Consider the following 72,089-nt stretch of genomic DNA (forward strand, 5'->3'; position numbering starts at 1 on the left):
TTTATAAACAATAAGAGAGATAAAATTTATGAACAAATTTATTTTTACTTTATCAAATGAAGAAATGACCAAAATAAAGGTTGTAGATCTTGAGAAGTTATACAAAGTTATACAACTTTATAGTTAAAAACTTTTTGATTGAATTCATTTAGGGTTTTAAAATTCGATTTGAAATTTTTTCTTTGCCAAGTGTTTTATTGACACTCGGCCAAGAAGATCTTTGCCAAGTGCTAAAGAAACACTCGGCAAAGAGGCTTCTTTGTTGAGTGTCAAAAAAACTCTCGACAAAGATCTTCTTTGTCGAGTGTTTTTTTTTATACTCGGTAAAGAAGCCTCTTTGCCGAGTGTTTTTTTGCCAAGTGTTTTTTTGGCACTCGGCAAAGAGCTTCTTTGCCGAGTGGTAAAAAAATACTCAGCAAACCATTTGACACTCGGCAAAGAGCCAGATTCCGATAGTGTCTTACCCCATGCATTAAAAGAAGAACTAGCTTTGCCTGCTGGTGCACTAGTGATGAGTGATGACATCGATTAGTGCTCGGCTTGATGCTACTATATGTTTTGTCTACACAACATCTATTTACTTTATCAGCATTACTCCGTACACGCTGATAAGTTATGATAGAAAGTATCGTTGGCTAATTTGTTGTGAGCGAAAAATACTACTGAGTGATTGACAAATTCGGCTGATAAGCTCAAACGAATAGGCTACTAGTAGCCTACTTCTTCTCATGGATGGGGAAAGCTGCAGAGGATACTAATTCAAACAAGACATGATATCTGATAAATCTGTTTGCTTTTCATATGGACCATCTTTCAGTCAATGAATTATTTATCTATTAATTATATGTGCTTTTGTTAATCTGCGTTGCTACCTTGATCTACTTTTTCCGGCCTATGTCTTCCTTTTCTTGTTTATTTTCATCCATCTACAGTGATTTAGCTTACAAATGAAAAATGTCTACGTCCAAAAGAATACCACATGGCTTCCCTTTTAGAGTTGGGATTGATTAGAGCAGATGACATATTTGATTGTTCCTGAAGTAAATTCTCTGTATGTCATTTCTTTTTGTTACATGTTGTGTTGTTTTAGAAGAGAGGAAATCGTGTCTCGCAAAAAAAGGTGGAAAATCCTACATTCAACGTATCCACATTGTCGGTACAATCGTGTTTAAGAAGTAAACTTCTCTGGCTCTTCAATCTTGCCTCGGTGGTCGTGTCTTAGGTTTTCACTTGCAATTCTCAAGTAACAGTCATTTTTTCTCAGTTGCTTCCAAACAAGTTGGCTTTCATATCTACCACCTCCTGCGTAGTTATCACATCTTCTTTCTATGCTTATTTTCATCTCTGGATCAATAGTATCCCTAACTGGGAATGGAAAAAGCGTGCTTGCGAGGAAGAACAGGAAAACGAGTGGACAAACTATTCTATTCAAAGCGAGGAAACATTGGAGAAGGAAGCCAGCAGCATAAAGAAACACGTCAGTTTTGCCAAACCCTATAGTTCAACACTCCAAAGATCCTGACCAAGCCTCCGTGCTTGATCAAGTTTGGGGCCATATTCATCCCTCACCCAGCACTCTCATCAGAGTTCAATGGATCTCTTTGTTTATCATTCTTTCAGAGGTTTCAATTTCAATACTAGCAGCCATGCTATTCGCTCCAAGTTTGTTTTGCATGGATCTCCTGTTGCCGCGATTCTAGTGGAGATTTTTTTTTTGGAAGTTTTGAATTTTAAATTCCCAAATCTGTACGCACTGTTAGACCCATCTTTGCTCTCATTGCCTGGGCCCAAGGCCTTTTTTACTTCCACCAAAAAACCCAAAATTTTTCAAGATTCCCCGTCACATTGAATCTTTAGGCGCATGCATGAAGTATTAAATATAGATAAAAATAAAAACTAATTGCACAGTTTGGTCGGAATTGACGAGACGAATCTTTTGAGCCTAGTTAGTCCATGAGTGAACAATAATTACCACAAACAAACGAAAGTGCTACATACGTGTCGCAAAAATTTTCCCTTCCGGAACTAAACAAGGCCCAAGTTCATGCCCATTCGACTGCACGGGAAAAATTCGGTGCTTGCATTGGCTTGCTTCAATTATGGTACGTCCAGAAGATGTGCTTAACTAGAGCCCGACCCAATTTTGGTTTGGACGAAGAAACATCTTTTTTTGGAATATCTTCACGTACAGACACTATGGCAACCGTACTCGCCATCCATTTGGCAGTAAGTACCCACCCATTTAAGCAAACAAGTCTGTCGAGCACAAACTGACAAACCCATGGGAGAACTTGAAACAATCGATCCATGATATATGGTAGAATTCATAATAAGTGGATAAAACTTACAACACAGGAACATTTCCAAAGCTCAATCATACAACTTGCAGAATGAAAAATTAGGTCAAGATAATATGATGCTTCTGCTCATGCACAAGTGATGACCTGTGTTAGCACCTACGGTGTTACACAAACCCTCCCCGATTCTCGTTTGAAGACTCCTGAGAAGTTGAACTCTTCACATTCCCAAACTAATTAACAGTTGCGTAAGATTTTAAAGAAATCATCCTTATTTTTTTAAAATAAAATAATTAGATAATGCCGATGACAAATCCTGCCCGAGAGGATTTAACAATGCTATATTTTCAGTGGTAGGCGACGTCTCCATCGACAACGAGGCGTTGGTGGTGACTTTGTGAATCTCATAATCTGCTGGCTCTGACAGCGAGGCGCCGGTGATGACTTCGTGAATCTTGTGATATGTCGGCTAAGTATTTTAGAGGTGCTCCTAGGGTAGAGTTTACGTATGCGTGTTTACAGGGGTGAGTATTCGTACGTCGTGAGTGTCTTCGTTATACTGTGTAATTTAAAAAGAAGAAATCTTACATGAGATAAATATATAATAAGCAAGTTAGGTTCATGTTCACGGAGTTGTGTGCAAACAATTAGATGTATATCTGTATGTTTATAGAGACATGGATATATGATAGAATAGTTTTAGAACACCTAGAAAAGATCACAATACCTCCATGTCAACAGTCGGTATTTTCGATCATGTACATCTTTGTGATGGAAAACATATCAAAGTTATTATTTGTTTGTTAGTTTATATTAGTATAATGCCTCGATCGTGTAGGTGGGAATTCAATACTAATAAGCTAGTATGCCATATATTTTATTAAAACATTATCCTACGACATATATGCAGAATATGATGGAGAGAATAATGCACCTCGTGTAGCGTTCTGTTGTATGGTAGCTAGACGATACATATACTATTTTTTAGGGTGCAGATAAATGCTCCCGCCACCTCACCACTACCGTTCGAACTTATCCACTGAATATAACAGTTATTTAGTTTTTTTTTCATAACAAATCAACGAACGGTAATTCTATAGTTGTTCAGATAAGTAAACAATACTTGCCATTGGTCTCTTATTTAGTTTTTTTTCATAACAAATCAACGAACAGTAATTCTATAGTTGTTCAGATAAGTAAACAATACTTGCCATTGGTCTCTTATTTAGTTTTTTTTTCATAACAAATCAACGAACAATAATTCTATAGTTGTTCAGATAAGTAAACAATACTTGCCATTGGTCTCTTATTTAGTTTTTTTTTCATAACAAATCAATGAATAGTAATTCTATAGTTGTTCAGATAAGTAAACAATACTTGCCATTGGTCTCTTAGTTTATTTTAGCGGGAAAGAGAAACAGCATCACTTTAGAATAACGATCTAGATATATTCTCTCGTGAAATGTTTCGGATCAGGTTCTTTTATGAAATGTTTCAGATGATAGAATCAGAATCATTGAAGGCCTTATTTAGTTCTCAAATTTTTTTGGGTTGAAGTACTGTAGCATTTTCATTTTTATTTAACAAACATTGTCTAATTATAGAGTAATTGGTCTTAAAAGATTCATCTCGTAATTTACAGGTAAACTGTGCAATTAGTTTTTGTTTTTATTTATATTTAATGCTCCATACATGTGTCGTAAGATTCGATGTGACGGAGAGTCCATTCCGACAAAAAAAGTTTTTTTTTCATACCAAATCATATAAATAAAAATATGCTTTGAATTTTTTTGAACTTTTTGTTGGCGAACAACAACTTAAACGCAACCATAGCTTGCTGCATCTGGAAAGAATCATCGAACAAATATGACATGAGTAGGAAGAATGAGAATCACTTTAAAACCACGTTTTCACTGTTTTAGAATCTTAGGCGACACATTGAGGCCTTGTTCATCAAAAAAACCAAAAACTTTTTAAGCTTGTCACATCGAATCTTGCGGCATATGCATAGAACATTAAATATAGACGAAAATAAAAATTAATTCTATAATTTGCAAGTAAATCACGAGATAAATCTTTTAATCTTAGTTAGTCTATGATCGAATAATATTTGTCAAATAAAAATGAAAATGCTATAGTACCAAAATCCAAAATATTTTTAGAGCTAAACAACGCCTGAGAATTGTTCCAAACAGTTTGAAGCAGAAACATTTTGCTGATGTGCTGTTCTGGTCCGATCTTACCGATTCTCGTCAGAATCGGAAACGATTCTGTGTTCCAAATTCTTTTGATAGGATAGAAGATTTTGGTCAATTTACAAGCTTGTGTTCTTGGATTTTAATTTGGATAAACACGAAGGATTAATAATATAAGTAAGGTTTGTAATAAAATGATGCACGCTTTCCGTTTATATAGCAAATAAACAGTCGCATTTAATATTCTTGTGTTGTCTCCTCTGCACACATCGTCAGTAGTACAGTTCATTGTCAACAGTGTGGACACGGCTTCGCACAAAAAACAAAACTGTGGACACGGAAACAAGCTAGAGCTCAATGATTGTTCAGCACCCTGTATAAATCGGCCTCGGCTGCAGCGCCATGCCTCCTCACGATCAAAGAGAGTGCCCCCAAGACCTCGATCGAGCGAAATTCTCTTGAGTTCCGAAAGCAATGGAGGGCAAGGTAGAAGCAGTTCTGGCGGGCAAGAAGATGAGCAGCTTGCCGGCGGACGGCGGGGAAGAGGAGGACGCCATGGCCACGGCGTCGTCGTCGTCGGCATCCATCTTCGCCTTCCTCGCTCTTCCACTGTCGGTCCTGTGTCACGTCGCCTGCCTCTGCGCCGGCTACCTGGGCCGCGACGGCGGCCTGAAACCTTCTTCTCCTGCTCCGGCGCCATCGTCGTCGTTGTCGTCTTCCTCAACAGCTGCTGCCGCTTGTCGGCGAGGCGAGGTCGAGGCTGCTGCATCCATAGTAAGCACATTGAAGAACACATGCATCCTCGTGTTCGATTCGATTCGATCACATCTCGGCTAGACTCGTTATTTTCGTTTGCGTGCAAAAAAATGAATCGATGCACGATGGATTAATTCTGATTATTAATTAATTACGAATAACTCTCCCTGTAATGTAATGGTGTGGCGGCGCAGGAAGATTGCGCGGAGGTGGTGCTTGAGGAGGTGCGATCACGAGGGTTCACGCCTCCAAAGCCGCGTAGCGTTCCCAGGGAATCCAGAGTTGGCGCAGGTGGCGGAGTGCATCATTAGCTTCATCTGCAAAACGGATGCTGTTGAAGTCAAGAGTATTCAGCCTGCGCTTAAGATCAACAACAATTTTCATGTAATTTGAAATAAAAAAAGCAGAAAATATATATTGTTACTCCCTCCATCCAAAAAAGAGTGTCGTGTGGGTTTGTGTCTGTCAATTTTTTCTTAAATTTGACTATAATATAAGGAGAATGAGACTCTACGAGGAGTACACAATGGATTACAACACAGGACATGTTGCGCCGAGAAGGCGAGAGATATGTCATAGCCTAATGCCTTAGTGGGCCCTGAAGTGTTGGCACCAAAATGGACCAATAGTGTCGATATGAGCAGCACCTTAATATTGTAGCACATCGCAAAACCCGTCTAGATCTAGGATTGGGAAGAGCCAAAAAATAAGATTACTTATAATACAAGTCGAGTCATGTTGGGTCATTCCCATAAATTCAAAAGAAGTATCTATTGAGATTAAACAAGCACAATCTAGGGGAAACCTTAATGCTCTCTCCCCTCTCCTCTCTCTCAGCCGTTGGCATCCATGCCGTCTTCCTTGTGCCTAGACATCTGCAGCACCCTGCCGCCGCCCCATCCCTCTCTCTAGGTGCGGTCAACCCTAGCGCAGTCGTTCTTTCTCTCTAATCTGACCCCCAATCTCCTCAATTCTACCCCCAAATCAAGGATCATCACAAAATGTTCTCTTAAGTTTAAATATTAGAAATACATGTTTTTGTTTTTTTTATCACAACAGTTTCATGGCTACACCCGACAGTAATATCCATCCTATCAATCTGGTGTAGTGTGTGCAAGAAATAAGCCGTTTCAAACAGGTTTCGGTCTACTGCATAAATACCGGTGGGAACTCCAAACCTGGTACAAACAAAAATCACAAAGATGCAGAAATTTTTATAACTCTATGAATTTTTGACTAATATTTTAAAATATATGAACAAATCTTATCCAAGTGAAAAATCCAAATTATATTGATATATGGGCCTTGCAGTGGTACTCCCATTACCTTGTAGAGGTAAGATCCCAAAGAAATCGGCATTAATAATAGAAAAATAAAATAATTAAATAATGCTGATGATGAATCTTTCCTGAAATAAATATATAACCAAGTTAAGTTCATGTTCACGGAGTCATGTGCAAACAATAACTTGTATTCCATCAGTATGTGTAAAGAGACATGAAACGAAATATGCTTAGAAAAATTTGAACTTTTTGTTGGCGAACATCAACTTAAACACATTCTACTGTAACTTGTTGCATTTGGAAATAATTAATGAAAAATTATCATGTGAGCAAGAAGAATGAGAGCTCTCGAGAAAATTTTCGCTTATTGCTCCTGCACTTGTTTGTCAATTTTTCTTAAATTTAACTAGGTTTGTAGAAAATAATAGCATTTATATTTCTAAAGAAGTTCATTATGAAAATAGATCTAACGATTTATCTATTGATACTAGTTATGCATCATCAAAGTTGAAAAATATATGATCTCTCAAAAAGGCGAAAATGATACTTCTTCTGGGGCTTAGGGAATATAAAGATACATCAGGACGTTCGCTTAATAATCGAATCAAAAGCACCATTTACTAAGAACTTTGTCTAAGGCCTCATTGTATTCCCGCCCATTCACTATCTTTCAAGAAAGAATACGATTCTCGCTTTATGAGGAGCCAAACAGTTTTAAGTTTGATGAAATCTATAAAAAAGTAATATTTATAATATCAATTAAGCATCATTAAAATAATCACATAATGTATTGTAATATATAATTGGTGTCATAAATGTTAATAATATTTTATAAAAACTTAGTTAAATTTAAGCAAGTTTAACTTATTCTACATCTAGGTTCATATTTTTTTTTGGGACGGAGATATAGTATCGTTAAGGGGAGAAAAAAATATGTTCATATAAAACCTTACGCATGACGCAAACATCCAAAAAGAAGCATGTATGAAGTCAAATCTGGGACAGTCTGTCTTCGTCTGAAAGAGACGGATGGCAGCAATCTAAGGCCTTGTTTAGTTCCCAAAAGTGAAATGTTTTTGATACTGTAGCATTTTCGTTTGTTTGTGACAAATATTATCTAATCATGGACTAACTAGAATTAAAAAATATGTCTCGTGATTTACAGCTAAACTGTGTAATTAGTTTTTGTTTTCATCTATATTTAATGTTTCATGCATGTGCCATAAAATTCGATGTGACGAGGAATCTTGAAAACTTTTTAGTTTTCAGTGTGAACTAAACAAGGCCTAAAAAATGGATACATGTGCTCAGGCGACCCACGAGTTTGGTACGCGCATTTTTATCTAATCTGATTCAACGCTTCCGGTGCGTGTAGTTTGTTTTATCCCCAGTGCTCAACACTTCCACCAACCTTCTACATGCCTCGTTGGCCACCTATTGCTGCTTAAGCCTGCAATTTACAAAGTAGGATTTATTAATTGGCAGCATGTGCAGGAGAGACAGATATCATATATAGGCACTGACAGCACACTGTAGCCTGCGAAGGTCAGCTCCGACTCTAAGAGCAGGTACAATAATAGACTTATAGCAAAGCATGCTGATGTGGAGGAGAGAAGAAAAGAGAGAGATGATAGCTTGACTTTATGTAAGTACCAAGCTGGACATGGATACATATGTAGTAGTGGGTCCAAATAGCAAGTGTTGTGAAAAAGAATTGGAAAGATAAGATATTTTAGAGATAAGTATGAGACAACTTATTGTATAACTTGACTCTAATCACTTGGCTTATAGCCAAGCACTTGGCTCTATTATTGATGACCTTGCTCTAAAAACACAACTCCAGATCTTCAACTTCACTATGGAACAACTTTTACGGCAGATTCAGGATCCCAGTATGGAGAGAGTTGGAGCTAGGGAGTTCAAGATCTAGGAATTGTATGTTTTGGTGAAAATTACCACGTTTGTCCTTAGGAGGTACGTTGAACGTGAGAGATGTTTGATATATGTACCGTATGTTATCTATTAATATTGGTTGAATTTATCTTTATAATTAATTATTATTTTTATTTACAATGTAACAAAAAGTTATATGGACAATACACAACAGCATATGGTAGAGATATTGTCATGGACAATGATAATTATCTATTTCATGTGTTAGCGTTGGATGCTTCTGTACATTTATGCTTCTCCTCTTTGCTGCTGGCTTTGGTCTTCAGGTAACCTTAGCAAACATCAATTCTTCTTCTGGCTCTTGCTCAAAGCTAGATAGACTAAACACAAGGAACATGTTTACAAGAAAAAAAAGAAAGCTCTCGATGATTACATTGTGCCATTTGCAGCTTGGGCATTGAAGAAACAAGTTTCCATCTATTGTTTGAATGCCCCTTCAGAGCAATTCTTGTTGGATCAAGTGGATCAAGTGGTGCAATAGATGAAGGTCATGAGGCTAGTGGTGGTGATGACAAGGGAGGAGAGAATTGATGCATTATATTGTTGCTTCATGTTGGTGGTCTCAATGTTGTCATGAACTATGTAATATAGTGAACAATATCGTTCAAATTTTGAGTTAACTTATTTGAAAATTAGTCATTTGTACAAAGTCATAACATTGGTTCATTTACGTTCTATTAAATTCGTAGTAATGGAAGAAAAAAAATACAGAACTAGCTAGAGGCGCTAATTTATGAGGCTCCTACTGAACTTGAGCCTAGAAGATAGGAGCCTAGGGAAGCCTCCAAATCAAAACCAGCGGCTCCTGGGCTTATGATAGACATAATCTATAATGTAGGTTAAGCCAATGGATCAAAAACCAATCTATTATCTTCTTTTCTTTTACATTTCCCTTTTACTCTTTTTGCCATAATCTGTTACAAGCTCCCTATCTATTAGACAAAACTAGTAAATAGTAAAAGGGAGCATCATATCTCTTTTTTTTAAGGTCACCAGGGGGGGAGGCCCATTGGAATAGTTTACATTTGACATTGAGGAATACTACAAAAAGTAGGAAAGAAAAATTGCCAAGCCACGCATTTGGTATTCTGGCAAGCTCTCATGAACCTCATCTATGTCTGTCTAGCCATCTCGAAAAGTTGGCACCATTGATCCGCAACTCCTTTTTTCCGTCTCGGCATTCTAGCCCGCCACAGCAGCATAGCCGTGTTTCTGCACCCGACGAACACCTATGCCAGTGTTTTGAGCTCGTTCTGAAAGACTGCGGCGTTCCTGGCCTTCCATAGCTGCCAGCAGGCTAAGGCAACAAAGGTTGAGAACTCCTGAGTAGGGATTGTGCTTGTGGGAGTTAAGTTGTGTTAGAATTGACGTATAGAAATATGAAGTAAACGAAATCAATCACAGCGGAGACACACGATTTATATGGAAAACCCCTCCAATGCGAAGGGGAAAAACCACGGGCGCCAGCTAGCAACTCTTCTCACTATTTTCAAGTGTCGGGTTACAAGTTACAACACCGTGCGGTGGCTTACAAGAGAATGAAATATATTGTCATCTTGGTGGAACTCTATTCTGAGCAAATGACTATTCATAGCCTATGCATGCCATCCAACAATATTACTCCATGGCTGTGCGCAAGGAGTGTGACGAAGATCACACATCTCTCTTGAAGACCATGACCTTGCGAATGTCATGCAACCACATTTCTTTTGCCAACCATAGCCATACAATGTGCATGCAGTTCATTTATGCACATATGCTATTCATAGAGAAAGCATCACGTTGAATTTGGAACACTTCAACAAACTCCACCTTGAGACAAATTCATCTTGTATCATAAATCAATACCTTCATCTTAAACATAACAGAGAAAAATATTGCTGGCGCCAAATAGCCTCTTAGGCTAATCCACTAAACCAACTAAGCTTGAGCACAACTCAAACTTAGCAACAGGGACAGGTTTAGTCATCATATCAGCAGGATTATCATGAGTACTGATCTTGCATACCTTCAGCTTACCTTCTTCAATCACATCACGCACAAAATGATACTTGATATCTATGTGCTTAGTTCTCTCATGGAACATCTGATCTTTAGTGAGGTAAATTGCACTTTGACTATCACAATGCAAACTTATGCAAGATTCAACTCCACACAGCTCAACGTACAAACCTTTTAGCCAAATTAATTCTTTGCACGCTTCACAAATAGCCATATATTCTGCTTCAGTAGTAGACAAAGCAACAACAGACTGTAAAGTAGCCCTCCAACTCACAGCACAACTGCCAACAGTAAACACATAACCTGTAAGTGATCTTCGCCTGTCCAGATCAGCAGCATAATCTGAATCCACATAACCAATGAGACCCTTATGAAGGGTCGAGATGGCGGACTAGAGGGGGGGTGAATAGTCCTTTCTAAAAATTATTACGCCGGCTAACCGAAACAAATGCGGAATAAAACTATCGGTCTAGCCAAGACTACACCCCTCTATCTAAGTTCTCTAGCACCTTGTAAAAGATCTTAAACAAGCAAACAAGGTGCTACCTTAGCAAGAGCTCACCTAACCAAATCTAGAAGCAAGGTTACACAAACCTATGCAACTAGTACTTTGCAAACCGGGGGAGCTCCTACACAAACTAGTGAGGCAAAGCGCACAAAGCCTAAGCTCACTAGCAAGCTCAATAACAAGGCAACGAATGCCAAATTAGAGAGCGCAACTTACTTAGCTACACAAACTAAGCAAAGTGACTAACAAGGTTACACAAACCAAATTAGTCACGCAAGGGGAACTACTTCTAGCTACACAAGCAAGAAGGTAACTAGCAAGCTACACAAGCTTAACTAATTACAAAAGCAACTACACAAGCACAAGTATATAAAGAAAGTAAATACAAGCTCGTGTATAGCGAATGCAAACCACCGAGAAGAGTAGATAATGTTGACACGGTGATTTTTACCGAGGTTCACTTGGTTGCCACCAAGCTACGTCCTCGTTGTGGCGATACACCCACTTGATGGATCACGAGCTAATTGGCATTCCAAAGCCAAACCCTCAGCGGGTGCCGCACATCCACTCTCAAGATGGGGATCCTCCAAGCCACAAGCAATCCACTAGAGTTGCTCTTCGCGATCCCCGCGGGGTGAGCACCGTACCCCTCACAATCTCTTCTCCGGAGCACCGCACAATCTCCTTGCGTGCTTCGACGGAGTCACAAGCCACCAAGCCGTCTAGGAGGTGGCAACCTCCAAGAGTAACAAGCACCACTGGCTTGCAACACGAACACCTAGTGCCACTCGATGCAATCTCTCAATGCAACGCACTAGAATCGCTCACTCACACAATCGGATGATCACTATCAAGCATATGTGAGTTAGAGGCTTTACTAGCACTCCCCAAGCATGGACACTAAGTCCCAAGGGTGCTCAGCACTGGTCAAGGCCGGCCACAACTTCTATTTATAGCCCCAAGGGCTAAACTAGCTGTTACCCCTTCACTGGGCAAAACACGTGGGCACCGGACGCTCACAGGGAGCCACCGGACGCTCAACACCCAGCGTCCGGTGCTCAGCTGACCGCCACGTGTCACTAGCCGTTTGAAGTCGACCGTTGCCGCCAACGGCTACTTTGCGCTCGCGCCTGACACAGCACCACCAGACGCTCAACTAGTCCACACAGGACGTGTCCGGTGCACACCGGACCCGTGCGTAGAGAGCTCCGCAAACTCGCACGGTCACCGGACGCAAGCCACCGGACGCACCCTGAGCGTCCGGTGCTCACCGGACTCATGCGCAGAGAGGGTCGCCAAACAGCTCACACACCGGACGCTGAGCACCGGACTCTCTTCGGTGCGTCCAGTGCACACCTGCACCACAGACACCACACCGGACGCTCTGGACCAGCGTCCGGTGCCTCTGCACTCAGCGTCCGGTGAGTGTTTCGCGACTTCTCCAAATTTCCCACTGGCGCAATAGAAAATATACACTTAATTTTCTCAAAAGCGCCGAATTGGAACACTACCTCCTTTGTAAAGTGTGCCAACACCAACAAGTGTACACCACCATGTGCAAGTGTGTTAGCATTTTCACAAATATTTTCCCAAAGGAGTTAGCCTCTCAAACTTGCCACGCCACTCGATCCTAACACGTATGCAAAGTTAGATCGCTCAAGTGGCACTAGATGACCGATATGCAAACAAGTTTGCCCCTTTTGATAGTACGGCCATCTATCCTAAATCCGGTCATAAACTTCTCTACACACCTATGACCGGTGAAACGGAAATGCCCTAGGTTATACCTTTGCCTTGCGCATTCCATTCCATCTCCTCCAATGTTGATGCAACACATGCACCAACCAATCACCAAATGATATGATCCACTTCATATCATCACGTGACCGTATTGGTTCATCGATCTTCTCCACCTTGGTCGCATGACTCCATGTCATGTCTCATATGCAATGAGCTCCTCCATCATCACATCATCACCTGTGGACTAATCTCCTGTGTATCTCACATAAACACTATTAGTCCACCTAAGTTGTCACTCAATTACCAAAACCAAACAAGGACCTTTCACCTTATCAGTTCTTCCAAACTTCAAACTGGAATCTGCTGTGCCTCTGAGGTACCTGAAAATCCACTGAACTGCCCTCCAATGTTCTTTACCAGGATTAGACATATATCTGCTAACAAGACTCATAGCATATGATAAATCTGGACGAGAGCAAACCATGGCATACATCAAAGACCCAACAGCACTAGAATAAGGAACCCTTGACATGTAATCAGTCTCCGCATCTGTACTAGGACACTGAGCAGCTGACAACTTAAAGTGAGGTGCAATAGGGGTACTAACAGCCTTAGCATTCTGCATGTTGAAACGCTAAAGAACTTTCTTGATATAATTTTGTTGACTTAGAAATAGCAAACCAGATTTTCTGTCTCTACTAATTTCCATACCAAGAATTTTCTTAGCACTACCAAGATCTTTCATATCAAACGCACTACTCAATAACTTCTTTAACTTAGTGATTTCAATCTTACTCTTGGCAGCAATCAACATATCATCAACATATAACAACAAATATATAGGTGATCCATTAACATGCTTGATGTATACACAGCTATCATATTTAGATCTTTTAAAACTGTGTGACAACATAAATGAATCAAACCTCTTGTTCCACTGACGAGGGGACTGTTTCAAACCATACAAGGATCGCTTCAACTTGCATACATATTTCTCCTTGCCAGGCATTATGAACTCTTCCGGTTGGTCCATGTATATGTCCTCCTCAAGCTCTCCATGCAAAAACGCAGTCTTCACATCTAACTGCTCAAGCTCAAGATCATGTGAAGCAACAATACTTAGGAAAGTACGAATTGAACTATGTTTTACCACTAGAGAGAATACATCATTATAGTCAACACCCAGAATTTGACTATATCCTTTGGCTACTAACCTTGCCTTGTACTTTGGAGGCTCACTTGGAGATAAACCCTCCTTTCTCTTGAAGATCCATTTGCAGTTGATGGTCTTCTTTTTCTTAGGCAAAGGTACTACCTCCCATGTACTATTCTTCTCAAGAGACTGCATCTCCTCATGCATAGCAGAAATCCAATTCTCACTATCACCACAACAAACAGCCTCTTTGTAGGTTGCTGGCTCATGAACATTCTCCACTTATTCAGCACAACTCAAAGCATAGTAAGACAAATTACATTCTTCAATGAGACATTTGGGAGGTACAACTGTCCTTTTTGACTTGCGTTGAGCAACAGGTAAATCCTCCTCTTGCTGCAAAATAGGAGGAGTTTGCTGAACATCATCATGAGCATCATCATCAGCAACATCATTAGCATGGTCATCATGCTCATCAATAGGCTCCACCTGCACACCTGTATCATCATCAACATGCTCCACCTGCATGTGTATATCATCATCAACATGCTCCACCTGCATGCGCATACACTGCAGCTCTGTTTCTAGAACATGATCTGAGGGCAAACTGTCAGTAAACATCACATATTCGTTGAAAACAACACTTCTGCTCATATAAGTCTTTCCTGTATCAGGATTCCATAGTTTATAACCCTTGACTCCCGAGCTATAACCAAGAAAAAGACACTTAATAGCTCTAGGCTCTAATTTTCCATTATCAACATGAGCATAAGTAGTGCATCCAAAAACTTTCAACTGTGAATAATCTGCAGGTGTACCAGACCATACCTCAATTGGAGTTTTCTTATTAAGTGGAATAGAAGGCGACCTGTTTATCAAGTAACAGGCAGTATTTGCAGCTTCAACCTAAAACTACTTGCTCATCCTGGCATTAGACAGCATGCAACGGGCCTTAGATATGATGGTTCTGTTCATACGTTCAGCCACACCATTCTGTTGTGGAGTATGGGGTATGGTGTGATGCCGAACAATACCTTCCTGTCTGCAATAATCATTAAAGGCATGCGAACAAAATTCTCCACCATTATCAGTACGAAGCAATTTTACCTTCCTTTCAGTTTGCCTTTCTATCATTACTTTCCAGTTCTTAAAAGCATCAAAAGTATCATCTTTATGTTTCAGAAAATAAGGCCAAACCCTTCTAGAGTAATCATCAATAATTGTAAGCATGTAACGAGCACCACCATGTGAGGGCTTCTTAGAAGGACCCCACAAATCAGTATGAACATAATCAAGAGTACCTTTTGTGGTGTGAATCGAAGTGTTAAAGTGTACCCTTTTATGCTTTCCGAAAATACAATGCTCACAAAACTTCATGTTACTCGGAGTGCAGCCCTTCAACAAGTTTCTCTTCACCAATTCTGCCATACCAAGTTTACTCATATGTCCCAAACGCATATGCCAAAGGTTAGTCTTACTAGGTTCATCATTAGTAACAGCGGAAGCAATAGAATCAGAACCAGGTAAAGTACACCCTCTAAGGACATATAAATGTGCAGAATTCAGATCACCTTTTAGGCAAACAAGAGAACCTTTAGATACCTTTAGAACGCCATTTGAACCGGAATATTTGTAACCTTCTGCATCTAGCGTGCTCAATGAGATAAGATTTCTAGACATCCCTGGAATATACCTGACATTCTTCAGTGTGCGTGTCATGCCATCATCAGTCTTGATCTGAACTGATCCTATTCCCACGATCTCACATGGGTTATCATCTCCCATCCGCACAACATTCTCTTTCTGCACGGGCTCATATGAACTAAACCAATTTCTGTTAGTGCAAATATGAAATGAACATACGGAATCAAGAATCCATTCATCATGACTTGCAACACAACCAGCAAATACTACCAGACAATCTCCAGAATCATCATCAGAAGCAGCAGCAGCAGCAACAGAGACCTTACTAGCCGACTTGTTGTTTTTCTTCTCCTTATTCTTTAGTTTTCTGCAGTCCTCAACATTATGTTTTTTCAACTTGGAGTAAACACAGAATTTTTTATTACCAGGCGGCTTGGATTTTGAACGGCCTCTTCCATCGTAGCTCTTGTCACGACTGTCATTGGAGTATCTATGCTCAGATCTGCCTCTCACATGCAAAGCTTCGCCCTTGGAGGACGACGACCCGTCATACTGCACCATGCCTTTCATCTTCTCCCTAGACTAGAGAGCCTCATAAACTTCCTTTAGGGTTAGTTCATCACGGCTTAAAAGTATGTTAAAGCCCTAGTTTGGTTTTGGATAATTGATGAAACCCTAGTACTAACCTCTATACTAAGTGTGTGTAGACTTAATGAGGTTGGTACATGCCAAGTGATGGAGCAAGTGATGATCATGGTGATGATGGTGATGACCACAAGGTGATCAAGTGCTTGACTTGAAAAGAAGAAAGAGAAAAACAAAACCCTATGGAGATCAAGGCAAAGGTATTACTTAGGGTTTTGGTTTTGGTGATAAAGACACCATAGAGGGTGTGATCACATTTAGGATAGATAGCCGTACTATAAAGAGGGGAATTCTTTGGCTAAGCGGTTATCAAGTGCCACTAGGTGTCATTGTTCATGTGCATGCATTTAGAACCTAGTGAGCTAACTTAACTCCTTCGAAGAAAATGATTGTGAAAATGCTAACACACGTGCACTTGTTGGTTCACACGTTGTGGTATTGGCACACTTTGAGAAGGAGGTGGAGTTTGAAAGGTAGAGAGAGGATGGGTTCCTCTCTCCCTCCCCCCGAGCTTGCGAGGCGGGATTCGGCGCTTTTCGAGAAAATAAAGTGCATTTTTTCTATTGCGCCGGTGGGAAATTGGAGAAGTCGCGGGAGTGTTTCTCGCTGAGGAACACTCACCGGATGCTGGCTCAGAGGCACCGGACGCTGTGTCTGAGCGTCTGGTGTGCAGGCTGTCTGGCTCAGCTAGGGTTAGGCACCGGACGCCAGGCACCGGACGCAAGCTGGAGCGTCCGGTGGTCTGAGTCCGGTGTCCACGCGTTTTGCAAACCTCTCTGGGTGTGAGTCCGGTGAGCACCGGACGCTCAGGGTGTGTTCGGTGGCTAGCGTCCGGTGACCCTGCAAGTTTGCGGAGCTCTCTGCGCATGAGTCCGGTGTGCACCGGACGCGTGCTCTGCAGTTACCGTTAGACTCTGACACGCGGCTAACGTTTAAGCACCGGACGCTGATGTTGAGCGTCCGGTGCCCCTTTAAGAGCGTCCGATGACCCCGAGTTTTGCCCAATGAAGGAGCCAACGGCTCTATTTGTTTGAGGGGCTATTTTTACGTGTTTGGCCGGCTTGGGGCTTACACTCTTGGCATTCTAACATACTTAACATCCTTGTGAGCCTAAGCAAACTCCTCTCACTCATCTCCTTCATAGATTATACATCTTTGTGAGATTGGGAGTGATTCCAAGTGCATTTGCTTGAGTGATTGCATCTAGTGGCACTTGGGGATCGTTCTAGCTGCGGTTTTCTTGTTACTCTTGGTAGTTGCCGCCACCTAGATGGCTTGGAGCAGTGGAGGAGCTTTGGCACGAGTTGGTGATTGTTCGTGGCCATCTCCCGATGATTGTGAGAGGTTTGTGCCTACCTCGGCGGAGAGCCAAATGCAACATTAGTGGATTGCTCGTGTCATTGAGCTACCTCACTTGTGGGTAGGTTCTTGTGGTGTCCTAGTGAGGACGAGGTTCGTGCTACACCTCTTAGCCACCGAACCACCAAGTGTTGGTCGACACAACGGGGACGTAGCGTGCCGGCAAGCACGTGAACCTCGGGAGAAAAATCTTGTGTCTCCATTATGTTTGTTGATTAGATTTCTCCCGGTGATTGGACTTCATAATATTGTGATTAGTTCATCCCCTCTACGCGGCGGTATAAAGTTCAAACCATCTCTTTTACATTCCCGCAAACTAGAGTAGCTTACTTACTTGTATAGAAACTTTAGGTAGCTTTCTAGTGTAAGTAGTGACATAGCTCTTGTGTGTCTAGTGATTATATCAACTAGAATTATTGGATAGGTGGCTTGCAAACACCCCATTAGAGCTAGAGCAAAAAGCTTCGCTTTGTTATTTACTAACCTCTTGCTCTAGTGAGTTTGTAGAATTTTTAAATAGGCTATTCACCTCCCTCTAGCCATATTAGGACCTTTCAGTATGGTGTCACGGAAATTTGCATACGAATTTGGCAATGAACATAGAAGTAAAAGACCTAAGTCCTCATCATCATACTTCACCTCCATCGACACTAGATCAGCCATGATCTTCTTGAATTCGGCGATGTGGGTCATCACCGAATCCTCCTCCTTCATCTTTAGAGTGAACAGCTTCATCTTCATCTGCATCTTACTGGTTAAATCCTTGGACATACAGATCGATTCCAGTTTCAGCCATAGTTCTGTAGAAGTTTTCTCCTTCAAACACTCCTGCAAAATATCATTATGAAGATATAGCTGGATTAGTGCGAGCGCCTTCTGATCCTTGTGGGTCTCCTCAGGAGTCCACTCGGCCTTCCTCTTGCCGAAATTATCCAGCGCCTCATCATAGTCATGAGTCTGCGCCAGAATCTCCCGCATCTTGACTTGCCATAGCGAGAACCGCGTGTCGTAGTTCAACAGCGGAAGATCGAACTTCATCGACGTCGACATGAACCCTAACAGCAACCAAAGCTCCGATACCACTTGTTAGAATCGACGTATAGAAATATGAAGTAAACGAAATCAATCACAGCGGAGACACACGATTTACGTGGAAAACCCCTCCAATGCGAAGGGAAAAAACCACGGGCGCCAGCTAGCAACTCTTCTCACTATTTTCAAGTGTCGGGTTACAAGTTACAACACCGTGCGGTGGCTTACAAGAGAATGAAATATATTGTCATCTTGGTGGAACTCTATTCTGAGCAAATGACTATTCATAGCCTATGCATGCCATCCAACAATATTACTCCATGGCTGTGCGCAAGGAGTGTGACGAAGATCACGCATCTCTCTTGAAGACCATGACCTTGCGAATGTCATGCAACCACATTTCTTTTGCCAACCATAGCCATACAATGTGCATGCAATTCATTCATGCACATATGCTATTCATAGAGAAAGCATCACGTTGAATTTGGAACACTTCAACAAATTGTGGATGGAGTCAACAGGCATTCCGATTATTACCGGAACCCCAGTTTCTCCCAGAACTGCTTGCTGATTGTGCACCCACTGATTATGTGTTCTCTGCATACCTCGCAAACTGCAAGCATCATATCTCTCTCCTAGTACAAAACGGAGACATGCTAAAGATGGCTACTAACATGGGATGGGACAATGAGCATGACGACCTTCTATTAGCGGCCTACCTATTCAGCAAGTAGACACACACACACACACACACACTGTCCCGGTTCTCAAACACGTTACAGCTAATACAGCGAATCAGCAGAGGATGCCGATGGAGCATTATTCAGATGCTGGAAGCTCTGCAGAATGGCGGCGATCGTCATGGACTCATCATCAGCATCAGCCTCCTCCACCGTGAGCTGACATTCATAATCATCATCATCCACTGTTCCGCCGCCGCTACCGCCGGACAACGGCGAGGGCGGCGGCGCTGGCGATGGCACCGGAGCATCATCATAAGGCAGCAGCTCCGCCTGCCGCTGCAGTGCGGTGGCGTCCCGCGGGTAGTAGAAGTTGGTGCGCGCGGCGGCGGGGCCCGAGATGGAGATGGCAGAGAGGTCGTAGGCGACGGCGGCCTCCTCGGCGGTGTCGAAGGTTCCCAGCCAGTGGCGCTCCTTGGTGACCGGGTTGCGGATCTCCGCCGCGTACCGGCCCCACGGCCGCCGCCGCACGCCCAGGTACTCGCTCGACGCCCGCGTACGCCGCCTCCGCTGCTGATCCTGCACGCCCATTATTGCTGCCGCCACTGGCGCGTCCGCCATTGCCAGCTAGGCTTGTCGCTTCGCTTGTACCAACCAAAACCAATAAGGCCACGCAACGCCAAATGAAGTGAAGTGACTTGGGGCCACTCGCGCTCGCGCCATGGATTTTATACTGGAGGGGATGGTGGAGCTGCCGCTGGCCGGCCGGAGCGGATATGGAGTTGGCTAGCTCGTCGTCGCGCGTCGTGGGATGCATGGCGGACAGGCCAGGATGGCAGCTGGGAGCAAAGCGCGCGTTATATATTATTGCCCGTGTCGTCCGCTCGGCTTTTCTCCTCGTTTTCGTCGACATGATTGGGGGCCATGGTGACACCGCGAATCGAATCATGCGGCATTTGCATAGAGCATTAAATATAGATGAAAATAAAAACTAATTACACAGTTTGGTTATAAAATGGTGAGACGAATCTTTTAAATATAGTTATTATATGATTAGACAATATTTATCAAATAAAAATAGAAATGCTACGGTATCAAAATCCATTTTTTTTTGTCTAAACAAGGCCTCGGACGACAGACTGTTCCACATGTATTGCATTTTGCGCAGTTCATTCTGCTGGCCTCCTATATAAAAACTACTCCTTTTGTTCCCAATTTAGTACATTTTAGCTTTTTCTAAATATTAAATACAAGATATACAATATGTCTCGATATATAACAAAAAACGATACTTTAGAAAAATCAAAACGTTTTATAATTTAGAAGGAAAGAAATATAAATGATGATTTCTCGGTCATTTTGGGCTAGCCGGCCATTGAGAGGAAGAACTCTGCTTTGTTAAGCTGGATTGTATAAAAATATAATCACCGTGCAGAGCATTTGATTTCAAGCGCTAATGTCCATGACCTTAGGCAATTAGGCTTGGGGGAGGCAACTCACCAACATTACCACAAGAATCCGGAATAATAAACTCCTAATTGATCACTTAACTAATGACTGATGGCCACATGCATGCATACAGCATCTCTGCGCCATTCGTCGAACTGTCCATCAACACAAGTGGGATGCACAAGCATCTGGTATTTTTTTAACCTTCAGATTGCAGCTCCCCTCTGGTCTGGACGCTGCTGGCCACTAGCCAGGCAGCAAGGACCTGGCCATGACACTTTAACAGCATTTTACAAAGTCAGCACCCCCTGTTTCCTGACCTTTGTCAGTGACTCAGAGATGACCATAAGCCCGCGGCCCATCAGCACGTCCTACAGCCAGCCGTTTTCGGCCGACCCAAGCACACGGCATATAGGAAACAGCTGCGGCACTCGGCAAAGGCACTATTGCACTCGGCAAAGGACCATCGGCAAAATTTCGTCGGTAAAGAGCTCTTTGCCGAGTGTCTCCGAAAGCCTTCGGAAAAAAAAAGTTACCGTGACAGCGGGTTTCTAACTAACGTTTGCTTTGCCGAGTGTCTCCAGAGACGGCACTCGGCAAAGAATTAAATATTTTTTCTCTCGAATATCTTTGCCAAGTGCCATACCTAGAAGCACTCGGCAAAGAAATTATTTTTTTTAAAAAAACTCTTTGCCAAGTGCCATGCCTGGAGGCACTCGGCAAAGAAATTATTTTTTTAAAAAAAACTCTTTGCCGAGTGCCTTGCCTGGAGGCACTCGGCAAAGAAATTAATTTTTTTTTAAAAAAAACTCTTTGCCAAGTGCCCTGACTGGAGGCACTCGGCAAAGAAATTAACTTTTTTAAAAAAACTCTTTGCCGAGTGCTCTGCCTGGAGGCACTCGGCAAGGAAATTATTTTTTTAAAAAAAAAACTCAAATGTCGTATCTAAACAAATTCATAGGTACAAATCCACGAGTTCATCTAAACAAATCTATAAGTCCATCACAAGTCTAAATTAGTAACGAGCGATTTATATAAAGGCATGTTACAAATAAGTTTACCAGCAAATCTGCATCATACATGTAAAGGCATGTTACAAGGGTACACATTACTAGGTGACACCAAGCTGCCAGCCTAGCATTTCCTGGAAAACTGCATACAGTTCTATGAAGCCTCATAGTTTACTGGAAGAAAATAAGTAACATGAAGATGGCTCTTAGAAAGAAGCTCACATATATCTTTCGAAGTAAAATTTCCTCCAATCAACAATGTTGTTTACCTGAAAGGAGATTGAAATCCATCATATTAAAAATATTGGCAAAATAAAGAGTGAAAAGTAAAGTCTGTAAATGCTTGTATTCTACACTAACATGCACATACAGTGCTGTGTTCAGCGTGCTAAGTAGCAGCTTCCCATCAGTACTTAATAGAATATGCATACATGATACATGAGGCAACGATGTTTCTGTTTCAACATAATTATATCCCTACGACCCTACAGGCTTTTTTTTACAAGTAATCAACTTTATTAACAGCACAAGGCTGATAGAACGTTTACAGAGGTGATGGTTACAGAATTGATCTCCCTAAGAAGGGGACAATCATTTGCATGACTAGGATTGGAACAGCTGAAGTCATATTGAATCTGATTGGATGTAATTGCTTGAAAAGCCTGTCTTGCCAAAGAATCTGCCATTTGGTTTTGGGTTCTTTTAATTCTTCGCACCTGTGCACTGTAAATTGCCAGCAAATTTGCTGCGCTTTGAGAGTAAGGCTTGATTCTCCAGTCCGGCGGGTTGGAGAGATTGGATTTATTGAGAAAATGCACCAGCTGCTGATTATCAGAAAAAATAGTGTATCTCGTGCACTGGATCTGATTTAACAGATCGGTTGCTAAGGCCAATGCTGCCGATTCTGCCATCAAAACAGAGGATGATTCCTGCAGGAGAGCTTTAACAAAAATACTTATTGGAGGGTTTTCATCTGTGTGAATAATAAAAACTCCGAGGCCTGCTTGTGTAGTGCCAGAAGTATGATTGTCTGGGCAATGTGGCCGCATCTGTGTAGCACCTAGTTCCTGCAAAGGAGGAAGGGAAAGAGACCAAAAAAGGATCTGAAGTTTGAAAGCTCCTTTGCTCAGTTCCTGCAGAAGTGTTGTTAGTGTAAAGGCTGATATCTAGAGAAACTGGGTTTTGGAGGGCATCCAAATGAGCATTGATGTGGGCAGCTGCTGCTAGCCTAATCTGATTTGCAGTCCAAGTTTTTCTTTGGAACCTGGTATCATTACGAGCTTTCCAAATATACCAGAGAAGAAACAGTTTATTACATAAATCATGGTCAGTTATATCATTTTGGAAAAGGAAAGATAAAGATAGCTGAACCCCATCCTCTTCTTCTAAAATGTGATTAGTGAGGAAGGGAGGGTTGGCTGAAGACCATACCTGGGCTGGCACAGTACATGTGAAAAAGAGATGCTGATCTGTCTCCTGCTGCCCACAGTAAGCACAGTTCATATCTATATGGATAGAGAAAGTACCAGCTCTTACCGAAGTGGCAAGAGCTCTTCTAATAAGTCTCCAAGCAAAGGTTTTGATATTTGGAGGGATTAACTTACATTTCCAGATGCTATGAAGAATTTTGTTGGCTTGCTCCGATATGCTTCTGGGTCCTTGGTTTGGAAGCTGGTGCATCTACAAAGAAAATAGATGGGAGTATGCAGCTTTAGTGGTACAAATTCCATCTTTGGTTGGAGCCCACCTAAGAATATCATTATCAGTATGAGGGACAATAGGAGTAGATTCAATATTGTGAACAGCCTGGTCACAGAAGGTGGTGCTTAGAAGATGGTGGTTCTAGGTTTGGGTGTTCTGATTCTAGAGATCAAAAACTTTGGCTGGCAAAGGGTTGTTAACAATAGGCAAGGATAGGGAGTCATGAATATTTTCCCACATGGAGCACCAAGGTTGAGACCAAATAGAGGTGTTGCCATTGTGAATTTGGTAGATGACATTGGAGTTGAGGTGTTGTCTGACTTTGAGAATGGAAGACCAATATATGGATTTGGAGACATTAGCACTGGCTTTCCAGAAGGAAGTAGAAGGGTAGTATTTGGCCTTAAGAATATCATAAAGCAAAGGGTTTTTATCAGTGGCAATGTTCCAAGCAGAGTTAATGAGAAGACTCTGATTAACCAGTTCCAAATCCCTGATCCCAAGACCACCTTGCTGAGTAGGTTTGCAGATGTCCTCCCACGAACGAAAGGGAATAGGAGTGGTTTGATTTTCCTCCTGCACACCTGCCCACCAGAATTTTCTCATAATAGAATTAAGTTTTTCAATAAACGTTTTGGAGAAAAGAACAGTGGACATGTAATAAATAGGGATAGAGGAGAGGACTGATTTAATATATTGTAGCCTTCCTGCATGATTGAGAGTGTTAGCTTTCAAAGTTCCAAACTTAGCAAAGAATTTATTTGTAATAAAATTGTAGGCCCTGTTTTTGTCCTTGTGGCTAAAGACCATGGGGTGGCCCAAGTGAAGGGTATTCAGTTTTAATTTTTGAACTGGAAAAACCAAACCCCACGAACCTAATTCTTAATAATTGAAGGGACATTCTTGCTGAAGTAAATGTAAGATTTATTAAGATTGGGAGTTTGGCCTGAGTTTTGGCAAAAATCATCAAGGATGTATTTTATTACCTGAGCCTCTTGAACATCCGCTTTTGCACAGATGATGAGATCGTCTGCAAATAATAAGGAGTGCAGTCTAGGTGCGTTGGGAACCCATAGAGATACCATAGAGGTTGTTATCTTGGAGGGCCTGCTGAAGTCTGATAGATAGTTCATTAATAGCAATCACAAACAGATAGGGAGATAAAGGACAACCCTGTCTCAGACCTCTCTGAGGAGCAAAGGAGTCAGAGGGCTCACCATTAGCAAGAACTGCAAAAGTGGGTGAGGATATGCAAGCATGAATAAGATTAATAAAATGGTTATTGAAGCCTAGCCTTCGAAGAGCATGTAAGATAAAGTTCCATTCTAATCTATCGAAAGCCTTAGCGAGGTCTAATTTAAGAATAAAAGAGTGATCCTTCCAAGTATTTAAATTGAAAGAGTGGATGATTTCCTGCACAATGATAATGTTTGCTGAAATATGTCTGTTTGGAACAAAAGCAGATTGAGCCTTTGAAATGAAGTTCGGAAGGTGACCTTTTATTCTATTAGCTAAGGTTTTGGAAATAATTTTATAAATCACATTACATAAACTGATCGGTCTGAAGTCCTGAGGGACCACAGGATTTGTTTTTTTTTTGGATAAGAGTAATGAATGTGTGATTAAGATCAGAAGGCATTTGAGCATTAGAATAAAAATGAGTCACCAGAGCGTAGATGTCTTGAGAGGTCCATTCCCAGGAAGATTTGTAGAATGCAGCATTCAGACCATCAGGTCCGGGAGCCGCGTTGCTCCTCATCTGCTTAATGACAGAGTGAATTTCATCTTTAGTGGGAATGGAGTAGCTGTACCTGAAAGCTGTGTCATTAGGAAGATGAACATGATCTCGCATGACTAGATTATGATGAGAGGCTGTTGCATTAGTGCTATTAGCAAAAGAGTCAGAATGTTGAACACCTGCAACACGCTGATAGGAGTTCTGAGAAGAGAAGATGTTAGTGAAATAGTTGATAAGAGTAGTGTGAATTTGATCTGGGGAGGTAGAGTGGGATCCATCCGGATTAATAAGGTGAGTAATACTATTTTTCCGGTTTCTCTTTACAATGGCCTTATAAAAGAAGGATGTGTTTCCATCACCTGCAATGGCCCAGTGCTTCTTAGCTCTCTGGAGGTGGTAGATTTCTTCTTTATCCATGAGTTCTTGGTGTTTGTCTTGTAGGTTTTTCTGAAGAGTGTGGTCTTGCAGAGACGGGGGTAAGTTTTGTTGTTGAAGAATCTGATTTTCAATTTGTTGCAACAAATCGCTGTTCCTGGGTTTCCTTTTCCTCCATTTCCTGATATCTGCAGCAAGGAATTTAGTTTTTTGGGAGAAGTCACGGTTAGTGGAGCGTTGCCAACTTTGCTTGGCAATGTCCTTATATTCATTTTCCATTAACCACCAGTTTTCAAAACGAAAAGGTTTGCAAGTACGCCTGCGCTGGGAGTTTGGAACCGCCAGAATGGGAGCATGATCACTGTACATCATCGGTAAATGGTAAATAGTAGTGGTGGGAAACTTCAGACACCAGTCCGCATTACCTAGACAACGATCAAGTCTTTCATAAGTAGGAACAGAGGAGAAACGTTTATTAGTCCATGTGTAAGCCGGACCATTATAACCTAGATCGATAAAGCCGCAGTGTTAGACATAAGCGCAGAAATTACTAATACGTCTAGCATCAGCAACAGTAGGACCTAGTTTTTCATTGGCACGCATCAGTTCATTAAAGTCCCCCATACAAAGGATAGGAAGATTACTGTTGGAGGTAACAAAGTTCGATCCCAAATTACATCCAAAGTCCTATTGTGCGGGTCACCATACATACACACTAAACCATAGTTTTGATTAGTAGATCTAACAGTACATATTGCGAAGATGAAGTGATGGTTTTGATCAAAGATATTCACATCAACTTCATCTTTCCAGAGAAGCCAGAGGCCACCTGAATGGCCAACAGAGGGAACAATATGAGCATCTTTTAACTGGAAACGATTAATTAAGAAAGATTTAGAAATAGAAGAATTGTGGGTTTCAGAAATAAAACATACCTAGGCCTTAGTTGATACTAGTAGCCGGGATAGATGGTTCATTGTGGAACTGCGCAGGTCGCCTGCCCCCCTGCAGTTCCACGCAAGGTGTGTCATGGCTGACGCGGCGCCCTGTTGGCCGGCGCCGTAGCCTGTTGTGGAGTAGCTGAAGCATGTGGAAGATGGATGTCGCCATCGTGCTGCATATCCTGACAAGCAGGACCACCTTGATCCTGAAAAGTATCATGGGCCTGGACGTCTGGGTGCAGATTGAGTACACCAGTACCCAAGCTAGGCCCCCGGACGACAGGCTGAGTAACAGAGATAATTATATATGGCCATGTAGCCCGAGGCACGACGGCCCGGCCCACGGCACGGCATTTTGGCCCGGCCCGAGCACGGCCCGGCACGGTAACTCGTGGGCCCGGGCCGGCCCGGCCCGGTGGTGCGGGCCGTGCTTGGGCCGACCTCTGAGCCCGCGGGCTGGCACGGCACGGCCCGAGTTTTAGGGGTTGGCATTATATTACATGTTTTTATATCATTTCTATGATTTACGACTGAGATTGTGAATCTGAGAAGTTGAGAGTTGTAAAAAATTGATTATGGCATTATGTTGGTGAAGTGATCATTGTCATTGTGTGGTTATTTTGTTTTTTTTTACAAAACCGGGCTATGGGCCGGACCGGCCCACCGGGCACGCGGGCCGGCACGGCACGAAGTCAGCCCGTGGGCCCGTGCTTGGGCCGAAGGCCAGGCACGCGGGCCGCTGAGGCACGGCACGGCAGGCACGTGGGCCAAATCGGCACGGCACGCTACGGCCCGTGCCCGGCTCGGGCCCGGGCCGGGCCGGCCCGGCCCGGCCTGGTGGCCATCTATAGAGATAATCTATGTTGGCACCAGGTGCTGGAAAGGAACGAGCTCACTGTGCTGAAGTCCGAGCGGGTTGTATTCACGGTTGATGCCACTGTGCTTGGCCCCTGGCAGTCAGCGCTTTTGAGTGGATACGGGTTTTTCCTTTGTCGAGAGGCTCTAGATCTAGCTCTTGGCAAAGTTTCTTTTTCTTTTTTTTTAAAATTTTTAATTTCCGGTTTTCATTTTTAAAAATATATATTTCCTTTTGCCGAGAGCCAAAGTTTTTTTTGAAAAAATATTTATTTTCTGTTTTATTTTTTTAAAAAAAGTGCTATTTTTTTATTAATAAATCTTTACTCTAATCGTATTTTTTTTTAAAAAAAAAATATTTATCCTTTGCCGAGTGTCAGTTGCTATAGGGCACTCGGCAAAGCAACTATGCTATTTCTTTGCCAAGGGCCTACTCAAGGCACTCGACCATATATTTTTTTTGCCTTCAGACTTTTTTACAGACTTTGTACTTTATTTTCAAGGCTATGTTAAAATTTGACACAATTTTTGATATTATATATATATATATAATTTATTTCGATTAAACGTATTACTCCTAAAAATACAATATTGAACTACAGGTGCATCCAATCATAGAATACGATGATTGTAAAAATGATATTTACAATATTTATTATAGGCCTTGTTTAGTTCACTCTGAAAAGTTTTCAAGATTCTCCGTCACATCAAATCTTATGGCACATGCATGAAACATTAAATATAAACAAAAACAAAAACTAATTATACAGTTTAGCTGTAAATCACGAGACGAATCTTTTGATCCTAGTTAGTCCATGATTGGATAATATTTATCACAAACAAACGAAAGTGCTACAGTACCGAAAACTTTTCACTTTTCAGAACTAAATAAGGCCATAGTTTGAGACCATTTCTTTAAGCACGTCTAAAATTTCAAACGTCTTATACATAAAATATGGTGATAAAGTTGCGAGAGAAATACATTTTAATTATATAAATTACAAATAACCTCCGAAAATCTTAAAACCTAGCGACATGTCTTGACATCGCATGAGGAGACTATGATAAAAATTTGAAAACATTTCACGAAAGTTGTTATGTACGATAGTGATAAACCAACGCCTCTCACTTCATTTCACATGTGATCACATATGAGAGGTGTACGTTTATAACTAACGTACGTGATAACTTTTGTGAAACATTCCTCAATTTTTATCATAGCATCTACATGTGATGTAAAAACATGTCGTCAAGTTTAATGATTTTTGGACTTCATTTGTAATTTATATAATTAAAATGCATTTCTCCCACAACTTTGTCGCCATATTTCGTGTACAAGAATTTCGAAATTCCGGGTGTACTCCTGGAAATAGTCTCAAACTATAGTAAGTATTATGAATATCATTTTTCCAACCAACTAATTCTATGATTGGATGCACCTGTAGTTTAATATTGTATTTTCGGAAGAAATACGTTTAATCGAAATAAATTAAATATATATATGAAATATATCGAGAATTGTGCCAAATTTTAACTTAGGCTTTAAAATAAAGTGTAAAGTTAGTAGAAAAAATTTGGAGACAAAAAACTAAAAAAAAATTCTTTGCCGAGTGCCAAATTCCTAGCACTCGGTAAAGACCATTTGTGCCAAGTGTCAGACTTCTGGCACTCAGCAAAGACTAACTGTGTGTACCACCGTCACCTTTTGTCGAGTGCCTTGCTTTGCCGAGTGTCCGACACTCGGCAAAGACCATCTTTGCCGAAGGCCGGGCTAAACACTCGGCAAAGAGGCTCTTTGCCGAGAGCCATGTTTTGGCACTCGGTAAAGAGGCTCTTTGCCGACTTTTGGCACTCGTCAAAGCAATAACACTCGGCAAAACTCGGTTTTCCTGTAGTGTATAGCCTGATGGCCGCCGTGCTCATGGTGGCCTGGCCTGATGGGAGGGCTGTGTCTGGGCTCCTCTCTTAGCACGGCGTACTGGCCCAGCACGACTCAATTAGCAACAAGCCCACTAAGGCATACTCTAGCCACCTCCAACTCTTGTATACATTGTAGAAAAAAAAAGTCCACATTAGCCCTACTGGGGCTGCCGAACGGCAGCGCGCCTAGCCAGCCAATTCAGTCCTGCCAAAAAAGGTAGTAATCGTCACCAGAGAAGCTAGCATCTCTTCTCTCCTTACCGCTGGCGCCGAACATGAGCATCATTTCGAGATCGAAGTCGCCTGACTTAGATGGAAGATGACCTGTTATGGACATTTAGATCGAGCAGTCACACGAAGAGTGCTTTAAAAAACCTTATTCATCCTCTCAGTGCAGGATTGCAAGGACGAAGCTTCTGTAGACGTGCTCTCCCGGTCGCCGGTGTCCATAGGCGCTTGGGATCAAGAGACTATGGTGACAGCGCAACACTGAGAAGAGGCAAAAACCCTAGTTCGATTAGATGTATTTTGGCATTGGCGGATAGGTTGTATACACTACTACAGAAATATTTTCGAGGCGGGCAAAAATAGTTTTCCGAGACGGGCAAGATACACGCCTCCAACAGAAGGTCATAGTTAATCAAGCGTTAATGGAGGCGTTTGTTTGCCCGCCTCGGTAAATAATTCAGAAAAATAAAATAAATGAAAAAGCCCATCGACGAGCCTGCTGAGCCCAATCCACCGCTGTTGCTGCCCCACGCCTAGTGTGCCGTCGCTGAGACCACCGACCTCGCTGTCCTCGCTACATGCTGCGGAGGAGAAGGGCACCCTGTGTGTCGCTGCCTACTGTGGAGGAGGGGGAGGTGAGGCGCCGCCGGGAGAGGGGTAGGGTGCCGCTGCCAGATGTAGAGGAGGGGGATGTGGGGCACCACTGAGAGAGGGGTAGATCCATGTTGTCATCGCTGTGGATCCGCGCTGTCTTCGCCAGATCCGGCCTCTCATGCCGGAGGAGGGGGGAAGGCTGCCGTCGTGGACATCCCAGGCGCGGGGAAGAGAGGGAAGGGGCGCACAAGTCAGGAGGGGAGGGGTGCACACGTCGGGGAGGGGAGGGGGCACGCGTCATGGACATCTCATGCACGGGGAGGAGTGCCGCCGTCTAGGAGCGGAGGGCGCGCGCACGTTAAGGAGGGAAGGGGGTGCGCGTGGAGAGGAGGAGTCGGGGAGGGGCGCGCACGTTGGGGAGGGAAGGGGGCATGCGTGGGGGGCTACGCGTGGAGGGGAGGAGTTGGGAAGGGGACAGGGGCGTTGTGCGGTTGCAGAGTGGAGTGAGGAGAGAAGGCTGGTAGGTTTGTGATTTGTTTATATATCGAAACGGTAGTGGGCTATTGGGTTGAGCCTAATTTACCGAGACGGTTGCATTACAATAAACCGCCTCGGTTAATGTTTTACTGAGATGGTTGTGTTAGATTGACCATCTCAGTTAATCTATATTAACTAAGGCGGGTATTTTAATTTGTCCGTATCAGTAAATTGATTAACGGAGGTGGTTACAATAACCGCCTCGGTTAATAAAGGTTAATAAAAAATACCCGCCATACAGTTAATTCGAGACATTTACCATGGCAGCTGAAAATCTTGCCCGCCTCCGAGGCCTTTTGCAAAACGCTTTACAAAAGAATTTTTTTTTTTTGTAGTGACATATAGGAATGTCGGACCAGATCTTATTTTACGATCACAATCTAAACCGTTTAGGACTCCTATATGCAAACTTAAAGGCCAAATAACCAAAAACTAAAACTGCAAAAAGAGACAACCGGTCCTATGAGGCAAGGCACGTGAGCGGGTGCCTTTGAGCTTCCTTTCTCCTCATCAAACTAGAATAAAAAAAGCGGAGTGCACTTTCATATTTAAGTATGACTACTTCCACTTCTACACACAAGGTGGGACTAAGAATTCCCACTCCCACTCTTTGCACACATGAATAAGTCTTTGAGATTTCTTCATGGAAATTTTGGAATTTCTATTGGGACAATCCCATTTATTCTAACAAAATCAGTACGGGACGACGATACAACCATTTCATCTGCACACACTAGACTCATAATTTTTTTTTCTCAAAGTTGATATAGCTTTGATTTATTACAAATACATAAAATATTTATTTTTAAGGACCAATAAGCAAGCTAGTACAATACAAGGTATGATGGCATACACAACATATATATGTTTACATGGCGGCATCATGTATATGTATGCCTTATTCTGGATGGATGTGCGACGACATGATATTCATACACCGCGACGAAGCACATCCTTACTATGAGTGTAACAAGTACATGAACGAAGATGCAAGCAGAGTATAATTAATTAATAAGCACATGCTTGCTTATTAATTAATAAGAGAGCTACTTTAATTAATCACTTTGTGAATTCATGGGCCCAGACGTTGGCGAAGATGTATGTAGCCGTGTAGTCTCCAGAGAAGCCGGCCTCTCTGGCGAGCTCCAACAACTCCTTCTCTGTTCTCTCCTTACCGCTGGCGCCGAAAAACAGCATCATGCCGAGATCGAAGTCGAACGCTAGTTGCGATGCTAGTGTTTCTTCTGGTGTCTCCGGGAGGATGTACTCCAGAATGATAACCGTCCCGTTCACCGGGAGAGCTGTGTAGCAATTCTTTAGGATCTTGACGCACTCCTTGTCGCCCCAATTGTGGAGAATCCACTGCACGCAGCACCACGTATACATGAATATTTGTTTATAAATATATAATTAACTATCTTCAACGCGTGTGCATTATTGTAGTTTAATTTAAATGGTTATTATTAGCCGGTTGTAGTGTGTGTCAATGACAGTTGGAAAACAATTGGGCGTTTAAGCTGCCAACAACGTATCGGTTGATGCTTTTAAGCCACTGGGTGAAATTATAAGGCTAGTCTCAGTAGGAGGGCGAAGAACCAAAGTGGTGCTTTATTTCAAAGTAGTGCTAAAAGTAAAACTTATATATGATGGGTGCCTGTGATTCTTTTTTTTAATGAACAAATATGACTATAAACAGTTTTTAGAAAGTTTTTTGTATACAAATTAAAAAACAAGAAATCGACCTTTAGGATAATTGCATCTCCACGTGGAATATTATCAAACATATTGCCAGCAACATGCTCCACACCTGCATGAATAGAAAACCAGTTATTCAAAATACTATGTCTGTACAAGAAAGAATGCAATTCTAGGCACGCTTTTAGCTAACGTATCTACCAAAATATATATAGATAGATAATAAATATATTATTTTTATGACACCTAATAAGTACATTATGAAAATATATCTCATGACAAATTTAATGATAATTATTTATAACATTAATATTCTTTATTTATAATTAGACAAGGACAGAGAGAGTAGTAGAAACATGGCAATATAGCATTGACATTGTGTGCATATGAGCAGTGTTTTTTTTTCTCACAACAAATCAATCAACAGTAATTTCTGTCATAGTTTATCAGCCAAACGAACAAGGTATAGGATAGCATATCTTATGTAGGATCTGATCACTGAAAATTATATATTATGTCAATTTACCATATTTGTTTGTTTTGTTGCAAGGGCCCTGCAAGGAGAAAAACAAAGCACACCTATAGTGTGCATTTTTCGTACTCCCTAAGAGTAATTACTTCTATATCTTCAATAAATTGTATTACGCACAATGTACACTTATTTATCAGTTTGAGTACATCTATATACACATATATTTATGATACTAAAAATCCTAATATGTTTTTGCAAAGGAGCCTAGATTTTATATATTATTATAATACCATTACAGTAGTATATAGAAAAAGTATAACCATATATATATATTTATTTATTTAGATAAATAGACAACATATGTAAGGTCTTTTGTTACTATGTTTTTCCAACATGATTTTAGTCTATTTGGAAGAGGTGGCCTTTTGTTAACTTTTTTAAAGTGAACAAATTTGCCCAAAAAAATTCTAGAACCATATTGTTTCAGTTATTTAGATTTTTTTGATAAATGTTTCAGTTACTTAGATATATACAAATATTCCAACTGAAATTTTCTTACAGATAAAAATAACTTTCTTAAATCTCATCAAAAATTAAAAAGAGAAAAAGAATGAACTGACCTTCAATTGGAGATGCCTGCGCAATTACATGAGGAAGGTCGTAGTTGATGCCACTAATATTCTCATACTGACTTCTAATCATTTGCATCGTGGTGCCGTTGCCGCCGCCGACATCGACAAGCACACTGTAATTTTCAAAGCCACGGAAGACCTCGAGTAGCCTCTTCGTTATGATCATCGAATGGCTCGCCATTGCCTCATTGAACAACGTGTTCATTGTCCCGTTTGCACCAAGGTACTCAAACACTGGCATGCCGTATGCTTTGTCAAACGGTGTTTCTCCCGCTAACACTCCATCTTTTATGTTGTGCCTACAAATTGATTAATGTAAAAACGTAAGGTTTTTTTTGGAAAGTTTAGTCAATTGGACTGCATGTCTATGGACCAGCAAGGTGACCAGAACTAACAGTGTAATATGTAAATATTTTCTTACACACAGTTACGGCTATACTATATATACTATTTTTAAGGGCGGCTAAATAGCTTTTATAGAGGTATTTTTAAGGGCAGTTAAATAGCTTTTATAGAGGCGGTTTGGCCACATGCACCTACTAGGGTGTTTCTACAAATACACCATTTGTAGGGGGTGGCCCTTCGAACCCACAACCTTCTGCTCACGTGTACCATCCTCTACTGCTGTACCTCTTCTTTGTCACTTATGTATATATAAGCCATTTTGGTTCTCCAAATATTATACTAAATCGAGTTTAATTAATTGTTTGAGGCACTAAACATTTTCAAATCAAAAAGTTATCAACTATAAAGTTTTATAATTTTTTGAGATCTACAACTTTTATTTAAGTAGTTTCTCCATCCGAGATCGTTTACAAAATTTGAATTTTAAATTTGAGAAAATCAAACAAAGTTTTGCATAACAAGATGATTTCAAATCAAAAGCTTGTCAACTATAAAGTTTCATAAGTTTTTGAGATCTATAGTTTTATTTTTGGTGGTTTTTCCATTCAAGGTTGTTTGAAAAATTTAAATTTTAAAATTCAAATGTAGTTTTATATGACAAAATGATTTCAAATCAAAAAGTTGCCACTACAAAGTTTCATAACTTCTCAAGATCTACAAAGTTTATTTTGGTTGTTTCTCCATCCGAGGTCGTTTGAAAAATTCCAATTTCAAATTAGATAAGTTCAAATGTAGTTTTTCTTGACAAAATGAATTCAAACAAAAAAGTTGTCAACTACAAAATTCTATAGCTTCTCAAGATCTACAAAGTTTATTTTGGTCATTTGGTCAAATGTTCATCCGACATGGTGGGTCTAACATTGATCACAAATCTTATATATTTCTATTGTAATTTATGTAGTTTCATAAACTAAACTACAAGAGAGATATGTAAGATTTGTGAACAATATTACTTTCAGTTTATCATAAGAAAAAAATGCCCAAAACAAAAATTATACATCTTGATGAGCTACACACTTTTATGTTCATGACTTCTTTAGCCAAAATCGTTTGGTTTTAAAATATTATTCGAAGTTGTCATTTTTTAAATTTAAATTTTAAAATATAAACAAGAAAAGATAACCAAAAGCATGGCAGTAAGAACATAATATCTTGAGAGACAATAATTTTAGAAACATTTAGAAAAAAACCATCACATTTGGAGTTAGTATGAGAGAGAAAGACTAGTTACAAGTTTTAGCCAGAGATAAAAAAGAGAAATAAGTGTTTATCAATAATTTGAAATTAAATTTCAATTTTTTTTGAAGCATCCAATGTCATTTTTGAAAAATTCAAAATTTAGTACTTTATTTTAAATATTCAGCGTTAATTTGTAGGGGCGCCTCAATATAGAGCCGCCTCTACAAATCAATTTATAGGGGCGGCTAGATATTGAGCCCCCTACAACTAGATACTATTCGTAGGAGTAGCTAAAAACACCAACCGCTCCTATAAATCGATTTACAGGGGTGGCTTGTTTGAGAACCATTTATAGGGACAGCTCAATATAGAGCCACCCCTAAAAAAAGAGTAACATTCCTACAAATCATTTTTCACGTAGTATACCACGATGTAGAAGAACCCGTGTGGTAGAAACAAAAGGAAAAAAATACTCTATCAGAACTACTACCTTTAGGCCCCCTTTGGTTTATAGGATGGGCATAGGAATTTTGGAGGATTCACATTCCTAAGGAAAGTTTCATAGGAAAAACGAAGAAAATCATGCGATTGGAGTCCTATAGCTGAATTTCAGAGGGAAAAAAGCATGAGATCTGAGCTCTTGGAAACTTTCCTGGCGAGAATAATGAAATGGCGCGCGTGTATTAGCCACGTTGGTTCGCATGTTGATTTTTTTGCCTGGCGGTAAAGAGCAGGCTCTGGCGTGAGTTGCATCTCTTCTGGTGACGACTATGTGGGCTGTTAAGCAGCCACTGGTGCAGCCACTGGTGCAGTAACCTGGTGACAGTCTGTCGGCTTTCAATGCTCTCTGGTGTAGAGTTGTTTGATTTAAAAAATGGAATCACAGCTGGTTCCTTTGTTTCACCCAAGCACCAACAGGCCTTGTTTAGTTCCTAAAATATTTTGTAAAAATTTTTAGATTTCTCATCACGTCAAATCTTACTGCACATACATATAACATTAAATATAAATTAAAAAATAACTAATTATACAATTTGTGTATAATTTGCGAGAAGAATCTTTTGAGCCTAGTTAGTTCATGATTGAATAACATTTGTCAAATGCAAACGAAAGTGCTACAATATTCATTTTGTAAATTTTTTTTTTCAACTAAAGAAAGCCCAAAGGCCATATCAGAGAAGCATGCCATCTGGTTTCGAGTTTTTCCTGTTCCTATTCTTTTCCTATCCTATAATCCAAAGGGGCAGAAGGCCAAATATGTAGTAGTGAGCTAGCACCCGTGAAGGGGGCCTTAGGAGAGTATAGTCATCGTTATCGAACTTGGACTCTTGCCATGGCTCTACGTTTGACATGATAGTCAAAGTAAGGCAGATGACATGTGGAAGCCAAACGATCTACAAATAATTATTCATATTACTTTGTATAAACTTGATCAAATTTAAGAAAATTTGACCCATCAAATCAAAAGGCTTATGGGGTCTAAATGCTAGAAATAATAAGAGGTAATAGATAAAGGGGGTGACGTATCCGTATCAAATCCAAAGGAGACTGTCTGATCAAAATAAATAGACGGCTCACAGTTATTTAGGGTACCATAGCAAAGCCTGATAAGTTTTGTTTGAAAAGTTATATATAAAAGTCACAACAACACGGAGCAATAAGGTCTTGTTTAGTTCTATTTTTTTTTTGCAAAATGGGTACTATACCATTTTGTTTGTATTTGACAAATATTGTCCAATCATAGATTAACTAGGCTCAAAAGATTCGTCTCGTAAATTATAGTTAAAATATACAATTAGTTATTTCTTTTATTTATATTTAATGCTCCATGCATGTGCCGCAAGATTCGATGTGATGAGGAATCTGAAAAATTTTACAATTTTTTTTGGGAACTAAAACAAGGCCTAAGTTGTATAGGCCGTCAACTATTTGGTTATTATCCCACCCTCCATCTTTCCTGGCCTGTTTTTTTATACTAGCAAATATGCCCGTGTGTTGCAACAGTTAACTAAAACCTAGTTATTGACAACTTCCTCCTACATTGTAATTATGATCTTTCATATAAGTAAGCCAAGAGTTTATTGCTGATATATTAGGCTAAGATTAGTTTGTCCATAGATGATTATGATGAGTGTCCTATTTTGATTTTCCATGTTGCGCCCTTTAATAAGGATTGCACTAGTACATGCATATAACTTAAAAGTATATTTATTTATTTATTTATGCCGATCTCGATGATAAACTGTTAGAAATTACTTAGGATTAAAATGCAAACATGATTAGGATAGATAATCTAAGACTTAGATTAGTAGACCTCTTGAGCTTGGCTTCATTATTAGAGGAGGAAGTCATTATGCTTTATGTGCCGGGACTGTGTCTATTTGGAGTAGGCCCAGACACATAGAGCCCGAGAAGATATATCTCATAGTTGTAAAGGTTGTTACTGGTGTTCTTCTATCAACAGTGATTCCCTTCTTGGTCAATTTGATGGTGATGACGATGACCTCGTCAATGAGATCGGAGAAGAAGACATGGGGCAGCCATCCCTTTACTCCTGTGCTTTGGTTAGATCGGGTGCTTAAGGTTTGGTGTGGCTAACCTTTCTCGTTCGCATCAGCTATTGAGATGGTTAGGGAATCTTTTTTTTATCAGCACCGGGTAAAGGAAGGCCGTGTTTAGTTTATGAAGGTAAAAACTTTATGACACTATAGCATTTTCGTTTGTTTGTGGTAATTATTGTCCAACCATGGACTAACTAGGCTCAAAAGATTTATCTCGTAAATTTCGACAAATTATGCAATTAGTTTTCATTTTCATCTATATTTAATACTCCATGCATGCGTCTAAAAATTCGATGTGATAGAGAATTTTGAAAATTTTTAGATTTTTTTTTGGGTGAAGTCACAACCAAAGTTTAGTTTTGCGAACCCAGTCAGGTCACGTGCGTGGGGGTGTTGCCTCGCTGGGGACTCGGTCACGTGACTCTTTCCGAGATCATCCCAACACAAACTACTCAAGATCTCAATTCACAATTTGATCCGTCATCTGAAGCATGTGCAAACATAATTGCTGATTTTGTGTCAAACGAGAAATGCAATAGTGATGTGAAGTGTATACCTTCTTTTTTTTAGGAAGCGCTAATGGTTCAAATGCCTATTTTGTTGTCTTTTTTACTTTCTTTTTTAATTTCACACTTATTTTGTACTACTAATTTTTTAGGTGGAAAAAACATAATTATTTTGAAGATGGGAAACCATCGACTCATGATTCTGGCAGTAAAGAAGAGGAAACTTGAAAAAGGGGGAAAACGATGGCTTCATCCGTGGCTTCCAAGAATCGTGAATTGAAGTTGAAAAAAAGAATCGTGAATCGCAAACCCTTTGGCTCTTTTACTTAAGATCGCAAAGGTGGGTCACCTAGGTATCCCGTGTGACAGAAATTATCATAGCAGAAAGAAAAAACGTGTAAATAAAAACGGCTACCCATCTTGCTACTCTTCTATTTAAGATTAAAAAAAGTAGATATTGTACGTGACAGAAACAACCTATATCCTCTTGTGTTGTAGACATCTCCTAGCTATAGAGATGAAAACTTTTATACGGCCTTGTTTAGTTCACTCCGAAAACCAAAAACTTTTCAAGATTTCCTGTCACATCAAATCTTGCGGCACATGCATGAAACACTAAATATAAACAAAAATAAAAACTAATTGCACAGTTTACCTGTAAATCACGAGATGAATCTTTTAAGCCTAGTTACTCCATGATTGGACAATATTTGTCAAATAAAAACGAAAGTGCTACGGTCCCGAAAACCAAAAAATTTTCGGAACTAAACAAGACCTAAGACTCCCTAAAGATAGATCATTTTCCAAAGAGTTCAAACAAACCATGAGATATGGGCTGTGCAACCAAACATCTTTTTTGGGGTTGTGTAATCAAATATTTTTTTGTGGTTTGGCTTTTTATTATTAGTATATTATAATTGTTAAACTAATATGGATACGAGCTGGAGAAAAAATGGAACGGAAATTAAAAAACAGACCATGAGAAAATCGTATAGATCTGAGAAAAAACGACGAGAGAAAGAATTGTACGTGAAAATAGTAGAAAAGATAAAAGATAAGGACAGCTTAGGAATCTATTTTATCTCTTTTTTTTCTGTTTCTATTTGAGTTAAGGCCTATTGATAAGGATTCATAGCTATTCATGACAATCTTAGAATCAAACTCTAGACGTAAGTTATTCTAACTCATGTGAGTAGAGGTTATATATATAAGTCTGGATGGAAGAAACTTCACTATTCGGTAGTTAGAGGGAAATGGATCAAAAAAAATAGATGGACAAAAAAATAGAGTGAAATGTTGCCTCTTTAAAAAAAGGGAAATATTTGATTAAGCAGTTCGAACATATATATAGTACACAACTTAGAAATAAATTCAAAACAATATGGGTCTAATCAATCATTAATCAAAATTCAGTTTTAGGACACAACATCAAGCAATTGTATGCACGGACGACGTACCATGTCTCCATGTTGGTCGTGCTTGTCATCCAGAACCCCATCGGAACCACCGACTCCACGCCGCCGCCCCTTGCAAACCACTTGCACACCGGCGCCGCCGCGTAGCGCCGGCAGCTCTTGCCATCATCGGAGCCCAACTCCTCCGACTCGGTGGCGCACCTGACCACGCCGTGCGAAGCTAGGAACCGGAGCATGCGGTCTACCATAGCAGCAGCAGCAGCCGGAGCAGGAGCAGGACATAGCAACGCTGCCGTGAGCGCCTCCGCGGTCATGGCGCGGTCCGCGGCCAGGAGAAGGTCCATGATGCCGAGCTCGATGACCGCCTTGATGGTAAAAGGTACGGCTAATCCGCCAAGGAGCTTCAGAGCATGCATGCACGTCTCATCATCTTGGTTCGCTGCAGCTACTTTCCCTACGGCGAACTGGCCACTAGTACTAGTATAGCTGGCCATCAGTATGGATAATTAAGCACGAGACAGCTATATGCCTTCCGTGTGGTGCTCCGATCCCGGCCCTGTTATTTATAAGTGATGGTGAAGCAGGATGTGGGCTGAACGGTACATCCGCCCATCGTTGACCAGTTTTGGTGAAACCGGTAATGGTGAAACTGGTTCACATTGTTACAGCTAGCAGGCAATCATTATGGGATCTAAACCGTGTACCAATGCTCTCCTCATCGTCGGCGAACGGAACGCCTAGGAACTCGGCGAGCATCCCACTCGTAGCTCTATTTATCGTGCGACAGTGCAAAGAAAACGATCAACCTAACTCAAAAACCACCGGTGTAAATCTATTTACACACTGGTAGTTGGCGGTTCACTTAATGGAACCGCAAGTGTAAATAGTGCATTTTTACTAGCGGTTCTATTAAGTGAACCACCAATGTAAATAGATTTACACTAGTAGTTCATTTAAAAAAACGCCAATGTAAATGCACAATTTGCAGTGGAGGTTTCCTTAAGTAATAAACCGCTAGTGTAAATGTGTTTTCACTCGCAGTTCCTTAAGCTAGCCACCAGTGAAGTTTCTAGTACAAATACTCCCTCTTCTTCCGTGACCAGAACTGTTTCTCGCAGCCACCTTCCATTAGAGGTTATTTTGGAGTTCTAGATTTGACAAAATACAAAGAGAGAAGTTTTGACCTTCATTTTTTGAAAGAGGTTGCTAAGAAAGCTTAGTTTATGTCTCTCTTGCCACTTTTTGTTCATTCTTGCTCAATTTGAGATACTTTTTGGATCTAGGGTTTCACCATGCGTTAGAGAAAAAAGTAGCTAGGTTATTATCTTTATTTGCTCAAATGAGGTTGCTTAAGATGGTGAGATGATGTCTCTCCTCTCTCCCTTTTTATTTTTGTTTTTTACTTTAGTTTATCCAAGATATATTTAGTTATTTCCATGAATTGTGTGTTCTTGTGTACTTATGTAGAGAGAGAAATATAAGTTATTTTTTTTATTTTTTAAATTATGTAGTTTTTGTCTTCATTTCTCAATTTGATTTAATTATCCAATATGTATTTATGTTTCATGGATGGTGTGTTTGTATGGAGAGAGGAAGATAGGTTTCTTAATTAATTAAGATTTTTTATTTATTAATTGGAAAATATGAAAGAGGTTTTTTTTTGTTTACCATTGTGTTGTTGACTGAGGTTATTAGGTTAATTTCATTCTTCTACCTTTTAGCGAACCTTGCTTCGAGGTCTACAAGTTGGAAATATACAAGTGGGGAGATTTTTATCTTTATTTTTTTGAAGGAGGTTGGTGATCAAAAGATTAGATAATAAATGTCTCTAGACAATCATACTTGTTTTGCATGGATTATAATTAATTCATTATATTTTTTATAGGTAATGATGGAGAGGTCATTTTGGATGTATAATTTATCAAGACTAGATCTATCATATATACACGAGGTCTATAGGTTTATTGATGCCGCTAAGAAACATGCTTGGAGATCAAAGACCAAGCACATATATTGTCCATGCATAGACTATAAAAATATTGTATTTAATGACACTGAACCAATTATTTCTCATCTGGTCTGTCGAGGATTTATGGAGGATTACTTGGACTAAGCATGGAGAGGGTAGCTCTGCGCCTTATACAACTAGAAATCCTACGAACACCAACGCCGATGGTCCAGATATGATTGTTGATGAATTTTGGTTCGTACACAAGACACAACAACGTCTTCCCTAGAGCGAACATATTGTGCCAAATGTTATGGCTATGGAAGATGCAGAATTCTTAGAGGTGATGTTGCGTCATCATACGGGCCATCAATGTTATCAATGAAAGATACGGAGGCCCTCATAAAGGCTGCTGAAGAGCCTTTGTATGATGAGTCTAAGAGTTGTACCAACGAGTTTACAATGCTACGGTCTGTGCTAAAGTTATTGGTGTTAAAAGCTAGATATGGTATGTCTGATGTTGGCTTCGATGCGTTCTTGAGTATTATCGCAGACATGCTTAGGAGAACAAAGTGCTTGCTAACACATACTATGCAAAGAAGCTAATCAGTCTGCTCACTATGGGTGTCGAGAAGATCCACGCGTGTAGAAATCACTATATTCTATATCACGGTGATGATTATAAGGACTTAGAGAGCTGTCCAAAGTGTGATATAAATAGGTACAAGATGAATAAAGACTATCAAGAGGAAGAGTGTGCTGCCTCTGTGTGTAGAGGAAGAAGTGAAAGAAGATGCAACAGAACAACCAATAGAGTTCAAAACCCACCAGGAAAGTAAAAGAAGTAGACTATTATACGTAGAAAAAAGATTTCTGCTTTAGTGATGTGATACCTTCCTGTGGTCGATTGATTGAGGTGTTTGTTTGATAACCTAGAGGATGCCAAACTTATGAGCTGGCATGCTTTTGATGAGCACAAAAACGATGGGGAGCTTAGGCATCCAGCTGATGGCAAGCAGTGGAACAATTTCATTGACAACCACCGAGACTTTGTTGACGAACCAAGAAATGTTACGTTCGCACTGAGTACTAATGGAATGAATCCATTTGATGAGAGGAGCAACAAGCACGGCAAATGGCCAGTGATCCTCACCATCTACAACCTTCCTCCATGTTTTATGCAGAAGCGGAAGTACCTTTTGCTAACCATCATTATTTTTCTGGACCTACACAGCCTAGAGTTGACATGGATACTTTTTGAAGCCATTAATGGAGGACATGAAAATATTGTGGGAAATAGTTGTTAAAATGTTGTATGAGTATCACAAAGATTCATAACGTTAAGAGAAATTATTTTTGTTATGATCAATGATTACTCTACTCTCTTCACATTATCAAGGCAGTTCAAGGGAAATATTGGTTGCACATGCATAGGTGGAACCACTTACGTGTCCCTTGATGTATCTAAGAAGATAGTGTACATGAGGCATATACACTTCTTATCGAAAGGACCGCCTGTTGGTATTTTTTAGCGTCGCCACTAAAAATAGAGTTCCAAATCTATCCTAGCAACAACGCCAAAAATGTTTATTGGTATTTATTAATGGTACACTTGGATTCAACTTAGTCACCTACTAACTACATACCCCTTCAGCTAACAACTAGGTTATCATCCCAAGTAAAAGAGCTAAAGATGTTCTAAGGATTTATAAACTATTATTTCATGTGACTAAAGAAACATAAAGATAAGAAGAAATGAATCTGCAAGCGCATAGATTAATCATGCCATTGTAGCATTTTACCTAGAGTATTACCAGGTTATTGATTTATATTTATACCACTAGGAAGGGATGGCTAAGAAATATGATTAACACCTAATACCTATCACTTGCACACACGATGGAGATTTAACAATATACTCAATAACAGAGGTGTCACATGTCATAAATAATATATGATAAATGATAAATATCCAAGTCATGAATAATAATAATTGCATCCTAGAGCATTCCAATCTAAAGCACATAATGTCTATTAAGTAGATCCGAGAGGAATAGATTCCTAAGTTATTCTAACTATAAGTCTATGAATACTATAGTTAGTGCAATTACACCTACAATCATTGTTAGGACCACTATTATATCTATGTACTAGAAGCATATCCTGCGCGTTGCTGCGTGATTGCAGATTGGTAGGTTGCGTAGTATAATGATGTGGAGTATGTTTACTTGTCATATTGATGTGGACATTACAGTTGCATGTTCTAGTGGATTTTAATTGTATGTTGTAGTGCATTGCCTAGTTGGATAGATTACATGTTGCGATAAGTAGTTATTGGGGTTTTTCTTAGTGGATTTTAATTGAATGTGGTAGTGTATTGCCTAGGTGGATAGCTTGCATGCTTAGATAAATAGCTAGTGGGGTTTAGGATTATAAGAATTATAGATAAGAAACATTACTCTAGGGAGGTCTGGGATCGTAACAAGACAACCCAAGGCAACCACGTTCTACTAGTTCTACATACGGGGAGTAGACTACATAGGACTCAATGGGATTATTATCACGCCTGTAATCTACCACATGGCCTGGCATATAGGGTGCATTCGTAGGTAAATACCATCTAGACACCATGTCTACATGGCACCCACCACCCATCTAGTGTACATCTAGACGAGCGCTATATGAACATATACATAAAGATAATACTAATCCGACTATATTAAGCATATAACCAACGTAAGCAAAGAACTAATTGAGAATATAATCAAGTAGAGTAAAGTCATAACTATAGTCTAAATAATAGTATATATAATGTAATACAAGAGAGAGATTACAAGGTATTACCCAGCAACGCTCCCAATAGATCCGGAATCTGGCGGAAGTGCCTCCTCTCTACTACTATCCTATGTACTCCCTCCATCTCAAATTGTAAGTCATTCCAAGAATTTTGAACAGTCAAAGCATTTTTATGTTTGACCAAAATTATAGAGAAATACTAAGAATTGTAAAGTAAGTGAGTATACTATGAAAATATAATTAAGAAAGAATCTAATGATACTTAGTTGGTATCATAATAATAATTATTTTATTATATAAATTCGGTCAAACTTAGAAAAGTTTGACTCTCCAAGATTCTTGGAATGACTTACAATTTGGGATGGAGGGAGTAACTAGGTTCTAGAATTTGTGGAGCTCTAAGGAGACTAGGGTTTTTAGCTCTGATAACTTGAATCAAATAACTTTATCCTTTGCTCTGGGGGAGGGGCTATGTTTATATAGGCCGATAGAGTGAACCACAATCCTTGGATCAAACCGACTTGAGTGGATAGAGGTGATCAATTCTTAAAGGCGGTGGAGCATCATCGTGGCACAAGCTGGCTGGCAAGTGGGTCCCACCTGGGTCGGACACCCTAGGGGATGGGTCAGCCGACCAGGCCCAGTTCCAGGTGGGTCCTGACTTCACCGACATGTCTTGTAGATTCTTCTCCATTTGGTTTCAATAAGAAATATTCTTTTTAGCCCGATATTCTTCATATCTCCTCCGTATTTCCTTATACGCCCCTACAGAACACAGATTCTACAAAACTGTGGAATTTGGGTAGATAACCCCCTATACTATGTTGATATTATGTTGTATGGATCCATATGATTGGTTGATGGGTCGCTTTATGATAGTTAAGGACCATCAACAAGCTCCCCCAAACTTACCCGTTGCTAGTCCCTAGCAAAGCTAATTTTAGCAAACTTGGATTAGGAGTTGCTGCAACATACCTTCACACCTCAAAAGAACACATGTGTTCAAACAAAAATTCTCCTTTGGATTAGAATAAATTATTCTGACTTTGAAATTTTACCCATATTACCTATAAGGCTATAACCAAGGGGCTTGTAGATATCCCTTGGGTCTTGAGTAGTTGAAAGACAGAATAATCAAGTCAAGCACTATGTCTTAAATTATTTTGCTCAACTATTATTCTAAAGTTTTTATAGATTTTCGAAATAAAACTTAGAGTTTCCTTTGTATGACTCTCTCAAGTCTCTAAATATGTGGCATTTATGGATCCTTACCAAGGCAATAATAGTGGTATGTCTTCTCTCTCTCTCTCTCTCACCCTACAACTAATAAAGTATATGTGGAGTTCATAGGTGGGGAGATAGCACATACATACTTGCAAAGCACATATTGTAAAGTCAAACAAAGGATCCAAACAATACGAGTCATATAATCAAATCTAGATATAGGTATGTATGGGGACTGAAGTGGATATATGGTGAAAAGAGTTGTAAGTGGTATTTTAGGTGGTAATGGGGAATCTTAATTCTACTTTTGCTCCTTAAGGGGAATATTTCTCTCTTATGAAACTAAACATTTGCTAGAGAGCATGGACTATGTTATTTCTCTCTTTTTCTTTTGGACACATCCATTTTTCTCATACCTTTTATTTTCTCTCTTTTCTTGAATACTTTTACATAGCCACATGTCTCTCTTTTTGCAATAGAACCTTTGAGAGATAGGAAATGTACTTGGAGCATTTATTTGGTGGCTAGAATGTTGACAATAGGTTAACAGGGAATATGGAATATATTTGTGGTGTTCACTCTTAGTGTAAGAGTGGATATTTTTCATTGGTAGCAATGGGAAAGGATGGTATAGGTACGTACTTCCTGGGTAGAAAGCATATATGGTTGGATTGTGTGATCTTGATTTTAGAAGCATGACAAGTCTCTAAGGGTTAGCCAAGCTTGACAACACTTAGTGGAAATAGAAGCACTAAATATATGTGAGTGGGTTTCCTAATCTATCATGTATGGTTATGGTAGAAATTCAAGCTCTATCACATAAGGAACTTGTCATGTAGCATTTTAAAATTTTCAAAAGTTAAATATCTAGAACTCTAGTGTTACTAGCAACAAGATAAATAGCAGCTCAGACCTTCTTATATCATATTCATCAATTGTCTAGACTTAGATTAAGCATTTATCTCCACAAGTTTTAGGTTTAGAGTAAATCTTAGATCAAAACAATTGTATCCAAAACTCAGGAGAATTCTAGTCTAGGCATTACAGTGGAGCAACTATTCATCATTTCTAAACAGCTAAATTTGACTAGAGCTTTATTTAGACACATTATTATTATTACTAGTAAATCTTTTTTTTTGTTTTCAAAGTTTTATGATCACATTTTATGACTATCTAAGACATTTATTTTGATTTTGACATTATTCATCTTTTCATTTCTCTCTAGCAAATAGGAGCATACTGAAAAAGGATAATAAATCTATAGAAGGTAAAAAATACTTAGCAAGATATACATGGGGGATACTCCTCCCCCAAGCTTGATGTTGACATAGTCGTTCATCTTTCACGGTGGCAAGTGGCAAAGTGGTTCGTCCTTTATTAGCAGTATAGTAATTGTCATGCTAGCACTCTATCGGCACACAGGGTGTCCTCTAGCTTGTCAATTTATTTTATCCCTTCAAATCTGTAGAACTCAAGTAGACAACAAAACTAGTGAAACTTGATTAAGTGTTAGTGATTGTCTATCTAGCCATGTCTTGTGTCTAGAGTTCTCGATTTAGGCACAATTCTAGAAGGATCCTTTCTCTCTCTTTTTTTATTTTATCATGCAGAAGAAAATGTTGAGCAATTGAATATTTATTTTTGTGCCTCCGTAGTGAATACTTCTGAGGGGTTGCCACAAGGTTGTTTCACAAGAGGCTTAAGGCTTTATAAATGCAGAAGATAATCATATTTGATGTGTTATAACGCATCTACATGTGTGATTTTTTGGTGAATTTAGACAACTTTTTTGCCATGGTTTGCACAGGTTTTCATGGAGGTTGAATCCTAAACCCTAAACCCCAAACCCTAGACCATGAGAAGGGTGGCACCCTTGTTTGAATTTCAGCCAACAGGCTCATTTGTATGCTAACATTATTATCTATAACTCTTATAAAGCTAAACCCCACTAGAAGAATTCTCTCTTCATGCAAGGTGTCCACATCATTCCCCACTAAGTGACCCACTAAATATTTTATCTCTTCATGCAAGATGTCTACATCATTCCCCGGTTCTTAACACAAACCGGTGCTAAAGGGTATATATTTTTTATCTCTTTTTCTAACATATATGCAATAAAGTAAATGTGTACTAGCTATACTAATGTGTGAAATTAAATATGCTAAAGGAAAAATTATATAATGCTAAAAAGGGAAATATTGATAACTACGAGATTACCTTTTGATGAGGGTTCATGTTTTTAAGTCCTCCAAATAGGACTCCTCTCATTTATTCCTCCCATGGTGCATCACTAGGCTAGAATGGCGACTCCGGTGGCACCTCTTGTTCATCAGTTTTGCACTGGGGGTTGACTTCGATCGTTCCTCTTGCAGCGGTGTAGTGGATGATGATCCCTTGAACTTCCATACTTGTTTGGTTGGTAGGCTCAACGTTGATGGAGATGATGTAGGGGACTCGTCTCTTTATGGCTCTTATTTGTACTTCTCTCGTTCTTCATGGAATCTTTCCTCCTCCTTGGTTATTAGGAACTGGTTCTAACGGTGTTGTTGTGCATGATGTCTCCTCCTTGATTTGTTCTTTCTCGGTTGTTCATGGTCAGTGTAAGTTTTGAAATAACAGCGTACCTTTTTAGATGGAAATTGGATGTGGAGCTTCCCTGATACTATGTAGATGATTGCTCGAGTGGTGTTTAGAAGGGCCTTCCAAGTACTATTGGTGGATCGTAGTCTTCTTCTCCCATGTCCAAGACCATAAAGTCAGTGAGGATGAAGTGGTCTTTAATTTGTACATTTACGTCCTTTGCTATCCCCTTCGAGACTGTATGTCTAGTCCGCCATCTGCTCCTAGACATAGGTTGGGTATAGTGGTTCTTTACTAAATAAATATTCATAAATTACCTTACCAATATGTTGACACTTCACCTAGTGTTGTAGACAGTCTTGTTGAAGAACCAATGGTTGATGACACATTTGATGGTTGGCTTGCCTGGATCTTGTTTCTTGTTAAGGTACGTATGGTGACTTGAGGAGGTAGTCATACTCCGTACGAACGGAGTTGATCATCTTGCATGTCTCCACTAGGGGCTGCTTGTTCTTTTTCTTTTTCTTATTTGTCTTCTTCTTTGCAGTCTTGTTCTCGTAGATGTACGCTGACTGAGGGTGTGTAGAAGATTGCAATTTCTTACCCTTGAAATTGAATCTTTCCTGGTTGCCATTGATGTTGAAATAGATCTTGGCGCTCTCGGTGTAGATGATAGCCTTTGTTGTGCTCAAGAAGGGTCGTTCCAAAATGATAGGTGCCTTCTCATTGCCACCTGTCTCAACCACCACAAAGTAGGCAGGCACATAGAATTGTTCAAGAACCGCCCTGTAGAAATCTATTTCCAATGGCGAGTGTCTAGCAGAACCACCTGTGGAAATCGATTTGCACAGACGGTTCTGAGTTAACCACCAGTGGAAAGATTTATTTCTACTAGCCCCTAGCACTGGCGGTTCTGAGAAACACCTATAAAAATGGCTCACGAACTACCTGTACAACGCTTCTCTGTACTAGTGTCTTGTAATGCTTGTCAGGCTGCGCCATCATCTCCTCATACTAGAGCTTGTTCGTATGACTAAAAAGCCATGACTTCACTGATTTGTTGTGAGAGAAAACTACTACTAAATGGTTAGCAGATTTAGTAGATAAACTCAAGCGAATAGGCTCGTGTAAGGTTCTCTGAAGCTTCCCTTCCCGTACTAGAGATAGAGCTTCTTCCAGTACTCTCTTCATCCACAAATAAATGTATGTCTCGCTTCTCGAGAAGTCAAACTTTTTAAAGTTTGACTAAAAATATATGAAATAATATTAGTATAAATAAGTATATTATGAAAGTATATTTTATGCTCAATCTAATGATATATATTACATATGATAAATATTAGTATATTTTTGTATATATTTGGTTAAAATTTAAAAAGTTTGATTTCTCAAGAAATGAGATGTGTATTTATTTGTGGCCGGAGGGAGTAAGTGTTAGTATGCATGATCGCTGGCAGACATATTGACAGGGCTATTACTATTTTGTAAGCAATGGTCATTGACACTACAGCCATCTCATGGCTGGCATTATATTATACGGCTTCCGTGCGTAACGCAAGGATAGAAAGAATATGTAGTTTATGTATATGTGTATGACGTACTAGTCACGTGAATCAAATATTGGAGTTCGAGTAGGAGGAAATTTAATGTACAGAAGATTCTATGTGACAGTGACATCTCGAAAGGTATTGAAAGGAGGCATCACAGCATACCCTGCTACGTTGCTCAGTGCTAAATGTTTTGCCCAAGTATTTTTTCGGACACCTTTTTACTGAAGTGCCAAATAAAAAACTCTTAATAAAAAAACACTCAGTAAAAAGCTTCTTTACTAAGTGTTATTTTTGACACTCGACAAAGAGCTTCTTTGCTGAGTATCTTTTACACTCAGCAAATAATTTATTCAAATCACATTTTGAAGTAGTAAATTAATTCAAATGAAAAAGTTTTCTACTCTCTTTGTCCCTAAAAGCTTCAACTTTTAGAGTTTTACTAACTCAACTTTTAAAAGTTTGACCGGATTTCTAAGAAAACACTAAGATTTATAGTATCAAATTAATACTATTAGATTTATCATAGAATATATATTTATAAGATACTCATTTTATATTATAGATATTGATACTCTTGTCTACGTGTGCGAGTTCATGAGAGAGAACAGATGATACATCAATAACCCTTCTAAGATAATAGTCATTTATGTAGTTTTGTCCTTGAAATTACAAATGTAGTATCAAGTGTAATAAATATATGATGTTTATAATGTTCCTTTCTAGAAATATGATATAAAAAGGTAAAGCACATGACCAAAGGTACTTATACAATATAGTTGAGGACCTATGCACATTCATCTTAAAAGAAGTCATTCCATACGAAGGGAAATATCACGATGCTACAAGCGTCTTAGCAATGCCAGACTATAGTGTTAATAAAGATCAGTAGGCTAAACCTTACTTGAGATGATTATTAGAGCACAGGTCAAAACTTTGTATATAATGTGTGATGTATATACGTTTAACTTTATGTTTGTGAGCACAAACTTTGATGTATGTAAATGTATGATATAATTAAGTTGTATATTGCTATAGTTGACATGATCCAATAGGGTTTACTAGTTTCAGTATAAATATATATAGAATAGAGTTTGGTGGGAAAATTTGAAAAAAAAAGTGAGAAAATTTGAAAAAAAAAATATCACTAGCCATTGGCTTAAGCCAACCACTGGTGAAAATCGATTTCCATTGGTTGGCTTAAGAGAATCATACGGAAATCGATTTCCACTGACGATTGGTTTAACAGAACCGCCTGTGAAAATCTATTTCCACTAGCGGTTGTCTTAGCAGAACCACCTATGAAGATTGATTTTCATAGGCCGTTCTTAGTTAACCTTTAGTGGAAAGATCTATTTCTAATGGCACATAGCGCTGGCAGTTATGAGAAACGCCTATAGAGATGGCTTACCAACTGCCTGTACAGAGCTTCTCTATACTAGTGTCCTGACATGCTTGACAGGCTGCGACATCATCTCCTCATACCAGAGCTTGTTCGCTTGGCTGAAAGTACTATTTGATGATTTGTTGTGAGAGAAAAATACTGCTAAATGGTTAGTAGATTTAGGAGATAAGCTCAAGCGAATAGGCTCGTATAAGGTTCTCTGAAGCTTCCATTCCAGTACTGCAGATAGAGCTTCTTCCAGGGCCTTGTTTAGTTCCCCAAGGGAAAAATTTCGCGACACTGTAGCACTTTCGTTTGTTTGTTGTAATTATTGTCCAACCATGGACTAACTAGCCTCAAAAGATTTGTCTCGTCAATTTCGACCAAACTGTGTAATTAGTTTTTATTTTCGTCTATATTTAATACTCCATGCATGTGTCTAAAGATTCGATGTGACGGAAAATTTTAAAAGATTGCATGATCGCTAACAGAAATATTGACAAGGCTTTTACTATTTTATAAGCAACGGTAATTGACATTACAGCCAACTCATGGCTGACATTATATTATTGTAATACCCGATTTTAAGGACAAAACCAGATATGCACCATATGTGAGTTTTAGAAGTCAAATCCCACATATAGCTACAAATAAGGGATAATATCAAAAGACAATGCATAAATATATAACGTACTTAGTATAGAAGAGACAACCTTAGGCAGCAAACAACGGAAGATAACTCCAACTTCGGGTATTAACTTCACTCTACAGGATCCAACTGACTGGTTGATCACAAGCCTAACACTTCTCCTGAGGTATGGGGAAAATAGCAAGAGTGAGTCCATGTCGAACTCCACAAGTATAGCAACTAGATTGTATAGCTCCCACAATCTCATGATCAATGTGACATAAATAATGTAAAGCTTTAAATAATAAATAATGAGCATATTTAACACACAGGAACCATCATCGTCGCAGCAAGAATCCCCAAGGCCGCTCCTGACCGTGAGCTCGGCTAGTATACTAGTTTTTAACCCTCTGCAGAGGTTGCACATCTTTACCCATGAGTCATGATTTACCCTTTCGCCCGAGGTAGCTAATCTCTTAACCCTCTTCCTAGAGAGGTCGGCAGGGATCACTATGAAGTCTTTCAAAGGTTCGTCTAACAAGTTAGGGCCGCTTGGTTTCATTAGTCAGTCCATGTGATTCACCCGCAGGAATCCACGGTCTGCTATTCCCCAATTGCGCCACAACGGGTAACCGCTAACGAGCTAGAAAAGTTACTCATACTTAACTAAAGCCAGAGCCATTATAGCCCTCATGGTTGCACTGTTGTCCCGGTTATCACTTACAGATAAATCATCAAGTGGCTAAAAAGTCATTTTTATCATTTATTACTTAACATTAATCTAGTCACAGGATCATAGTCACAGAAATAAAATCCAAATACTATACTTGCCTTGATCCAAATGCTCTTGCTGATCTTGCTAAATGTCCAAATACTGATCTTGCTTGTTGTAGCACTCTTGATCACCACAGATTATTCACCGTCTAATCACGATCATCGATCACACAAACAGTCGAAGAAAACATACATGAAACAAACAAGGCTACAATTAGAACAGTACACCAATCATATAAAAACAGTATGAAAAGTTTATAAAAAGATTCTACGCATCGCTACGATTTCATAGACGTAAAGATCACGAAAATCGGAGTTAAAACATAGAAGATATGATTTTCCTAAGATTTTATATAGAAAAGAAATTAATTAATTAAAGTCAAAAAAATTACAAAGTTTCAAACTGGTGAATTAAGTTTACTAACATGTAGAGCTCATTATTACGAATCCAACGCAATTTGAATGGACCAAATCGGATTTAAAATGAGCATGTTATAAGCAATTTAAATCTGGTGGCAAAACTGTAAATACTGAAAACGTAATTTGAGTTTAAGCCGAGCTATTTACGTTTTCCAGGACAGAAAGTGTATTTTTGTTTTTAAGCCGACGAAAATCCGTGTTCAATGTTGAGGAAACGTATTCCGTGGAATACGCTAGGGATTGCGGGTTTATTCCTAAAAACAGTAGGGGCTCTTTAGCAAAAAGCTACCCCAAAGGGTTACCTTTCTTTCCCAGCCTTTAGATCAAGAACCGATGGCCAGGATTTCTCTAGGGAGGGGAAAACGGCCGGCGGTGAGCCCCCACGGCGGTGCGCCATGGCCGGGAGCTCGGAGCTCACCGGAGCTCATTGAAACGGCGGTTTAGGGCACCAAACTTGAAACTAAGAACATGGAGTGCAAGCGGAGACCATCGTGACTTACCTAGGGCACAAAGACGAAGGCGACGAGGTCTCAGAGAGGGCGTTCATCGCGGAACGACGGGAGGCGGCTTCCTGTACGTGTTCGGCGACGTTTAGGGGGCGAGGGAGACCGATAGGGACTACCGGGACGGACTCCGGAGCTTCGAAATCACGTTGCGAAGGTCGGCACGTGGTTGCAGACGAGCTTTGAGCACCCAGGAACAAAACCGCGGCGGCGGCTTCTCGGTTTAACGGCGAGATCCGAATTGCGGTGGCAAGGACTTTGCAAAGGTTGCGGATGGAAAAGGAGAGCGTACAGGGGCTCACGAAGTTATATACCAGCTCGGGTTAGTGCATCACGCAGAAAATCCCGAGAAAAACGGAGGGGAAGGGGATCTCCATCCCGGTTGGAGTCCCAGTCACCCACGATTCAAGGAAGAAGAACAGGGAAAGGGGAAGGTGAGCCACTGACGGGTGGGGTCGGAATGTCAGCGAGGGAGAGGAGGGACTGACGCGCAGGCAGGCTCCCGCTGGCTCACGCGCGCGGCCAGTGGGCCAAGGGGAAAGGGGAAAGGCGCGGGCTGGCTTGGGCTGGGGCGCTGCTGCCGATCTGCTGGGCCCGGGGAAAGAAATGGGCTGGGGGGGAAAGAGGGGCACTGGGGAAGAAAAGCTGAGCCCGCTAGCCAGGCTGGGCCGAGAGGGGAGGGGAGTTTAGCTCGGCCTCTCGAGCCAAAAGCAGAGAAAGGAAGAGGTTTCCCTTTCTTTTCTTTTGTTTTATTTTTATTTCAAAGCCATTTCAAAACAGTTTCAAATCAATTCGAAAATATTTTGACTTTGCTCCAAATCACACAACACAATGAAAATAAATGCTCCAATATGAATGCACAACAAGTCGCTACATCCTATGATAAATTTTAATTTAATGAAAAATATTATTCCCCTATGTTTCATGAGCACAAAAAATACAAAATTAAATTATTTTTCATCTATTTCAAAATTTGTAAATTTTTGGGTGTTACAATTATATTGTTACAAAATTTACAAAATTAAATTTGCTCAAAAATTCAATTGGAAAATGTATTTGGAAAATTTGATTGGAAAAATAAAATGGCAAAAACTTTTCTTCCTCTCTCACCCACCCTCGGCCTTTCGGCCTAACTCCTCCCCCGTGCCCCCTTCTCTTCCTCGGTCGAGGCCCAGCCAACCCGCCAGCGCCTTTTCCCCCTCCTCCTCTCTCTCTGCGGCTGACGGGTGGGGCCCACCTGTCAGGTCCTTCCTCTTCTTTAGGCAACCGCCCATGCGGTTTGGCCGTGCGCCCGCTCCCCACCTTCTTCCCCTCGCCCCGCGCCTCGTTTTCTTTTGAATGGCATCTGCCAGAGCCGCGACCCCATCTCTCATTTCGCCCTCTCCTCGCTCCCTGTCCCGCTCCAGCTCACACCCAGGACTCCCAGAAAACCGTCGCCGGAGCGCCGCGATCCGCTGCGTTCAACCGGGCTAGCTGAGCCTTCTTGTTCCCCATTCTTCGCGCCGGTGAGATCGCTATCTCTTTCTCTTCCTCCCCGTCTGCTTTCCGTGCGTTTAGGAGCGCCCCACCGTGCTGGCCGCAAGCTCCGTGAAGTTCAAAACCCGCCGTCCATGGTGCGGACTGCACGGGCTCATCCCCGGTCGTGCTAGGGCCCTAGATGGATTTGCCAACTTCCCCTCTTTCTCCCGGTTCAATCCATTTGGAAAACGGTGCTCCATAGCTGTCGAATGGATTGCTCCGGCGAGCTTCGCGCCGCGTCAATGGTGGCACCGCCGTCACCCCTCCCCCTTCCGGCCACCAGCGCCACCCCTCTCTCCCCTTCCCTCTTCTCGGCCGTTGAACTCTAATCCAACGGCCCGGAACGCTCCATACCCCATCGGGGGTAAATTTGTTAAAGAGACCCTGCGTTTTTCCTAAATCAACTCGCCGTCCTTAGCGTATTAGAAAGAATACGCCTTGCTGTTTAGAAAGCGTAATTCTCGTCGGTTTAGATCAAAATACGTTTTCAGAAAATTACAAAAAAGCCATTGAGTTTGTTTTGACCATAAAATATTTGTTTTAACTCCGATTTGACCCGTTCAACTTGCGTTAGGTTCGTATTTGCGAGATATAAATGTTAGTCTAACTGTTTTACCAATGTGAAACTTTTTTCATTTTGTGACCCTATTTAATTAATTACTTTTCTATATAAAATCTTAGAAAATTCATATCTTCTCCGTTTTAGCTACGATTCGATCCGTTCAAGTTGCGTTAGTTTCATAATTTCATAAGCTTCGTGTTGGCACCACTGTTGCCTAGGTTCACCAATGCTAGATTTCCTAGATAATTACAAGTCCGTAGATAGACTTTGCAGTCCCGTTTAATGCGTAGATTTCGCGTAGTAACTCCTTTTTGCGTGAATTTTGCGTTGACGTGATCGTAGCAGCGTTAGATGATTTTAGAAAACTTTTATTTACATTTATTTACTGCTGGTGTACTATTCTAATTATAATCTTGTTTGCTTCGTGTATGTCTGTCTTTGATTGTTTGTGTGTTGATGATCGATGATCGAGATTAGGCAGTGGGCATTACTTCGGTGATCAAGATCAGAGCCTTGGAAGCAAGTAAGATCAGCAGGGCCAGCAAGAGCAATTGGATCAAGGAAAGTATAATATTTGGGTTTTAATTAATTAACCATGATCTGGTGACTAGATTAATATAAAGCAACAAATGATAATAATGACTTTTTAGCAACTTGAGGATTTTTTCATAAGTGATAACCGGGATAAAAGTGCAACCATGAGGGCTATGATGGCTCTGGCTTTAGTCAAGTATGAGTAACTTTTCTAGCTTGTTAGAGGTTACCCACGTGGCGCAAATAGGGGATAGCAGACCGTGGATTCCCTGCGGGCTAGAATCACATGGACTGACTACCGAAACTAAGCGGCCCTAACTTGTTAGACGAACCTTTGAAAGACTTCATAGTGATCCCTGCCGACCTACCTTAGTAGTGGGTTACGAGGCTGATCACCTCGGGCGAAAGGGTAAATCATGACTCATGGGTAAAGATGTACAACCTCTGCACAGTGTTAAAAACTAGTATACTAGCCGTGCTCACGGTCACGAGCGGCTTTGGGGATTCTTATGTTAAGGGTGATGAATCTTGTTGTGTTAAGATAATCATTGTTTATTGTTTAATGCTCTATATTATTTACGTCACATTGATCATGAGACCCGAAGTTTGGAGTTATCTTCCGTGGTTTGCTGCATAAGGTTGTTTCTAATTTATTATTTATTATGTACGTTATATAATTTATGTGTTGTGCTTTGATATTACCCCTTATTTGTAGCTATACGTGAAGTTTGTCTTCTAAAACTCACATATGGTACATATCTGATTTTGTTCTTAAATCGGGTGTTACACTACTTACAGCCTGCTTCTCTTTTCTTTTCTTCTTTCTCTCCTTCATCTTAATATTTAGCCAGCTTACAACCCACTAAAAGATGTACTAGTACACTGCTGGTACCGTACAAGATTTCCCGGCCGAACACATGATAAATATCAAGGTCTTATTTAGTTCTAAAAAGATTTTGGATTTTGGTACTGTAGTATTTTTATTTTTATTTGATAAATATTATCCAACCATAGACTAAATAGGTTGAAAAGATCCATCTAGTGATTTATAGGCAAACTGTGTAATTAGTTTTTGTTTTTGTCTATGCATGTGCTCCAAGATTCGATTTGACAGAAAATCTTGAAAAGTTTTTGGTCTTTGGATGAACTAAACCTGGCCCAAAGCGAGAATCAAATATTGGAGATCGAGTCAGAAAATTTTATGTGCACCAGATTCTCAATATTGGAGATCGAGTCGGAGGAAATTGAATGTGCACGAGATTCTACATGACAGTGGCATCTCAAAAGGAATAGAAAGGGAGGAATCACAGCATGGCGTGCTATGTTGTCGAGTGCTAGATGTTTTGCCAAATATTTTTTCACATAGCATTTTACTGTTTCCAAATAAAAAACACTTAACAGAAATACACTCGACAAAAAGCTTCTTTATTTAGTATAAAAACACTTGGCAAAAAGCTCTTTGTCGAGTGTTATTTTTGGCACTCGACAAAGAGCTTCTCACTAGTACACAGAGATAATATACAGACGGTTCGCAACCCCTTTCTACAGGCGGATTGACGAACCGTCTGCGCTGTTGGCCTGTGGAAATAAACTTTTCCACAGACAGATAACTGAGAACCGCATGTAGAAATTCATTTCTACATGCGGTTCAGTTATATGAACCGACCGCCTGTAGAAATCCATTTCTACAGGCGGTTCAATTATGCCACCCGCCTGTAGAAACCTTTTTATAGAAAATACAAAATCGACTTTTAAAAATAGAAAAAAAGATTTTAATTAGAGGGAAGGCCCACTGGCTAATCGCCCGCTTTTTTCGCGTAAAATCATATGCTTCGCAGCCGGTGGGATTCAAACCTGAGACCTTGCCCTTGCGCGTAGCCTCCTCTACCACTCCACCTATCACTCAATTGTGTCAATATTAGAGTTTAGTTCTCCATATATTATCCTAAACCGAGGATATATTGATTATTTCAGGCCCTAAACGGATTCCAATGGAAAAGTTATCAACTACAAAGTTTCATAACTTTTCAAGATCTACAACTTTTATATCGGTAGTTTCTCCATCCGAGGTCATTTACAAAATTTGAATTTTAAATTTAAGAAATTCAAACGTAGTTTTCGACGACAAGATGATTTCAAATGAAAAAATTATCAACTACAAAGTTTCATAACTTTTTGAGATCTACAACTTTTATTTTGATGGTTTTTTCAAACAAGGTCATTTGAAAAACTCAAAAAAATCAATTTCAAATTATTTCTACAGGCGGATTTCTTAAGAAACCGCTTGTAGAAATTTTTTACAGGCGGTTTCTTAGGAGAACCGCCTATAGAAATACATGATTTTTACAGGCGGTTTTGTTAGGAAAACCGCCTGTGAAAATTGATTTTCACAGGCGGTTTTTGAGTTGGGCCCGCTAATTTATTTTTACAGGCGTTCTTTAATTGAAACCGCGTGTAAAAATTAAATTCCACCGCCAGTTTAGAGCTTCTTTGTACTAGTGTCTTTGCCAAATGTTTTTTACACTCAATAAATAATTTATTCAAAGCACATTTGAAGTATAGATTAATTCAAATGAAAAATTTTCTACTCTATGTATGAAAGCTTCAACTTCTAGAGATGTCCTAAGTCAAACTTTTAAAAGTTTGACTGAATTTATAGAAAAAATACTAAGATTTATAGTACCAAATTAATACCATTAGATTTACCATATAATATATTTTCATAGGATACTCATTTTATGTCATAGATATTGATACCTTTCTCTACGTGTGCGACTTCATGAGAGAGAACGGACGATACATGAGTAACCCTTCTAAGATAATATAAGTAATAGTTATTTATGTAGTTCTGCCATTGAAGTTGCAAATGTATGATCAAGTGTAATAAATATATGATATTTTTAATCTTTCTTTCTAGAAATATGATGTAAAAAAGGTGAAGTACATGACCCAAGGTACTTTATACAATATAGTTAATTAAGTACCTGTGTACATTCATCTTAAAAGAAGTCATTCCATTGAAATATCATGATGATGCTACCCGCATCTTAGCTGATCAGACTATAGAGCGCTAATAAAGATTAGTAGACTAAACCTTAGTCGAGATGATTATTAGAGCTGGTGGAAACTATGTATATAATGTGTAATGTGTATATGTTTAACTTTATGTTTGTGAGCATAAACTTTGATGTACGTAAATGTATGACATAATTAAATTGTATGTTGCTATAGTTGACATGATCTAATAGGGTTTATTAGTTTCAATATAAATATGTATATAGAATAGGGTTTGGTGGGAAATTATTAAAAGAAGTGGGAAAATTTGGAAAAATCATCACTACCGTTGGCTTAAGCCAACCGCCAGTGGAAATCAATTTCCATTAGTTGTCTTAGCAGAACCACCTGTGGAAATCGATTTTCATAGACAGTTCTTAGGTAACAACCAGTGGAAAGATCCATTTCTACTAGTCCCTAGCGCTGGCGGTTCTTAGAAACGCATGTAGAAATAGCTTACGAACTGTCTATAAGAGCTTCTCTCTACTAGTGTCCTGACATGCTTGGCAGGCTGCGCCATCATCTCCTCTACTAGAGTTTGTGCACTTGAATGAAAAGTCATGGTTGAAAGTAATATTTGCTAATTTATTATAAAAAACACTACTAAATAGTTAGTATATTCGGTAGATAAGCTCAAACGAACAGACTCGTGTAAGGTTCTCTGAAACTTCACTTTCAATAGTGGAGATAGAGCTTCTTCCAGTAATTATTAGTATAAATGATCGCTAACTGATATATTGACAGGTCTATTACTATTTTGTAAGCAATGCTCGTTGACATTATCAACTCATGGCTGGCATTATATTATATTGACTTCCGCGTGCAGTGCAAGGATGTATATGTGTATATATTGTATATATAGTACATGAGACATTAAGACGTACAAGTACACAGTACTGCTAGTGCCGTATACTACATGATATCCGACCGAACACGTGATATCAAAGCGAGAATCGGAGATCAGCTTGGAGTAAATTTAATGTGCATGAGATTTCTCAAATATTGGAGATCGAGTCAGAGGAAATTTAATGCGCACGAGATTCTATGTGACAGTGACATCTCAAAACGAACAGAAATGGAGGCATTAGGCTAGGCCTCGTTTACTTCACCCAAAGCCAAAAACTTTTCAAGATTCTCCGTTGCATCAAATTTTGAAGCACATACATAAAGCATTAGATACAGATAAAAATAAAAACTAATTGCACAGTTTGCTTGTAAATCACGAGATAAATCTAATGAGCCTAGTTAGTCCATAATTGGATAATATTTGTCAAATAAAAACAAAAATACTACAGTGCCGAAATCCGAAATTTTTTTAACTAAACAAGACCCTAGTCTCAATGCATATTTTATAAAAATGTCATACACATTAAATAAGATGTTATATAAACAAAATTACTGATTTGACAGGATCATTAAATGAAGGGGTTTCATCAGATGAGAGAGGAGTTTCATCTCTATTAAACTCATGTAGCTCGGTTACCTAGTTTATAGTCTTCGTAACTTACCATAAAACTATGCATTGAAGCTGGCCTTACACCATGCGAGCTACCCCTCCGTCCCAAAATAAGTGTCATTTACGCTTTCCGAGAAATAACTTTAATAAAATATATAGTAAAAAATATAAAAATTTATAGTACATAATTAGTATCATTGGAAATATCTTTAAGTCTAGTTTTTTAATAAATTTATTTAAAGATATAAATATTGCACGTATTGTTTTTTAAATCGAGTCAAACTTTTGGCACGAAAACCTAAAACGACACTCTTTTTAGGACGGATGGAGTACTTTGTCGAGATGTTTTGCCAAGTATTTTGTGGATAGCTTTTTACCGAGTGCTAAATAAAAAACATTTAACGAAAAAAACACTCCGCAAAGAACTTCTTTATCGAGTGTAAAAATACTTGGTAAAGAATTCTTTGCCGAGTGTTTTTTACACATAGCAAATAATTCATGCAAAGCACATTTTAAAGTAGTAAATTAATTCAAATAAAAAGTTTTTTACTCTATACTACAAAGTTATATAACTTCTTAAGATCTACAAATTTATTTTAATTATTTATTCGTTCAATGAATGACAAAGCTATAGTAATGTTGTTCACAAAATCTGCATCTCTCTCGTAAGTTTTAACCCCTGAACTTTGAAACTAGACGTTTTACCCTGAGAACTTTCTTAAACCGTTCAAATAACCACTCACTGTGGTTTTCAACGGTGGGTTTTGCTACATGGCAGTGGTTTATCTTTTTCCTTTTTATTTAGTTCAGCTGAATCCAAAATTATAATAAATCATAAAAAAAATCTAATTTTGTTGACCTCGTCCTCGCACGTTTTCAAATGACATAATGTTTTGAGATCTGCGACTTTTATTTAGGTAGTTTCACCATCTGAGGTTGTTTACAAAATTTAAATTTCAAATTTAAAACATTCAAACATAGTTTTGCATGACAAGATGATTTTAAATAAAAAATATCAACTACAAAGTTTTATAACTTTTTGAGATCTATAATTTTTATTTTGGTTGTTTTTCTATCCAAGGTCATTTGAAAAATTGAAATTTTAGATTTTAAAAATTCAAAGGTAGTTTTGTCACACCCATATTTTAAGAACAAAATAGGATGCATAAAAGACTCATATGTGCCCCAGAAACAGTTAGACACATAAGTAGACAAATCTCAAATGTACCATTGCAGTGTTTATTACATAGCGGAATAATAGTTATTACATAGTCTTAAACAAATAAAGATACTCTCGACGGAAGCACCACACAGAGACACAGACTGGTTGACTCCAAGCCTAGTACTCATAACGGTAGTCCTCACTCCAACCATCATCATTTGCATAACCTGGGGTGTTGGGAAATTGCAAGAGTGAGCACATATCGTACTCAACAAGTATAACCAGGGGTTCATGAGGCTCAAAAAACTGACACTGGTTTGACTGTATTTAGCTTTTATATGTAGATAGCATAATTATATTTAGATAGCAAATGTCAAGGTAGCATAACTAAATCTCATAACCACATGATCAATGTATACAAGAATTAAGAATAACACATATAAACAACATAATAAACCATCATTTATCATTGTTAATCATGTTCATCAGTGTCCATCTATTCCGTCAGTTTTCCGGGCCGCCCGTATCCGTGGGCACGGTTAGTATACTAGATTTAACACTCTGCAGAGGTTGTACACATCTTTACCCATGAGTCGTGATTTACCCTTTCGCCCGAGGTTGCAAGTCTCTTAACCTCCTTCCTAGGGAGGTCGGCGGGGATCACTACGAAGACTTTCAAAGGTTTTGTCTAACAAGTTAGGGCCATTAGATTCACTCAGCAGGCAGATATAGAGCCCCCTTCCATGGCACATAACCCGCAGCCTATACACACGGACAAAGGCCACACTATACCCAACATGTCTAGCCATTCTTACGCCATTTAAGGCAACCGCTAACAAGCTAGAAAAAGGTCCTCATACCGAGCTAAAACTAGAGCCATATAGCCCACATAGTTGTACGAATTGTCACAGCTTTTGCCAAGGGATAAGTCCTTATGGAGGGTCAAGATCAATCTAGCAGAAGCCAGAGTTATTTCCACCCTTTATGTTCAAGTTGCTAGAAAGCTTATTTTATTGTTTATTGTATATCCAAATATTCATGTTACAAGATCATAGATTAATAATCAAGCACTAGCAAGAACTACCCAAATGCATATCCAAATAGGTAACAAGGAATTCAGATAACAAACATCTATGATTTTGCTAAGGTCATCAAGGTGGACACATGCATATGATATATTGTATTAAAAGTGTGTAGGTAACAAGGATAGTCCCAAGTTATACTTACCTTCATCAAAGCTTTCCTAGAACTCCTGCTGGTCGTCAAAAGATTGCCCTTAATCACCAACGTATTGCTCACCGTCTATTCCCAAACATCAATCAACAACACGCAATCCAATGGACAATCATACACAAGGCAAACAAACTATAATTAGAACAATACACCAAACAGTGGTAAATCAAAGATAAAAGTTTATAAAAATATTCTACACGGTGCTACGATCACACAAACGTAAAGATCACGCAAATCGGAATTAAAACGGAGAGGTTATGAATTTTCTAAGATTTCCTATAGAATAATAATTAATTAAATAGTATCAAGAAACTAAAAAGTTATAAACTAAGGATACAGAGGTACTAACAGGTAGAGCTCGCAAAAACGAACCTAACGTAATTTGAATAGACCAAATCGGATGTAAAATGAGCATTTTATGACCAAAATACTTCGAGTGGCAATCTTGTAATTATTAGAAAACGTATTTCGGCTCTAACCGACGAGAATACGCCTTCCACACAGCGAAACGTGCTTTCCAGTGGGCGCCAAGGACCGCGGGTTCTAATCACGAGTTTCCCAGGGGCTCTTTAACAATTTGCGCAGCGAAAGGTTATCTTCTAATCTGGGCGCTCGGTTTCACATCCTACGGCTGAGATTGCGCAGGGAAGAAAACGGCCACCTCGCCGGAGGAGTGCTCCCCGCGGCGGCGCCATGAGCGACCCTCGCCGGAGCTCGCGTGTTGGTCGTTCTCGAACGCCAAACACCAAAATAAGACCACCAGAGGGTAGCGGAGAACTTTGCGAACTCACCACAACACTTTACGTGAGCTAAGAGGGAGCAGGGAGGGCGTGCCTCGGCGGCGGATGGAGCTTTGCTCGGGGAGATCCGAAACTCACGCTCGTGGCGGCTAGGGCTTAGAAATAACGCTCGGGTGGGGGAAAAGAGGTGCGGGGGAAGGTTCCTGGGGCTTTATTGGAGTGGTTTCGATCTCCACACGCAAAAAATCTCGGTGAAATCGGATATATTACCTTCGGGGAGAGAGAGTCCGACTCGGTACCGAACTGGGGAAGAGAGGTTTTTACCTGTATGCCATTATGAAAAATCGACCAAACCAGGAGGCCATTAAAAAGTTGTTTCGCACCGCTGTGCCCAACTTCATCTTCGGCTATACCCGTATGCCATTCCGTCCATTTTGAAGTCTAACGACAGTTAAGTGGTCTGGCATTTGACTTGAATGCCCCTAGGCCAATTGGTCTCGACAACAAAATCTTCTTTTCCTCAGTGCCACCGTCTGCCAGTTTTCTTCCTTCCTCTGGTGCTTAGTCAAATTAATTAATTATCTCAGTGATTTTTTCCCTTGTGTGACAAAACAAAAAAAGACCATATTAGACCTTGTTTAGTTTTTTTTTTGCAAAATGGACGCGGTAGCAATTTTATTTATATTTGACAAATAATCATGACTTAACTAGGTTCAAAAGATTCGTCTAACAAATTATGAGTGAACTATGTAATTAATTTTTATTTTCGTCTATATTTAATGCTCTATACATGCGTCTAAAGATTCGATTTGATGAAAAATCTAAAAAATTTTGTAAATTTTTTTGCACTAAATGAATCACAATATGACAATTTTTTGTTTTTTTCATGTTGAAACAAACAAAAGGGTTGGTACTCAGAATAGAGGCCCCGTGATCCGTGCAGATTCTGGGCTGTGCGTCCACCTGCGCCCGCACGCTGCCGCCTGCTGCTCGAAGGTTTTTAGGCCTGGTTTAGTTCTAAAAAATTTCAAGATTTTTTGTCACATCGAATTTGCGGCACATACATGGAGTATTAAATTTAGACGAAAGCAAAAACTAATTACACAGTTTGTCTGTAAACCGCGAGATGAATCTTTTGACCCTAATTAGTCTATGATTAGATAATATTTGTCACAAACAAACGAAAGTGCTATAGTTTCCAAAATGCAAAATTTTTGCCAACTTCCGGTCTTAGGCCTTGTTTAGATGTGAAATTTTTTTGGATTTCGTTACTGTAGCACTTTCGTTTGTTTGTGGTAAATATTGTCCAATTATAGACTAACTAGAGTTAAAAGATTTGTCTCGCGATTTACAGTCAAACTGTGTGATTAGTTTTTATTTTCGTCTATATTTAATGCTTCATTTGTGTGCCGCAAGATTCGTTGTGACAGGAAATCTTAAAAACTTTTTGAATTTCGGGTGAACTAAACAAGGTCTTAAAATGCAAAACGTTCCGTACTCACAGGATCACAGGATTACAATACGTACCTTTCTTCCGTCCTGACAGGATCACAGGATTCAAATAGCTTTGTTTTTTTTTCTTGCTGGGAACAGCCGCGAGCACCGATCGCACGCCGCCTTCCGGGCGCAGTCAGCGAGCAGGAGCCGCAGCGTCTGCAGCTCCAGTGCAGCTCCGAGCGCCCCATGGGCCTCGCTTGCCGTGCCACAGAGCACTGGGAGCACATCCACGTTGGCGAGCCCACGACGTCAGCGGCCAGGGAGAGCAGCACGAGCACGGCAGCGTGTGGTCTGTGTACTGGAAGGGCAAGAAGGACATTTTTCTACCCAGGACCCACGTGTCAGACCCTTTAAACGTTACAAAACGAACGGAATGTGAACGGAATGGCACACGGGTATAGTCGAAGATGAAGTTGGGCACAGCGGTGCGAAACAACTTTTTAGTGGCCTCCTAGTTTGGTCAATCTTTTATAATGGCATACAGGTAAAAAGCTCTGGGGAAGAAGATGGGAAGGGGAGGCTGTCACGCAGGCCCGAGCTGTCGGTGGGAGAAGATGGTGGGGTCCGGTCGCCAGCGGTGGAAGGAGGGAGAGGAGGCGCGCCTTGCTGCACAGCTTGGGCCACAGGTTGGGCCGCTGCGGTGCGGGGGCACAACTTGGGCCGCAGGTTGGGTGCCGCTGGCTTTTCTTTTTTTTCTATTTCCTTTTCTAAAGCATTTCCCAAATAGAATTTGAATCAAATAAATTCAAACCAAAAAGCAAACAGCACATAATTAAATATGCTTCAGCATGAATGCACCAGCATGTTTCTAAGCTTATGATAAATTTTAATTTCCATAAAAATTATTTAGGTGCTAGATTAAATGCTCACAAAAATACTCAAATAAATCAAAATAAATCCTATTTATCTGAAATCAATTTTTTTGGGTGTTACAAACTCTACCCCTTAAAAGAATCTCGTCCTCGAGATTGAGCAGTGCTTACTCGAACAAATATGAATATGATTTTCTCAGATCGTCCTCTCTTTCCCAAGTTACCTCTGCTTCGAAATACCGATTCCATTGCACTTTGCACATTCTAATAATCCGACTTCCAGTAACTCTCTCAGCTGTTTCCAATATTTTAACCGGATACTCTTCATATGTGAGATCACCTTTAACAGAAAGCTCTTCTAAAGGTATTTGCTCTTCTGGTACTCGCAAACACTTCTTAAGTTGTGATACATGGAACACATCATATACACCAGATAAATTTTCAGGCAACTCTAGCTGATAAGCCACTTCTCTACACCTTTGTAAAACTTTAAACGGACCAACATACCTTGGAGCTAGCTTTCCTTTTATATTAAACCTCTTCACACTCCGCATAGGTGACACTTTCAGATAGACATAGTCACCTTCCTCGAAAGCTAGTTCTCTCCTACGTGTATCTGCATAGCTTTTCTGACGCGACTGAGCAACTCTCAGATTATCCCGACTGATTCGTATTTATTGTTCTGCATGCCTCAGCACGTCTGGACCAAACACCTGTGTCTCTCCGGTTTGATTCCAAAACAAAGGTGTTCTACACTTACGACCATATAATGCCTCAAACGGTGGCATCTTAAGACTTTGCTAATAACTATTGTTGTAAGAAAACTCTGCATATGGAAAACTCTTATCCCAACTGGTTTCATACTGCAATACACCAGCTCTCAACATATCTTCTAGTATCTGGTTGATCCTCTCTGTCTGTCCATCTGTCTGAGGATGATAGGCTGTACTAAAATTCAGTTTTGTTCCCAAAGATCATGCACTTTCTTCCAAAAAGTGGAGGTGAACTGAGTTTTCCTATCAGATACAATCTTCTTAGGCACTCCATGCAAACAAACTATCCTCTCTGTATACAATTCTGCTAATCGAGCTCCGGAATCAGCGGTTTTGACTGGCAAGAAGTGAGCAACTTTAGTCAATCTATCCACTATTACCCATATTGAATTATATCCTCTCTGTGTACGAGGCAATCCCACTATGAAATCCATGCCTACTTCTTCCCACTTCCATTCAGGAATCTTCATTGGTTGCAATAGTCCAGCTGGCCTCTGGTGTTCAGCTTTCACTCGCTAACAAGTATCACACAAGGCAACATACTCAGCCACATCTCTTTTCAAACCATACCACCAGTACTTCTGTTTTAGATCTAGATACATCTTAGTGCTACCAGAATGAATAAAATAAGCTGACTCATGAGCCTCTCTCAGAATCATATCATGAATAGCCTTCACTTCTAGAACACATATCATTTTTCCAAACCATAGTACACCATTATCATCTATTCTGAATCCTGGTGCTTTACCTAGCACCACATTCTGTGCTATCTCCTTTAGTTTTTCATCCTCCAACTGTCCTTTCAATATCTCTTCTTCTAGAGTAGGAGTGACCTCAATTTCCATAGCATTCACTACAATTCCCAAGTTCAAATATGCAAATTCAGCACACAACTCCTCAAATTCAGGTGTCGCCCGAAGCTCATTAGCATATTTGTTTCTGCTAAGTGCATTAGCTATGATGTTTGCCTTTCTAGGATGATAATGCACTTCCAAATCATAATCCTTTATCAGCTCCAACCATCTACGTTGCCTCAAATTCAGATCTGTCTGGGTGAAGATATATTTCAAACTCTTATGATCAGTATATATGTCACTCTTGTGCCCAATCAAATAGTGTCTCCAAATCTTTAGTGCATGAACCACAGCTGCTAACTCCAAATCATGAGTAGGATAATTCAGTTCATGTTTTCTCAACTGTCTAGATGCATAGGCTACCACTCTACCTTCTTGCATAAGAACACAACCCAATCCCAGACGAAAAGCATCACAATAAATAGAGAAACTCTTGCTCAGATCTGGCAATACCAACACAGGTGCAGTAGTCAACCTCTTCTTAAATTCCTTAAAACTAGCTTGACATTTATCAGACCATACAAACTTTGCATTCTTCTCTAACAGAGCAGTCATAGGCTTTGCAAGTTTTGAGAACCCTTCAATGAATCTACGATAATTACCAGCTAGACCAAGAAAGCTACGAATCTCACTTACATCTGTTGGTGGCTTCCAATTCAGCACATCCTTCACCTTACTAGGATCCACTGTAATTCCACCATTAGAGACAACATGACCAAGAAAAGAAACTTCTTCCAACCAAAACTCACATTTATTACGCTTAGCATACAGCTTATGTTCTCTAAGTTTCTGTAAGACCAATCTTAGATGTTCAGCATGTTCTTCCTATGTTTTAGAGAATACCAATATATCATCAATAAATACACCATAAACTTATCAAGATACTCCATAAATACTTTATTCATCATATACATGAAGTAAACTGGTGCATTGGTCAAACCAAAAGACATAACTGTATACTCATACAACCCATACCTTGTTGTGAAAGCTGTCTTTGTATATCTGAATTGCGGATCTTCAACTCATGATAACTCAATTTTAGAGAACACACAACACCTCTTAGCTGATCAAATAAGTCATCAATCCTAGGCAAGAGATACTTATTCTTGATAGTGTAACACCCTAAATTTTGCTTCTTTAAAAATAGAGCTAAAATAATTTATTTTGTATTTTTGTGCTCATGAAAACATAGGAAAATATTTTTTTTAAAAAAAGGGTTTAACAATGTTGTTGTGCATATATGCTGGTGCATAAGATTTGATGTAATGTTGCTTGTTGCTCCTTTGTGTGTTGAGAGTAAGCAAAGTTTTTAAAATGCGTTTAGTAGATCGATCTTCCTTGACCGATACGTCTTTATCCCTTTTGGTAGAAGTTGGGCCGCTGCGGTGCGGGGGAGAGGCGCACGCGGCCTGGCGTGCTGCTGGGCTGCGAGCTGGGCTGGCTAGCCGCTGCTTCTGCTGACTTTTGTTTTTTTTTCTATTTCCTTTTCTAAAATATTTCCCAAATAGAATTTAAATCAAATAAATTTAAACCAATAGGCAAACAGCACAGAATTAAATATGCTTCAGCATGAATGCACCAACATGTTTCTAAGCTTATGATAAATTTTAATTTCCACAAAAATTATTTAGGTGCTAGATTAAATGCTCACAAAAATACTCAAATAAATCAAATTAAATCCTATTTATCTGAAATCAAATTTTTTTGGGTGTTACAAATTTTGCATGATAAGTAAGATGATCTCAAATCAAAAAGTTACCAACTACAAAATTTCATAATTGCTCAAGATCTACATTTTTAATTTTGATCATTTGTTTATCCAACATAGTCCTAGTAACATTGTTCACAAATCTTAGATATCTTATATATTTCTCTTGTAGGTTCATAAACACTACAAGAGAGATGTAGGATTTATGAATAATGTTACTTTTACTTTATTATATGAAAAATATGACAAAAAAATTATACATCTTGATAAGTTATACAACTTTTATGTTCATGACTTTTTTTAGCCGAAATAGTTTGATGTTTCAAAATGTTGTTCGAAGTTGCTATTTTTGTAAATTCAAATTTTGTAATGTACACAAGAAAAGATGACCAAACAAATTATAGTAAGAACACAATATCTTGAAACACCATTATTTTAGAAAATTTTAGAAAAAAACCATTAAATTTGGAGCTAGTATGAGGGAGAAAGACTAGTTACAAGTTTTAGCCACAGATTGAAAAGAGAAATAAGTGTTCATCAACAATTTGAAATTAAATTTCAAACAACAATTTGAAGCATCAAATGAATTCAAATACAAAAGTAATAAACATCAAAGCTTCATAACTTTTCAAGATCTACAACCTTTGATTTAGTCATTTCTCCATCTGAGGCCGTTTTATAAATTTGATTTTGAGTACCTAATTTTTAATATTCGTCTTTTATTTATAGGGGTGGCTCAATATAGAGCCGCCCCTATATTCAACCGCCCCTACAAATGGTGTCCATTTATAGGGGTGGTTCGTAACAAAAGCTGTTTTTGTAGGGGCGGCTGCTATAGTGGATCCTAAAATACTCACTATAGGGGTTTCTGGTGATAGAACCGCCCCTACAAATAAAAGCTGACGTTCCTATAAATCGTTTTCCACGTAATGTTCTTCACGGAAATTTTGGAACTTCTATTGGGCCAATCCCATTTATTCCAATAAAATCAGTATGGGACGACAATCAGCCATTTCATTTGCACACTAGACTCATAAATTTCTTTTCTCTGGGCTCCTCTCTTGGCACGGCATGCTGGCCCGCCCAGCATGACTCAGTTAGTAACAAGCCCACTAAGGCCTACTCCAGCCACCTCCAACTCTTGTATGCATATAAATGCAGTGAAGCCCTAAACTAAATCCTTGGCTCATGTATGGCCTTGTTTAGTTCACCCTGAAAACCAAAAAGTTTTCAAGATTCCCCGTCACATCGAATCTTATGACACATGCATGAAACACTAAATATAGACGAAAATAAAAACTAATTACACAGTTTAGCTGTAAATTACGAGACGAATCTTTTGATTCTAGTTAGTCCATAATTGGATAATATTTGTCACAAACAAACGAAAGTGCTACAGTTCCGAAAAGTTTTCACTTTTCGGAACTAAACAAGGCCAGAGGTTAACTTTACTGGGGAGCTCTAGGTTCGATTCTCCGTAGGAACGAATTTTAGGTGGAGGTTAAATTTAGTGGGGAGCTTTGCTTCACAGTCTTCTCCTACAACTAAAAAGACTAAAAGATGGACACCGTTTTGGTACGACATTTTACCCTATCGTTTTTCGTCCTGCCTCCTGCGACGCCTCCCTCCGCATCCCGCCCGACTCTCTCTCTTGCAACGAAAAAAAGAAACAAACTCACTCAAGGAAAGAAACCACCGTCGTGGTCACCTGCCACCCCTCCCAGATCCGCCTGCGTCTTCCTCCTGATCCGCCACCTGATCCGCATCCCGCTCGGCACCTGCTGGGATCGCCGCCGTGCGGATCGCCGCCCCGCCTGCGCCTGCGTCTTGCTCCTGATCCGCATCCCGCTCGGCACCTTCGCCTGCGCCTGCGTCTTGCTAGGATCGCCGCCGTGCGGATCGCCGTCGTGCGCCATCGGTTCGCTCCCCCGGCTGCGCTCAGCCGGCAGCTGGCTTGCGGGCGTGCGCGCGGCCTTGCGGTAGGTCCCGTGGCTCCCGGCCTCGGCGAACGACGTGGAGGGCGCGCGCGGCCCGCCCAGTGGAGGCGCACGGTGTCGTCGCAACGCGGAGGCCTGGCCCCGACGTGCGAGCGGCTCGGCCCCGATTGGAGCTTCGCGGGCTCGCAGTCCGTGCGCGCAGAGGAGCAGCGAGCGGGTGAATCGCGCGACCGCGAGGACGCGCCCGGCTTGGAGCATTCCGACCCCGCGCAGATCCTGGTGCGGCTCGGCTCCGAGTCCTCTGGTGGCGACCCGGCCAAGGTCCGATACGAGCTGCTCTCTCCTAGATCTAATTGGATTTGGAGAAATTTTTTGGCACAGTTTGCATTTGGGGAATTTGGGGAATTATTGAAGAACAGGAACTTATAAATCAATTTGGGTCGCTGCAGGTCCCCAAGGCGCCTCCTGGGCCACCAAGCCAGCCCCACCGGCAACTCACGCCGCCACGCATGGCCACTGTCGTCGGTCGTCCGTGCCACCGTAGGTCTGCCCTTGTGGAGGAGTACGGCCTTCGGCGACGATGAACGGGTTGCAGCAGAGCGATGCCGACGAGCCCGAGGCCAAGCGCTGGTACGTAAGCCTCAGATTTGCTACTCATTCGATCACAAGTTGAGCCGTATTTTATTGTTTCTAGAACTCATATACATGTATTTGCCTGATCTGGAAGGAGGATGTTGCATCTGTGCCCAGATGGATAGCGATGCACGCTCTCCTTCGATTTGGCGCCTGTGCAGAACTGCAGATGAGATACTGCTATTTGTCTCTTTACGAGTTGATTGTCAATATGTGTTTGCACTTACGTCTGCACTAACTACTTAAAAGATGCTCAATCTCTGTTAATTCACATCAATGTGTTTTTAACTGAAGTAATTTTTTATTAATTTGATGAATTTGGGTTTAAATTTACACTGCAGGATAATGGAGTT

General features: G+C 40.0%; 5 protein-coding genes and 1 long non-coding RNA gene across 6 annotated transcripts in view; 3 read left to right on the forward strand and 3 right to left on the reverse strand.

The window, feature by feature from the left end:
• On the forward strand, positions 4,787-5,770 carry LOC110437168. Its single transcript, XM_021465495.1, has 2 exons — positions 4,787-5,266; positions 5,443-5,770. Exons 1-2 carry the CDS (start codon positions 4,967-4,969, stop codon positions 5,557-5,559), a joined length of 417 nt encoding a protein of 138 aa, XP_021321170.1. The 5' UTR covers positions 4,787-4,966; the 3' UTR covers positions 5,560-5,770.
• LOC110437160 lies at positions 15,977-18,899 on the reverse strand. The gene is made up of 2 exons (XM_021465486.1): positions 18,096-18,899; positions 15,977-16,166 (listed from the first exon to the last, which is right to left on the reverse strand). The coding sequence occupies exons 1-2, from the start codon at positions 18,582-18,584 to the stop codon at positions 16,113-16,115; spliced, it is 543 nt and encodes a 180-aa protein (XP_021321161.1). The 5' UTR covers positions 18,585-18,899; the 3' UTR covers positions 15,977-16,112.
• LOC8069668 (ethylene-responsive transcription factor LEP) lies at positions 19,029-20,276 on the reverse strand. Its single transcript, XM_002445090.2, has one exon. It carries the CDS (start codon positions 19,865-19,867, stop codon positions 19,349-19,351), a length of 519 nt encoding a protein of 172 aa, XP_002445135.2. The 5' UTR covers positions 19,868-20,276; the 3' UTR covers positions 19,029-19,348.
• Positions 31,340-40,009, reverse strand: LOC8080888 (eugenol O-methyltransferase). Its single transcript, XM_002445091.2, has 4 exons — positions 39,502-40,009; positions 33,382-33,692; positions 32,337-32,401; positions 31,340-31,956 (listed from the first exon to the last, which is right to left on the reverse strand). The coding sequence occupies exons 1-4, from the start codon at positions 39,951-39,953 to the stop codon at positions 31,654-31,656; spliced, it is 1,131 nt and encodes a 376-aa protein (XP_002445136.2). The 5' UTR covers positions 39,954-40,009; the 3' UTR covers positions 31,340-31,653.
• Positions 65,206-71,687, forward strand: LOC110437196. The gene is made up of 4 exons (XM_021465547.1): positions 65,206-65,308; positions 65,504-65,645; positions 70,851-71,424; positions 71,553-71,687. The coding sequence occupies exons 1-4, from the start codon at positions 65,206-65,208 to the stop codon at positions 71,685-71,687; spliced, it is 954 nt and encodes a 317-aa protein (XP_021321222.1).
• The window catches only part of LOC110436751, a 5,346-nt gene continuing 4,942 nt past the window's right edge, over positions 71,686-72,089 (forward strand). Inside the window, exon 1 of the long non-coding RNA XR_002454574.1 lies at positions 71,686-71,733. This is a non-coding gene — a long non-coding RNA (uncharacterized LOC110436751). The remainder of the gene's footprint in view (positions 71,734-72,089) is intronic.

The sequence above is a fragment of the Sorghum bicolor genome, chromosome 7 (assembly GCF_000003195.3).
Source record: "Sorghum bicolor cultivar BTx623 chromosome 7, Sorghum_bicolor_NCBIv3, whole genome shotgun sequence".
Lineage (NCBI taxonomy): Eukaryota > Viridiplantae > Streptophyta > Magnoliopsida > Poales > Poaceae > Sorghum > Sorghum bicolor.

Coding starts and splice junctions, on each gene's coding strand:
- LOC8080888 (XM_002445091.2), bottom strand. CDS start 39,953: ATGGCCAGCTATACTAGTACTAGTGGCCAGTTCGCCGTAGGGAAAGTA. Junction 33,693..39,501: donor ACGACCAACATGGAGACATG/GTACGTCGTCCG, acceptor ATCAATTTGTAG/GCACAACATAAAAGATGGAG. Junction 32,402..33,381: donor GCAGGCATCTCCAATTGAAG/GTCAGTTCATTC, acceptor CTATTCATGCAG/GTGTGGAGCATGTTGCTGGC.
- LOC110437160 (XM_021465486.1), bottom strand. CDS start 18,584: ATGTCGACGTCGATGAAGTTCGATCTTCCGCTGTTGAACTACGACACG. Junction 16,167..18,095: donor ATGCAAATTTCCGTGACACC/ATACTGAAAGGT, acceptor TAGGGCTTTAAC/ATACTTTTAAGCCGTGATGA.
- LOC8069668 (XM_002445090.2), bottom strand. CDS start 19,867: ATGGCGGACGCGCCAGTGGCGGCAGCAATAATGGGCGTGCAGGATCAG.
- LOC110437196 (XM_021465547.1), top strand. CDS start 65,206: ATGGGCCTCGCTTGCCGTGCCACAGAGCACTGGGAGCACATCCACGTT. Junction 65,309..65,503: donor CACGAGCACGGCAGCGTGTG/GTCTGTGTACTG, acceptor AATGGCATACAG/GTAAAAAGCTCTGGGGAAGA. Junction 65,646..70,850: donor CTGCACAGCTTGGGCCACAG/GTTGGGCCGCTG, acceptor AACTCACTCAAG/GAAAGAAACCACCGTCGTGG.
- LOC110437168 (XM_021465495.1), top strand. CDS start 4,967: ATGGAGGGCAAGGTAGAAGCAGTTCTGGCGGGCAAGAAGATGAGCAGC. Junction 5,267..5,442: donor TCGAGGCTGCTGCATCCATA/GTAAGCACATTG, acceptor GTGGCGGCGCAG/GAAGATTGCGCGGAGGTGGT.